This window comes from Dermacentor silvarum, chromosome 3 (genome assembly GCF_013339745.2).
Source record: "Dermacentor silvarum isolate Dsil-2018 chromosome 3, BIME_Dsil_1.4, whole genome shotgun sequence".
In the NCBI taxonomy this organism is placed as follows: Eukaryota; Metazoa; Arthropoda; class Arachnida; order Ixodida; family Ixodidae; genus Dermacentor; species Dermacentor silvarum.
In genome coordinates, this window is record NC_051156.1 from 57,295,037 (window position 1) to 57,349,542 (window position 54,506).

General features: G+C 45.6%; 1 protein-coding gene and 2 long non-coding RNA genes across 3 annotated transcripts; 2 read left to right on the forward strand and 1 right to left on the reverse strand.

Annotated features, from left to right (window-relative positions):
• Positions 1 to 14,422: 14,422 nt before the first annotated feature.
• Positions 14,423 to 23,383, forward strand: LOC125944238 (uncharacterized). Its single transcript, XM_049664568.1, has 10 exons — positions 14,423 to 14,609; positions 15,111 to 15,208; positions 15,789 to 16,053; positions 17,154 to 17,212; positions 19,198 to 19,236; positions 19,347 to 19,391; positions 21,533 to 21,580; positions 21,730 to 21,777; positions 21,949 to 21,996; positions 23,378 to 23,383. Exons 1-10 carry the CDS (start codon positions 14,423 to 14,425, stop codon positions 23,381 to 23,383), a joined length of 843 nt encoding a protein of 280 aa, XP_049520525.1.
• A 21-nt stretch (positions 23,384 to 23,404) lies between these two features.
• LOC125944486 (uncharacterized) lies at positions 23,405 to 25,724 on the forward strand. Its single transcript, XR_007466234.1, has 3 exons — positions 23,405 to 23,737; positions 23,825 to 23,937; positions 25,505 to 25,724. It is a non-coding gene; the product is annotated as an uncharacterized LOC125944486 (long non-coding RNA).
• An 11,652-nt stretch (positions 25,725 to 37,376) lies between these two features.
• Positions 37,377 to 41,269, reverse strand: LOC125943791 (uncharacterized). Its single transcript, XR_007465896.1, has 2 exons — positions 41,139 to 41,269; positions 37,377 to 37,510 (listed from the first exon to the last, which is right to left on the reverse strand). It is a non-coding gene; the product is annotated as an uncharacterized LOC125943791 (long non-coding RNA).
• Positions 41,270 to 54,506: the final 13,237 nt, after the last annotated feature.

Here is a 54,506-nt window from a genome sequence, read left to right on the forward strand (position 1 = left end):
CAACATGTCGGGATGGCGTGTTCCAAACCATAGCCCTCCCAGCCCGACATGTTGCAGGCGCTCTCTTGGAGGAAGTTCATTGACAATGAACTGGATGGGCCAGATGGATGCATTTGATGATTTGTATAGTGGACTTCCGTCAGTATTAATGACAATGGTGAGGTCTGCCGAGTTGAACTCGCTACTCATCCGTAGCTTACGGGACAGTCTGGCATCAGTGATGTCAGTGATGCCGGTGGCTTCTCCCGTTACTTTGTTTGTAATGTCTAAAAGGCTGTCCGCCAGCAAGTCTTTTGTTTTTGACACAATGTGTCTGATTTGCTCCTTAATGTCAAATATATTTAAAAAATTTCCTTTGTTCTTGGCTTCTCTTGGATTGGATGTTTTTTTGCATATGGGGCATTCGAGCTGATCGTTCCTACTGCTGATCAAAAGGCTGCTGCAGGCATCGCAGTAATAATGACATTCTGCTATTTTTTTCTTTCTGTTCTGCCCACAGCTTACGGAACAGTTACGCGCTTGTAGGTAGCACTCTTTGTCTCTGGCCAAACAGGGCGTTGATGAGCCGCAACAAGTCCTCCAGGGCTGTCCAGGGCAGGCCATGGGCGACGACAAACGCCATTATGAGCAATATGGCAGCACCCTTCGTCGTTGTGGAGTTTGGCAATGTTTCTTCGCCGTACTCGTGAAGGCATGCTGCAAAAACAGTTTCATCCAACGGCGGAGTCGAAGGGCGCGCGCCATCGTCTTCCCATTCTTCGTCTTGCGCACTTAGCTCCGATGTCGGTCCTGTTGCGTCCGCGTCCTCCCACGAACTTGGCAGCTCCGCTGATGGTCCCGATGCATCCATGCTCAGGTCTAGCGACGCTTCATCATTCTCCTGCACGTTGACACCGCAGCTGGTTGATGAGGCGCCGGCGTGGTCTGCGAACGTAGACGCAGAGCTGGCTGGCGCCTGATCTTGGGGCAACCAAGCTACTCGCCGTCGTCTACGTGCCGTCGAACGAGGTAGACCGAAATGTTCGTCCTTCTCAAAATAAACTTTTCCGCGCTTTTCTGAAGGAGCGGAGCTCATGATGCACTTTGCTGATGCGGCAATATTCACGAACTCTCGGATAAAAGATTGAATTGGAGAACCTAGCTCAGAGAAATACACACACACACACAACAAAGGGGATCCGAAGTGTGCGGCTGTTTTCAAAAGTTCATGCAGGGGCGGAGCCTCGCCTCAATGACGTAACGACGCCCGAACGCTATCGTATGACTGGCATACATGCGCGCCCTACGAGTGTGGAGGCGTGGTGTATGTTTTGATCATGCACAATGCTCGGCTCCATTCGCGGCACTAGGCTGATTTGATCAATACTCGCATGTGTCATCGAGAGTAAAAAGGAGGCGTGGTGTAGTATAAAGAAAAAAAAAAGGCGTGGTGTAGTGGATACGACGCTCGCATTGAAAACCGGTGGTACGAGGTTCGATTCCCGCTTTGGGACTTTTTTTTTCTTCCTTAATCACAATTTTCTTTTTTTTCCTCCTCTGTTTGGCAATATGTGCGGTCGGTTGTACGCTGGCACCGCTGCGGTGCCGGGCGCCGACGCGAAGTGACCAGTCAGGTAGACTGCTGCCTCCCTGATAGTGAGATTATATTTAGATCATCAAAACAGTGATGCGTTTATTTAGGAATACCATCGATCCCTTAACATCAGCCCCTAGTCACCACCAGCCCAGCGTTACAGTTAGCCACTGTACCAGCGTGTTCTCCGTTCCAACGCGGCGTTGGGACGCCGCCAAACAGAGAGGAAGAAAAAAAAAGAAAATGGGGATATGTCATCGGAGGCGAGGCCCCGTCCCAGCGCGGATTTGTTGTGAAAACAGTCGCACCCGGATCGGAACAGCAGCGCAGGACAAATAGGCGTGCTTATTGATGATAGCACTACTTGTTTTCTTGAATCGTAGTTATTGCGAGCGCCATCATATGAGCCCCCTACTGCTGAGTTTCCAAAAATGTGAAAAAGAACATAGCCTGAGATTTCACACGCATGTGCAGACTCTGATGCACCAACAAAAAATAACTGATAAGAAAGGTTATTCTGTCTAATTACATGGAACTTTAATGTACGTGTAATCACTCTGTAGCGGTTTTTGAGCATGTAGTAGTCCCAAACGGACGTTTAGTCGTCTAAAGCAGCTGTTACGAACGCAAATGAATCTACCGAAAAGCAACGCATTCGATTCGGTTTGACTTGTTCACGTTTTCCTGCATTTAAACAACGATGAGGGCCATGTGTAAGGTCGAGTGAGTGTCGCACGTAACATATTTGGTAACTGTAAACGCAACTAGATTACCGCATTCCGTCTCTTTATCTTTCTCCGTGTCCATAGGGTGAACGCGGACATGGTTTATTGAATCATATTACGTTGTCACGAAGACCAATTGGTGCAGCTTGATTTCCTGTGCGTTTATTACGCATCATATTTATGGATTGAATCATTCCTCTCCATAATTATTGCTGAGCAACAACGACAGTGCGATGGCGAATCGGGAGAATTGAGTGATTTATCACAATATCCAATTACTGCATAAGAGCATGTATGAAAGGCACGCTAACTGCTGAGGACATATATGCAAAAAAAAGAAAGAAAGAAAGAAAAGTTTCCAATGTATCAGTGGAACAAGCACATACGTGACAGGAAACAACAAGAACCAGTGAACCTGCATAAAAGCAGAGTCCTTTGTTTTAACCACGACCGGCTTGTTTTAACGAACCCAAATTGAAGTCGGTCGATATTATATATGACTACTAAATTTAAGTATGCTTGATGAAAAGGAAGTGATTATAGATATTAGGGTAACATTTTGATGCATGTAAATGTTTTCCAGAACAACTAAACCAGTCGTAATTGAGTGAGCGTGGAGGAGCACGCGGTAGTCTCTCTAATTACCCTCGATCGTCGTCATTTCATGCATGCTCGGTTTCTAAACCTCACATTGGACCCAAGCAGTGTGCAGTCAAGCAGTATATATATATATATATATATATATATATATATATATATATATGTAAGCAAGTCATCAAAACTGTGCACATTTGTGAACAGGCTTAGTGCAGCTTTCACTGACGGAAGCGACCGGTCGACATGGTCATGAGCAACCAGAAATGACCTGGCTGATCATGCAACGTCGCTTACCCCCGTATTCAGAAATGCGCCTTGAACGCGGTCAAGCTAACGCAATGAACGAGCGTCTTGGCTCGTTCACGCCAGGAGTCATCTTGATCAAGTCAAGCTTCTGAATACGGTGTTACGTTTGGCCGAGTTCGGTTCCAAGCCGGGAGAAGAAGACGCCGGGAGAAGGAAGAACGTAGTTTTAATGCGGCATGCTTGCCGAAAGAAGGTGTACAAAAGAAGCCGCCAACGGCGTGATCCGCAGTCCTTTATAAAGGAACGCCGTGATCAAAGGGCGAGGGAAAACATCAGCGCACATGCGCTAAACAGATTATCGTCCGGAACAGATGAGCCAGACTTGGGCGCCGGCTGATAAGCGGTGCGCAACGCAACAGCCCCTCCCCACGGAAGAGCACCAAGGGGGTAAAGAAGGCTTCACACCAACTGCTTTTTGCGAAAGGTTCATCGAAGACTTCGATGTAACGGCACTTTCGGAGATTTTCGCCAGTTCAGCCGGCTGCGCGCTTGATGGTCAGGTCCGAGGTGCACAGAATGCGCCAAAGTACTTGGCGACCGATGTTCAAGGATCCGGCGAAGACGTCTGACCGTCCGAGGACAGATGACTCGGTGCTCGGTTTTCAAGTCGAAGGATGCGTCCTTTACGGACGCGCGCAGGGTCCGGTGGTCTCTCAGGCCGATGTGCGGAAATGTGGAGTGCATGGCGTGGCAGGAAACTGCAGGCGACGCCGAGGGCACGAATCCCGGGCCAGGGTCCTGGGCATAGGCGATACAGCAAGCACCGCCGCAAACACCGCCGCAAACACCGCAAACAACTGCCGAGTGCGGCCAGGCTAGACCCTCATACGCAGAGTGTTTTGGAAACCTTCCAATCGGAACAAAATTGGCTGTCGAGGACTTGCGACAGTTACGGTTCTATGCGAATACTGAATCAAGGCTTTGGTGCCACTAGGCCGACCGGCGCCGAGGGAGAGAAAGCCCTGCTGAGACCATCTGCATTTGCGTGCAGCGATCCTCTCTTATGTTTAACCGTAAACGCGTACGGTTGCAAACTGAGGCTCCAACGTAACAACCTGCCATTTTTGTTGGACATCTGTTGAAGCCACGTGAGCGGACGATGATCTGTAATGAAAATGAATTCTGCTCCAGCCAAATAACAGGAAAGTTTTTCTACAGCCCAAACGAGGCACGCGCATTCTTTTTCTATGGTACTGTAAGCTTGTTCACGAGCAGACAGCTTTCGGCTGGCATACAAAATGGGATGCTCATGCCCGTGCTCGTCTTCCTGACTCAAAACTACACCTATCCCCTTTTCGCTTGCGTCACACTGCACAAGAAAAGGTTTCGAGTGGTCTGGGCTCGCCAGGACGGGCTTTGCGGTGAGAGCTACCTTCAAAGAATTAAAGGCCGCTTGTTTTGCTTCGTCCCATTGCACACGTGTAGGAGCGTCTTTTTTCAGCGAATCTGTAAGGGGGCTAGCAACCTGCGAGAAACACTTGATATAGTGTTGGTAGTAGCCTACCATCCCTAAGAAAGTATGGAGCTCAGTTTTCGTTTTCGGCTGAGGGAATTCCTTGATTGGCAGAACCTTTAAATCAAGTGGACTTCGATGTCCTTGACCTAATCTGTGACCTAGGTAGCAGACTTCTGAGCGACCTAACTTGCACTTCTCGGCTATTAAAGTTAGGCCAGCCTCGCCAAGGAGACTTAGAACCTCCTGCAAATGGTTCACGTGCTCCGGCCAAGTATTTGAGAATACTGCGATGTCGTCGAGATACGGTAGTGCGAATGCCTCCGCTCCAGCTAGCACTTGATCCACGAGTCTCGAAAAGGCGAAGGGGGCATTTTTAAGACCGAAGGGAAGAACCAAAGGCTGGAACGTGCCGAAAGGCGTCACGAAGGCAGCCAATTCACTCGCTCGCTCTGTTAGCGGAACTTGCCAGTACCCCCGCACTAAATCGAGCGTAGAGATAAACTTAGCTTTGCTCACCCTTTCAAGGCAGTCTTCTACGTGCGGTAAGGGATACACTTTGGTAACAGTTACAGAGTTAAGCTTACGGTAATCGATACACGGCCGCGGTTCTTTACCGTTAGCTTCTACAATTATCATTGGGGACATGAAGCTTCCTTCACCTCGTTCGGCCACTTTAAGCTCTAGCATTTGATCCACTGCCTCCCTCATCAATTTTTCATGGCGCGGTGAACATCTCTAAGCTTTACATCTCCTGTTATGCAACGTTGGGTTGTTCGCTTCTGGTGTAAGCTCAATATCATTTGTCGTCAGAGTGGTACGACCGGGTACCTTTGAGAACACGTGTCTGTGCTCAGCTATCAAATTTGTTAAATCGTCAAGCTGGCTTTCACTTAGAGCAGCACTGTCTGCTGTCAAATTAAGGATTTCATCCACAGAAAAACAAGTCATGTCACGGGGAATGTCAGGAAGTTCAGCTTCTACTTCTTCAGGTTGATTTAACACCAAATTCACAACCGGCACACGTTCTACATAGGGCTTCATGAGGTTGTTGTGATAGATACGTATTTCTTTCCTACGACCTGGCAGTTTAACAACGTAAGTTGTGTCTGAAAGTTTGTGTTGTATCGTACCGGGGCCTTCCCAGTGTACAGTCAACCACAAAAGTTTGCGGACCACGCGAGCGCGTGCCAGACTGCCTATCCGCGCCACCTAGCGGTACGCCACCTAGCGGCGACAGGGGCGCTCTCCCGGATATGAGCCCTCTTGGTACTCGCCTGCCTGTTAATTTTTTATTCCCGTGCATGACATTGTTAGTTCGTTGTGTTGACGCAGAGCGCTGTCTGCGATAAGACCGCCACATATCTGGCTTGATAGCAGTATCGGAGCAATCACTGCAACCTTTGTCGACTGGTGTGCCAGTGGCTAGATAAGTTTCACGAAGCGCTGCGACGATTTTTTTACGCGACGTTTACTGGCGCACTTTGGTTGGCAGCATCTTGGTCCAATGAGTGTTGCTGCTTCTGCGTCTTGAGAGAAAGGGTAGGGAGGTGTTTCACTGTCATCAAAAATAAAGAAAAAGCGGATGCATAGAAAATTTTCTTTCACACATAGGCGCATCTTCGCATCAGTCGCTGAAAACGTAGTAGACTTGCTTCAGGCCACGTGGTGATTGCCTATTTGGAAAGATGCCGCTGCGTGTTCCACTTGACGAAAGAAGGCACATTGTGCGTTTATTTATAGAGGGAATACCTCAGCGCGAAATCTGCCGCCGAACCAACAGGAGCCGGACTGCCGTGAATAGGATTATTCAAGCTTTCCGCGACGATGACAGATTCACACATATGGAGCGCAGTGGGCGTCCAAGGGCCACGACTGAGGAAGAGGACCGCCTTATTACGGCCGCCATCGTGGCTGATCCTTTTCAAAGTGCAGAGGATATCCGAGAAGCGCTCTCGCTCACGGTATCGTCTGAGACTGTAAGAAGAAGGCTGAGTGAGCTTGGCCTGCAGTCTTTCGTAGCAGCACAGAAGCCCTGCCTCTCAGACAGCCAGCTACAAGAACGACTCATGTTCGCTACAGCAATGAAAGATTGGACAACAGAGAAATGGGGCGATGTCATCTTCAGCGACGACTCAACTTTTTCCACGCGCTGGGACCAACGGAAGCGGGTTTGGCGTCCACTAAACTGCAGGTGTGTTTACAGTGTATTGGCAGTTAATTCACGAAGCTAATTCTGCATCACAACATGTTTCACGTAAAATGAGCTTTTGGACATTACGAGATTTTTCTGTAGTGGTATTATGTTGAAAACATTAACGATTGTTTCATAGTACTACTTACTCTGAAGCTAATTAAAAGCTGCCAGTGGGTCTTTCAGTACTATCTAATGATGTTTGCACGTTTTCTATTGCAACTCTATAACAGCATTATAAAGTTCATACGCAAGAGGAATCAACATTTTTAGACGCGCCGCTGGAACCCAATTGTATGCTATTTCTTGCAGATATCTGCCTAATTACACACAGAGTGTTCTATCCAGTGGGCGGTGTTCCGTGAGCGTGTGGGGAGCAATCAGCAAAGATGGCCTTGGTCCCCTTGTGCGTCTGGAAGGGCCCTTCACTGCGTCACGGTACTGCGACGTCATCACTAGACACCTCGTTCCGTATGCGCTGGACGGTCCCTTCAGCGACGGCTGCTATTTTTTTCAACACGACCGCAGCCCGATCCATAGAGCACGTATCGTCCAGTCATTGCTAGAAGAACATGCTGTTTGCCAGCTTGAGTGGCCTCCATGTGGCGCCGACTTGAATCCCATAGAAAATGTCTGGGGCATGTTGAAGAAACGGCTGTCCACACGAGCCAACCGCGGCCGCACGGCCGATACGCTGTGGCAAGCGATCGCACAAGAATGGGAAAGCCTGCGCGGTCGACCGGAGATTACTGAATCTTTGTACGAGTCGATGCCCACACGCATCAATAAGGTGCTAGAAAACGGCGGACATTTCACTTCCTACTAGATCATAGAGAGACCTATATTTCATGACACTTCTGTAAATGTCTTGTGAATAAATTCATCCCCTTCAGACACGAATTATGATGCACTGTCTGCAAATGCGTCAAATGCGCATGGCATCATTTCAAGACGCTCACTATTACATTCCAAGAAAGAAGACGAAGCAATGTGCTGTTTTGTGCGAGTTTCAGTAAAAAAAATTTAATTAGCGTATAACTCATTATCTAATTATTCTGAAATCCGTCAGCTTCAATGCTTGCATAAAAAGAATCAACTATTAGGCCCGAAACGCATGCACACTTGCTTTTTCGGTTGTATTCGTGTCGACCGGAGAAAAAAAGTACTCTTCACGTTGGTCTTGGAACGCGGCACGTCGAACGATTGTCTAACATGGTAGTGTCTCCAGCAAAGTGATCATCTGCAGCAATACGCAGGACAATGAAGTTAACTGACCGCTAGTTGTCCCATCAGGAAGCGGACACGAATGTGCACACCGAGTTTTAGGTTATTTGAAGAAACACGTGGCGTGGGACGCGCCTCCGAAGTTCGAGTCCCCAAACGAGGACGCCGTGTCGCAAAGGGTTATAAAAAGAGTCATCGCACCCGATTATTTCTTATTTTTCTAAATGTAACCACTATAGCAGCGCGGTGGTTCGGGCTTTGCGCAGCAAAACCTGGGCGCAGGCGATCAAATCCCGGCCGCTACTGTCACTTAGCGATGGGGGAGGAACGGAAAAATTCTGCCTACTGACTAAGCATCTGTGTCCCATGGCTGCCTCACCGGGCACTCACGCGCTCACGAAAAAAAAAAACAGCGTGGCTACGCGAAAATAGAACTGATAACAGCCGAAGAATACGCTGTCTGATTACTTGTACTGATATTCTGCTCTCAAAATATAAGCAAGTAGCCCTGGCTAACAAAGAGCGCGTCACGTTGAAAGAGATAGGTAGAAAATATTTGCGCACAGTGCGAAAATAGACAGGCCATAGATTTAAGGAGGGATGCGTCTTCAACGTAGCGCTGCTGTCGATCGCTGGTGACGTAGCGGAAGTGTCGCGAAGAGGCTCTTGGCCACGCGCTCGCGTGGTCCGCAAACTTTTGTGGTTGACTGTACCTCCAACTTGTTAGCTTTAGAAGTACGCAACATGAGCACCTTCTGCCCTTCGTGAAACTGGCGCACACTGCTGTTTTTGTCGTAGCGTTTTTTTTTGCTTTTGTCTGAGCTTCAAGCATATTAGCTTCCACTAGAGCCTGCGTGTCGTATAGGCGCTGCAGTAGGTTGCAAACGTACTCGACCACAGTCGAGTCGCTACCCTTCCCAGTTTTCACGAACTAGCCTAAGCGGGGAGCGCAGCGCCCTCCCGTACACGAGCTCCGCTGGGCTAAAACCTGTCGATTCATGTGCCACCGAACGTAAGGCAAAAAGCATAGCTGGTAACGCGGCGTCCCATTCTTTTTTTTTCTCATAGCACAAAGCCCGCAATACCCGCTTCATTACAGAATGAACCCTCTCTACACTGTTGCTTTGCGGATGTTGAATAGAACTGTGGTGTACCTTGATACCGCACCTGTTAAGAAAGGTCGTTGTTAACTTGCTCGTGAAGACACTGCCGAGATCCGACTGTATTTCACTCGGAAAACCCACGCGGGAAAATATCAAAAGGAGGGCGTCTGCTATTTCTGCTGATGCAAGACAGCGCAGCGGCATTGCCTCAGGAAATTTAGTTGCAGGGCACACCATCGTTAAAAGATATTTATATCCCGACTTCGTCACTGGCAAGGGCCCCACAATGTCCACTACGACTCGACGAAACGGCTCAGTAAGAATAGGAACTGCAGTCATAGGGGCCTTGTGTTTCTCGTGTGGTCTCCCAGTTCGCTGACAAACGTCACAACTACGAACAAACTCCTCCATATCTTTAAAACAGCCTGGCCAGTAATACTCGCTTAGCAGCCTCGCTTTTGTCTTGGTAATTCCGAGATGACCAGACCAACCTGCCCGATGGGAAAGTTCCAGTATGTTCTCGCGGTACTTTAGAGGGACCACGATTTGGTCAGCGCTTGCGCCTTTCTTGCCCCGAAAGTCGCGGTACAAAACGCCATTTCTTTCATGGAACGAGCCACTGCCTGCACCTTGCTTAGCGACGCTTTGAGGGCATTTTGTCAAGGTTAAATCCGTTTTCTGTTCTTCGATCAACGTGGCTTTGTCGACGGTAGATAACGCCTGAAAATCGCAACTTGTGGGTGGAATGAAACACGGTGCCTGTTCGCCTTCCTCGTGGGCGGATTCATGCGTGTCTGAGCTTGCCTCATCGCCATTATCTGATTGACCCCGTTTTTGATCCTTGGCACTGACAACGCGTGATGACGGCTCTTGGTGAGCGGCAGTTTCTTTCGCCATCGACCTCGTGACAACCATTACAGGGTTCATATCAAGTGTTACGCCTGCATTCAGCAATTCGTTTGCCGTTCTGTTTGATAGCAAATATGGACACTGAGGCATTACGTTATCCGAGACAGCTGCTTCGGTCTTAATTTCACCGAACGCCCCTTTCAATGTTACGTTTGCTACTGGCAAGCTCAGGGTGCCTTCTTCCAAGGCTTGCCTTAAGCACACGTAATCACCTGTGAAGTCACCAGAATTTACTAGGGAAGAGTGCACCACGTCATACGTTGCACCTGTGTCGCGCAAGACCTTACATTCTCGGCCGTTAACTTCCATGTCATGTAGGTAAGGTTGCAGCAAATCTTCGCCCTGCCCCATATCGAACTGTATCGGCGATACCTTTGGAACGCGACACCCCGCAGCTACGTGTCCTGGTTTCTGGCATTTGAAGCACACGATAGGCTTCCGCGCCTCAAAAGATTGGTTTCACTGTGAATCCAAAGATTCCTGCTTTGTGGTATTGTTATCTTTCTTCTCAGATTTTCTAAATTTCTTCTGCTCTGCTGTAGAGCCTCGTGCGCCTGGCATGTTTCTTTCTGCGTCAAAAGAACGGCGTTTTGCGCAGTAGTCATCTGCATACTCTGCTGCCTTGCGGGCCGTCCTCACATCTGGCTTATCGAGAATCCATTCCCTCAGTTTTTCAGGAAGCGTCGAGCAAAATTGCTCTAGGCAGATTTCCTCAAACATTTTTGCCTTGTCCTCGAACGCGTCAGCACCTTTTAGCCAATTTTCTTGGAAGCTTGCTAGCCTGTACGCGAACTCTGAGTAGCTTTCGTTCGGCTTCTTAACCGATTTCCTAAACTTAAGCCGGAAAGCTTCAGGCGACAACTTGTACTCTGCTAACAAGGCCCTTTTTACGTCCTGGTAACATTCCGCTTCTTCGGCATTTAACCTAGCTAGAATTTCTGCGGCTTCCGCCGGCAACAAACTCAGAACTCTTTGAGGCCAGGACGTCAGCTCAAAGACCATTCTTGTGCAAGTGCGCTCAAAGTTTCTCAAAAAGAGCCCCAATTCACTACCAATAACAAAAGGCTGAAGAAAACCTCTCATGTCATAATTGACGGCTCTCGGCTCTGCCTCAGTGGTCAGAGACCGCTTTAGCTGCTCCAATTGGCATTGCTTTAGTTCCTCCTCTCTTTCTCTCACTTTGCGTTTCCTCTGCACTTCATCAACTGCTTCAGCAATTTCGTCGGCACTCGCCCCACAGGCTGAAATTTTGCCCACAATTTCGGGTTTCCGAATAGCTTTGCTAAGCTCTAAGCCGAGCTCGTCTGCTACGGCCAACAAATCTACCTTTAGCAAGCTATTCAAATCCATGTTCACTACCGTAACTGTGACAAAAGTCCTCTAAGCCGCCTTTCCTATTTCCCTGACTGGAAATTATAACACTCGGCGTACCAGAGTACAAAGCCATAGCCTCACCGACTGCTGCCGCAGCGCTCCCGGGGGTCCGCCATCCCACCGCTGCCACCAGCTGTTACGTTTGGCCGAGTTCGGTTCCAAGCCGGGAGAAGAAGACGCCGGGAGAAAGAAGAACGAAGTTTTAATGCGGCATGCTTGCCGAAAGAAGGTGTACAAAAGAAGCCGCCTTTCCTATTTCCCTGACTGGAAATTATAACACTCGGCGTACCAGAGTACAAAGCCAAAGCCTCACCGACTGCTGCCGCAGCGCTCCCGGGGGTCCGCCATCCCACCGCTGCCACCAGCTGTTACGTTTGGCCGAGTTCGGTTCCAAGCCGGGAGAAGAAGACGCCGGGAGAAGGAAGAACGTAGTTTTAATGCGGCATGCTTGCCGAAAGAAGGTGTACAAAAGAAGCCGCCAACGGCGTGATCCGCAGTCCTTTATAAAGGAACGCCGTGATCAAAGGGCGAGGGAAAACATCAGCGCACATGCGCTAAACAGATTATGGTCCGGAACAGATGAGCCAGACTTGGGCGCCGGCTGATAAGCGGTGCGCAACGCAACAACGGGTATTCAGAAGCTTGACTTGATCAAGATGACTTCGAGGTCACGTACCTCGCATGCCTGTACCTTTCCGCACTATCTGTTAGGGGTAAATTTAAGGGAATCTTTTTTCGGTGTCTGCGGGCCAGAGCGTTCTTTACATTGGTCGTCGCTTGATTTTTTGCTCCACCATCCGAGGAGCATTTGTGCAGTTGCTGCTAGTGCGCTGAGAATCCGCAACAGTTGCGTTCTCGCTGTCCTGAGCACATGTGGCTTAAATACGCGCCTGTGGCATAAGCAGGGCCTTTTTATTTATTTATTTTTTTAGGTGGAGGGCAGGTAGGTGTTGTCGCAAGTAGGTTTTATGCAAGAAATTTGGTACACTTTAAATTTAATACGTAGCGCACGTGCTGTCATGCATTTGGTATGCCTCCCCCATCCCATCCTTCCCACCTCTGGCCCCTGCTAAACGAGCCCAGGTGACCATCAAAATTAACCTGTAAGCCATATGCGCAGTATAGAATTTCAATGTCAAATTTCGTATGTCTCTTGGGGCTGTATCTGAACAAAACTGAATTCCAAGGTTTGAGTTGTACGTTCTTTTTCATTGTACATCAGCTAGGGTCACGCACTGGTTAATTCACCAAACATTTTGACCTACTACGGGCGAGTGGCAATGAAGCAGGTGGGTTGCCAAGGAGCCTCGAAAAAACACTTTTATGTAGTACGTTGTGAGCAACAGAAAGCTGTATCGGGAGTTTTTCGTGTTCCTCTACAATTTTCTAATTGGCACTTTCACAATTAGGACAGTATCTCTCGAGTTAGGTAATGAATTACAATTTAATAATTAAATCACACTAACGAAAAAATTATTGGCGTCTACTACACTGTACGTAAAACAATACGCACTAGGTTTGCTTCGCGTAACGCCGTTTCTCTCTTTTTTAAATCGTGCTGCGTGATAGCTGGGACACCCTGTATACCTTCCATACCAGAATGGTTGAGAAAACAAAAATGAGAAGTGATGAAAGACCTAACAAATTCTTAGACAAAATGTATTAGAACAAGATGAAAAATGAGATACTGAACGAAAATTTTGGCAATGTGGTATAGTTTGGAAATTTGGCAAGATAAACTTCTTGCCTCCGCAATAAATTTGTGAAAAAGCGTTCTGTCACCATGGGCATCTGTAACGCCCTATTTAATGCTTAACTTTATACTAGCTTTTCTCAAATATATAACATCCCTCGGCGGCGCAATTATCAGAGCACACCATACAATGTAGCGCACAGCAATCTTGTAAACAAAAGTTAAAAAAAAACGTCGTTAGCGACACCTACAAAGCCTGTTCAACAGCCATGTTAGGACCATGTCTAGACAACTAGTGGTGCACTACGCAGCTACGCCGCATGCTTTCATTCTTGTTGTCACTTCGCTTATTTACTTGCTCCCCGTTGATTTTGTACTTTTCATACCTTTCCTGATTTTGTACTTTTCATACCTTTTCTCTTCTTGCTTGCTCAATTGACCGTATCATTATTATTATCCATTTTTTCTGAGTATCTATAAATTGCATTATTATTTTTATTGCGATAGCAATTAAATGGACACTCAAAAGCAGATTTCTGCCGTCGGCGTCGCCGTCGCCGTCGCCGTGAGGTTCCGTATGACGTCAATGGAGATGAAATCGTCGCCGCGCGCCGCCGAACGCTGTATGTGCGAGTGAAAGGGCGCGAGGGACGCGCTCTTTCACGGGGAGTGAACGCACGGCGGCAAACGAACGCGCGTTCTGCGCCGTGCTTCCTTATGGGCTGCAGAAGTAGGCGTATCTTTCCTCCTTTACAATCACCATATATGCATAGCAAACGCGCCTTCTACCGAAGCGCGAGAGGCCGTGGGGGAGGGGGGAAGGAAGGGAGGCGACGTTTAGCTGCGGCACCAAGTGCCTATTTATATCAGAGGCTCCGGCAACAGTCACCAACGCCGCACGCATTTTGAGCGAACGCGGGCAAAACGCCGACGGCGTCGACAACAGTTCTGCGCGTTGCCGGTGCTGCTGCATGTCCAAGTTTATACAGCTGATAAAGCTAATATCATTACTCCGTATAGCTCTCTACAAATTTGCTATCGCAATTGATGCTTCGCCTTTCAGGTGAAACTGCGACAACTTTTTATTAACACTAACATCATTCTTTAACTTGTGTGTACTTTTTTTTCTTTTTTTTCAACTTTACTAATCATAGTCGTGCATTTACTTTAATACTCTAACTTTTTCTTTTTCTCTGTATATAATCTTTCATTTTTTCACTTATATCTTCTTTCCGTTTTATTAGCTTTCCTTACTTTAAGTTTCTTTTATCATGTCCGTGCCGACACATGCCTATGTGCGGTACCATGATGGTGCGAGCGCTCTCATCGCAGTCGGGCTGATGCGTGAGTTTTCGCCTCAGTCGGTGAGCGATGTGGCAAAAAACAAGCTCGTGTATTGGGCGGAACCAGGCGAAGAGTCCGAGGACTATTACCCGGCCGATGTGGTGGTTCTTGGTGGTGAGTAACGTTCATGCACATTTGCTGAAAGCTAATCTTGAAGCTTAGAATGGTGCCGCACATCACACAATTTAGACTTGCCCAGCCGTGTTGTTTGTTCTCAGACTAATTACCGTGACGCTGTAAAGTAATAAGCTCGGAAATACCGTTCCAGCAAAAAAAAATAACACTGACGTTTTATTCGCCTTTTAACTGCTCGCCTAACAGCGACGTGTGTGCGATTGTTTCGCGATACTCGCTCCGCGGTCCGAAAAAGAAAAAAAGTTGCGATGGGTCTGTTCATCATGGCATGGTCTGTGCGCGAATGAGCTCGGGAGTCTTTCACATGATAACGCAGGGTGATTTACCCGATTGCACTTATACGGTTCTCCCGTATTAATGAAGCTGCAATAATAGAAGCGTTCGTCTGGTTATGTGTGGTGAGAAACTGGCGTAGCTGTGTAATGTTCCCTTACTGTTCTTTTAGTCATACAAAACACCAGGCAAATCTTGTTCTTACAGTGTCTAAGAAGGACCTCATCACCTCGATGGCGAAAAAAAGGATCGCCGTGCCGCCGACGGAATTTGATTGCCCACCGAGCCAGGCCACGTCGGTTGTGGTATGTTAAAAAAACTGGTTTTTGGCGAGGTGCCAGGGAATTATGAATGATGGCCATTGTGGTTCTGCATGTGGCATGATGGCATTGTAGTTCTTCATTATCTCTTACATACTGTGGGTATTGTATAACATATGCCATGGTAATGTTCCTAATTAATAAAAATTATTTATACAGCCCATTGCATGCATCTTAAACAAGAATGACCCACCTTGTCAGCCTGGTAGCATTGGCATTGCACTGCTAAGCACGAGGTCGCGTAATCTGCATATTTAAAAGTGGCAAAATGCAAAAATGTCTGTACCGTGCATTGTATGTACCTTAAAGAACCTCAGGTGGTCAAAATCGTATTATGTTGCTCCCTACTATGGCGAGCCTGACAATTGGGTCATGTTTTAGGCACATGGAACCCCATTTCTTTGAAGCAAGAATTGGCACACGACTTTAAAAGGCTCAAATTCGCCTCATCTAATCTAGTTTCATAATCTGTTATGACATTCAAACATTCACAAGTTGTAGAAGTAGCAACAATCTGTCATGTTCGCACTAATGGGTATTGACTGTGCTTTTATGTATACAACAGGATCCGAAGCTCGCTCGCCAGGCGGCTCGGGAAAATATCCAACTCTCAAAGAAGGCCAAGGAAATGGCAATATTGAGAAATAAAAGATCAAGGAGCAGCAGCCATTTCTCCGAAAGTGAGGATGATCTCGTGGAAAAGAGCCTCTTCAAAAAGGAGCAAAGAAGGTGCAAGGTGCTTGAGGAAAAAAACCGAGTGCTGTACGAGAAGCTAAAGAAAGAACGGCTGAAGAATGAAAAATTGCAGGCGCTGCTGACAACAAAGTTCGGTGAGTTCCTGCTTTCTTTTTGATACGAGCTGTTAAAAGGCACCCTGTAATATTTTTTAACACCATAAACATACTAATAACTAGGTGATAATATTGTGAGCACCTGAATTAAATATTAGTCGCATACATATGGAAGGGAGCCCGCAAATTTACACTGGAAATTGCTCTTGCTATCCCAACACATATTTAGCCCACAACACCAAGGGAGCAAACAGCCGTGGATAAATTATTTCTGTATCTTCAGTGGTAACAATCATGCACGGCCAGCAGCAAAAAATAAGCCTTAAGTGGCTGCAAAAGTAAACACACAAGCAAGAAAGGCAAACAATATGTCGTGACAGCTGCACTTCAACAAAAGTCCTGACTTGTAATATCTTCATTGTCAAAGCTGAGAAGAAGCGCTAAACGCTAAAGCAATCCACAGCACTGAAAGGGTAATTGATGCACATGAACAGCAGTTGGAGGTACTTTCTACTAAAAACTTAAATTTTGTGTGGCAGAAAGTGCTGCGGTAGTTGTGCAGTTTGTAAATTATTTTAAGAAGTGACATGCTCTTTCAATCCGTGCCCTTGAATTGGAATTTTCACTGACCACTTGTTGCTTGCTGGCCATGACATCACTAGTTCACTAGCTGTTGCATCTTTGGCAGCGGTGAGTGCTTCTTTAAACCAACTTAATTTCCAGATGTGCACATATTCACATTATACAAAATGAATACCAAATAGCAGGAGGCCTTTTAGTGAATGGCACAAGGATGGGCCAATTGGCCGAGTTCGAACTTAATCATAATAGCAGCGCATGGTGAAATGAAGACTTGGCAAAGAAACAAAAAAAAATGTTTTGTCTTCATTTTGCTGTGCACTGCTATCATGGAGGCATTTTAGAAGTTCGTTGTTGATGAATTCGCTGTATTGGTCATATGCTTGAAGTGTAGTGCTTGATAATCCTTTGTTTGTGATAAGTATGCTTGTTTTAAAATTTTCAATTTACCTAAAGTATTCACTGCCACACATCTTGCTGTGAAACAGCATCTAATGCTTTGTTTGCCTTGTTCCAGTTACTACATGTGATTATGAGTGTGATTATTTCTCCCTTTTTAGATATGCTGTTGACAAGGCTACATTGCAACAGCAGATTGGCTTCTGTTGCCACTGAAATGGTAAGGAAAACATCTAAAGCATTGTTGTGGCTTTGTTTTTGTTTATGCTGTACAGTCTTTTTGAATCTCCAGTTTTAGTAACTGTTCCTAGTGCATTTTAGCTGCTAATCTGAGTTATATTGAGTAAACAGGTTCTGGTCTTTAGCATCTTTTTAGTGCACTTATATGGAGCTTAATATATATTGTCACGTAGTAGTGACGCTGAAGTAAACAGTCGTAAAACTGTATGACGAAACTGGTTGTGTATTGGGCGAATCTGTGCCCACAAAAGCAAGCTACACTCAAAGCCCAACGATAGCGGCGAACACAGTCGGCGATCGTCGAAAATCTCTTCAGCGGCGAAACGCGTCGGCTGTTATGCCTGAGTCATCGAAGGCTCCAGATTAATCCCTGATGCCCGCGTGTCTTCCAGAAAGTTCTAGACAATTCGCGTCGCTTATACAATCAGATAACATAAGCGTCGGTGAAAACAGGCAACGGAAAGAAGCATCGATGACGTTCTAGAAACTTCCGATACAGGCGCGTCCTGCGCCGAGCGATAACGTTTAACATTTGTTAGCCGGTGGAAAGCGGCCACCGGTGAACGATAAACATGCATACGTGTCAATACCCTCCCCTTAAAAAGCATCGTCCCGATGCTACAAAAACGAAAGCAAAAACAAAACCACGCGTACAGAAAGGGACAAAAATAACGAAGCAACAAAGGACCTAAGTTCGTCAGCGGGCATAGAAAGGCTTAAGACGCACCACGTGGATGAATTCAGGTCGTGCGCGGCGCCGCTGTGATTGCGAAATACCGTCTGGCACGACCTCATAGTCCAGTGCGCCAATACGTCGGATGATCTTATATGGTCCGAAATAGCGACGTAAGAGTTTCTCGCTAAGTCCTCGTCGGCTTATCGGAGTCCAGACCCAAACACGGTCTCCGGGCTGGCACTCGACGTAGCGTCGTTGAAGATTGTAGTGTCGTATGTCGGTTCTCTGCTGGTTCTTGATGCACAGGCGGGCGAGCTGTCGACTTTCTTCGGCACGCTGCAAATAGGTGGAAACGTCGAGATTTTCTTCGTTGGGGACATCCGGTAGCATGGCGTCAAGCGTCGTTGCCGGTTTCCTTCCGTAGACCAGGTTGAACGGCGCCATGTGCGTCGTTTCTTGCATGGCCGTGTTGTATGCGAAGGTCATGCACGAAAGGATGGCATCCCACGTCTTGTTCCACGTTGACGTACATTGCCCGCATGTCGGCGATGGTCTTATTTAGGTGCTCGGTGAGGCCATTCGTCTGCGGGTGGTAGGCGGTGGTCCGGTGATGGCTTGTCTGGCTGTAGCGCAGGATGGCTTGAGTTAGTTCAGCCGTGAAGGCCGTACCTCTGTCGGTGATGAGGACTTCTGGGGCACCGTGACGCAGGAGGATGTTCTCAACGAAGAATCGCGCTACCTCGGCAGCACTAGCTGCCTTTGGGCAAGGCTTTTGTTTCGGCGTAGCAAGCAGATTTTAAGGTTCCCTTATTTTCGTGATGTCTATATATACACTTCGACTTATGCCACAGGCTGTTGTGCATTCAATTTCGATCATGCCTTGTGCAAGAAAAACATATCTGGAAAAAATATAAGGAGAGAAAACATTAACATGTTGGCACAGCTTGGTAAACCAAGTAAAAATGTGCCATTGCTCAGTGAGCATGCAGCACATCTTTGGTTATGGTGTCTTGCTTTAAAGGGTATTGCAACAGTTTTTGAACATCAGAAAAAATTGCAGAACTGCAAACAAGGCTTTTGTGAACCTGTTAGCCAAATATGATTACAGTACATGCAGCAAGAAACTTAAAATTTTGTGTCAAGTGCATTTAGTAAAAAGGCAACATTCCTTTTTGTGGTTTGGAAAGAGTTTAGGAGCACTAATTTGAGTGTGTTGTGCAGTGCACAGAGTACTATCATTGAGCCAGATGCATTATTATGCCTATATAGCTTACCACATTGTCTTCCAGGATTTGGAACATCCAAGTCTGGAGGATGACATTTTGCAGGTAAGTTGTCAGTGTTTGCTTCATTCTTCATTAATTTGGATGCAATATGAGCTGTCATGGTTATGCCGGCATCTGCTGCAGCTGATGGAATATTTCTCTGTATTTTTTAGTCCCAAAGCCCAGGCATGGACATGGTTATCACGGAGTCTTTTGAGGTGTGTAACCTGTGGGCTTTTCAGATCATTGCTCTTATAGTCTACCTTACTTTTAGGCATCTTTTTTCTGTGGCACAGTCAAATGGTTCTGCTGCTAACAATCTTACATACTATACGTTGTGAGTCAGCATAAAGCCACATAGGCAGTAACCCTAGGCACATAGCTCCTGCAAACCACAGCATATGTGCAGATTTCTTGACCTCTCATGCTGTCTTGTGCTTCAGTATGCAATATCTGCCATCAAGAAGGAAAACAGCCCATATTTCACACAAACGTTTACATGTATTAGTAAGCAGGGTGTCTTTCATGCACAATGTTTTTATTTTTTTAAAGTTATACCTGTGTGGATCAAAGCAACTGTATGTTAGGAGGAACCAGAAAAAGTGTTCCACACTTTCTGTGTTCTACCCAACTAGTTTTTATTATTATTATTATTTAGCTTATCTAACATTGTTAGAGCACCGCTGAAAATACAATTTATTTCCAACACGCTCTCCTGCATCGCTTTCTTTTTCATGTTTAAGGGGAGATGTGGGCCTATGAGCGCAAATTTTTAAAATCTTTATTTGTTGAGCTATGGTACTGTAAACTTATACATATACGTAATTTGATGTGCTTATTTCAAATACGAGGTCCATTTTTGTTTATCTCCTTTGTTCTAAGTTTTATGCGAGTGTCCTTTAAATATATTCTGCAAAGGTTTGCAAAGTATGTGTCCTTTCGATTTCGCTAAACAGGATATCAATGACTTCTGTATGGTTCAAGGATTGCCGTAAGACCAACCTTATTGCTCTGCCTTACCTAGAACGTGAGTTGCTGAGTTGCAAGGTTTTGAAGTTGAAACTCGAAACAGTGTTTTTCTGGTGCCTAACTTGGAAGTCTCGCAACTTGTGTTCTAGATAACGCAGAGCAATAAGGTTGGTCTTACGGCATTCCTTGAATGATACAGAAGCCAGTGATGCCCTGTCAAGCGAAATTGAAAGAACACATATTTTGCAAACCTTCGCAAAAAATTATTTAAAGGAAGTTCAGATAAAATTAGAACCACAGGAGATAACCTAAAATGGACTGCGCATTCAAAATATGCACATATATATGTACAACATTTCAGCACCATATCTTGAAGAATAAATTTCTTTCTAGAACCCACTTCCCCCTTAAAAGAAAGCCAGCAAAATATTTAATAATGTCACGTGACCACACACCGATATGTAATGACCGCAGCGCTCAAACAAGTTCACTGGGAAGGTGGCTGCGCAGGGCAGTGCGCCTTGCCTCTGGCATGTTACCCTGCGTAGCGTGCTGCATGTGTGCTGGTTCTGAAGTGTTGATTGCCGAAAAACCGTGTGCATGACTGAAGGCGGCTATGGCAAATTGGTAACTTGCGTAGGAGGCGTCTAAATAATTACGTAGCTTTTGCGTAGTCACATTGAGAGTTAAGGGAGAAGGCTGGAATAATACTGCCGTACTTCTGAACTAGTGCAAACACGCATGTGCTATGCAGGATAGTGTGGGAGACATTTGCCTTTTCACTCCACTGAGTTCATTTGAGACTGCTGCTGTTGCTGCACGTGGGTGTGTTGTGTGGTACATTTTTAGAATTTCCGTTCTTTTTTCTGTAAAAAGAAAGCATGCTGCAAACAATTTAATTTGCTTTTTTCGAAGTTGCTCTAATACTTAATATTGACATATCTGCTGTTAGTGTAATTAAGATGTTAGTTAATCAAACTATTTAATCAAAAAGTACTCATAAAATGTGGGATGCTTCTTCAGGTGGCTGCTAACAACATTCAGTGTTGGTAAAACCAACTGTAAGTTTCCCTTTTTAAAACTTAGTGAGTGCAAACTGATACACATTGTGTATATTATTCGTGCAGCGACTGTTTTGTAGAAGTGGTTACAGTTAGTATTTCCGCTGGCATTGGTGAATTCTGGCTCATTTCTTCTTTACCATTTTTGGTTGGTGGGATTCCTTATTACAGCTTATTTAGCACACCTGAAGCCAGATTCTGCCTTAGTTGTTCCCAGTATGGTGGCTGTTAAGGTGTGAATTGTGTTAGGTTCTGTGCAAGTGTGCAGGTGAATTATAACCGATTTATGCTACGGCTATCCTGCTGACATCTTTTATTGCACGTTTCAGGATGCGGTGCCTGCTGCACCAACTGCAGCCAGCAGGACCGTGGCACAGGTAAATTGCATGAGGTCAAATGTTATGGTGAATGTGTGCGTTGATATAAAGTTTCCTTGCACCTCTTTGAGTGGACTGCGAATTAATGCTGATGTACCAGTCTGGCATGCTGTCGATGTGCTGCTGACATCTTTTATTGCACGTTTCAGGATGAGGTGCCTGCTGCACCAGCTGCAGCCAGCAGGACCGTGGCACAGGTAAATTGCATGAGGTCGTGCAGTAGAACGTTGTGATGCACTGTGCATGTGTGCGTGGATAGAAACTTTCCTGAATCCTTGCACCTCGTTGAGGTGACTGTGAAGTAATGGTGATGTGCCACTCTGGCATGCTGCGGCTAGCCTGCTGACATCTGTCTTTGCATGTTTCAGGATGTGGCACCAACAGCACCACCTGTAGCCAGCACGGCCTTGCCACAGGTATTATGCATTTCTTTAGTTGCAGAGTCAAATGCTACAGGAATGCTAAAGAGCAGTAAGTTAGTTTGCAGGGCTAGAATACATTTTCTAAACTCGTGTGCACCCCTTTGATAGAAAAATGCTGCACATTTTTAAAAGAATGACTGCAGTGGCAGTCAAAAAATAGTTCTGCTGAACTATTTTTGAATTTCTTGCTTCAATTGCATAGCTGAATAAATCTTTGTTTATAAAATGATTTGTGTGCAATGGAAAAGAATGTGTTACTGGTGGAAGTTGCAAGATAAAATTTCTGTTTTGTTGTCATTGCCTTATGCTCCCCAAAATAAGCCTGTTGGCACTGCGGCATTTGTTTGAATAAAGAAAAACAAAAGTATTACAAACGCATTCAGTATGCAGTTCTATTCACTTCTGGCACGGTTTGTTTGTATTTCATTCTGTGAAAAGCTATGGCTTGCACACCTGCATCAAACACAGCTGCTGGCACATCCCTAGATATCAATCTGTCAAAGGGACACTAAAGGCAATATAGTCAAGCTAGAGTGAAAGATTATGCTTCTAAAGGAATTCTACATTCGTAATGAAAACAGAGCTTTTATAAGCGAGAAAATGAAGAAAATAGAAAACCGGAGTGGCGCCTTCTGTTGTCGACTATTGTACCTCTTATGTGTGGCGTCAGCACTTCTGATTCAGAGAGAGCGGCCGCGCCCGACCGGCCGCTGCAGACGGCATAATTTTTCTGTTTACAATTGCCGAGACGTGGGGCAGTTCACCACCCTGCCGGCTCCGGCAATGGAGGCTCAAGTGACTGTAACTGGTAACCTGAACCCAAGAAGATCCACAGAGCGACTCACGCAAGCTCAGCACCTATACCCGCCAAGCAGTATGCTTTGTATACAGAGCTAAATAAAGAGTCTACAAAAGACATAATGGCATAGAGCACAGTCACGTGGAGAAGATGTCAAGTCCTCTGCATCGGCGCGAGCGGTTCAAATTGAGAGGCAGCACCAGGATCTTCGACGGCAATTTCCTAGGCAAAAAATTGATATATTATCGTGCAGAAAGCGATGATAGACTTCTGGACGAATACTCTGACGATCTAGCTAGACTTGATACTTTCCTTTAGTGTCCGTTTAAACACATTTTTTACTTAGATGACATACCAAAAATCCAAACCCCACCAACATTTCCAAGAAGGAAGTTTTGTATTAAGCTATATTTCCATCTATGTATACTTTGATACTTCTTGTTTATTTAATTTCGCATATCTGTGCACGAATTTCACCGGTTGCCTTTTTTGCTCGTTTCTGTCTTAGATATGTTCTTATAAGTAAATATGCATGTAGATACCACACTTCTGATTTCATTTGCCTTGAATGTGCAGCAATAAGTGGGGGGGGGGGGAAATCCCGCAGCACCTGCCACCTCTCTTCAAAGATGAAAATGGCCAGGTAATGTATTTCTTTTGCGATATTATGCCTTTGGTTTTTTATTTTTCATCAATGTTAATTATTTTACAGGTCCACATTGGATATGGGATTGTGGTCCCTTCCAACAAATGGGCCGCATTAATGTGTGTGCCACGCGACTCCCTCTTTTGCAAAGATGGGGCACGCGTTTTGTGGACAGCGGCCGACTTAAAGGAGCGCAGCGTGAATGGCCAAGTGTGTCGAAGGTTCGTCAAGAACCCTGAGAGCACGGCTAAGAAATCAATGACCCCAAAAAAAACTTCTGGCCTTGAACAGTAAGTATTGTTCTTACGTTGTATTATATAACTATAGTGCCAAGACTGATACTCACACAGAATACATGTTCTTCTTTTCTCTAACAGATGCATTTTCTCAATTCGTGGATCTGCATTCCGACGAAAGGGATCCTTGTGAAAGAAAAAAAAAGCTGAACTACTTCCTCGCAGAGATGCTGCAAGACATGAGGAAAAAATAGGTATCATATTTATTGAATTGTAAAGCGAGTGTTCAGTTTGGAGAGGGAAGAAAACAAACAAACATGCAAACTAATATAAGGCCGTAGAAGCCTTAAATGAGCTGGTTGTGGCTAAACAGCCTAAAGAAACACACAGCACCGTGTCTTGTCCTGTTTTCCCTGTTTTTCCTTGTGCTGTTTTGGCAAAATGAATGAGGCCATATAAGTAGTGTCTCTCGTTTTCGGCTTTATATTTTTTGAAGTTTTGATAAAAATTAATTATTATTCTTTGAGAAAAATCGGGCAGAAATTGGCCTTTTGTTGTCTGGCGCAGCCCTAGATTCATCGTTTTTTAATAACTAGCTCCCAAGCAATTAACACAGGCAATAACTGCCTTTTGGACACAGATTTTACCTAAATATCTCGCAGGACCTTTTTAGTGACTAAGAGCTGATCACAATTCATGTAATGAACTTAAGTTTACAAATACATTTGGCAAGTGCTTAATTGTTAATTGTTTTCCAACTTATTTTAAAAGAGAAAAGAAAGCCCATAAATAGCACACATGGGCGTGCTCCGCAAGGTGTGTTATGCCTTTCCTAACAAGCCCTTGTTGATGCAACGTATTTGTACGAATATAATGCAACCTTTCTTTACAAAATTTCCGGTCTTGGACCACTCCTTATATTCGGGTCTGTAACACAAATATAAAGATTTTTTTTCTTAATTGTAGCCTAATGTAGGACGACTGGCACTTTCATGCAGGTGTGTCATTCAAGCAGTCTTCGAAGTGGCACAGTGGGTCACTGCATAAACGAAAGGCTTTGTTGTGCTCGATTGTGTCATGGGCGTTTCTGAAGTGCTGCGCCTGTCCAAGAACCTTGGTATATTTCACGGAAGGTGATGTTCTTGCCGTCTGTGACAGGCAGACAGCACTCATCCTTTCACTTTATATTGAGACTGCAGTTCACAGTAACACTGAATGAAGCCCTGGGGGCATCCACTTTTACTTGTCCATTCCCATTTCTTGGCGGCATCACTGTGTTATAATCGTAATCTTTTCTTTTTTCTTAAACAAAGTATACCCTCATATTATATTTGTGGTTGCATTATTTATGTGCAGATATGGTACATTATCAATTGCATTTTCAGCATATTGGTGTCGATCCTAAACCTGCCAGGATTTCCCACATACCTTAGTTGTGGAAACTTCTGCTCAGTGTCACATCTGCCATTACATTACTATCTGGTAACTTCTCTCCATCATTTGCTGAGGTGGCAGTTAATGTGTTCTCTCTATGACATGATTAAAGACATTCCCATAGTATTTCTTATTGCAATTGTGCTTTATTTTCCAAAGTTTAGTGGCTGCTAGTATTTGTATGTCATCGAAAAACTAGATTACCTAGAACATGGCATTGCTGGCACCTTATTGACAGCAATTGATTCCATCTGTCTCACAATGAGATTACTTCTACGATATGAATATTATGAAAAAGAATTGCCTTATATTTGCTACCAAAGTGTTATCGGAACAATGGATTGAACACTAAAGACTATTTACAATGCACATTTACAAAAATTGCAGCACTGGCCAGTTCAGCCGACAGCTGAAGAGGAGCAATTCTTCGTTGAGACGCCGGCACCCATCATTCAAAGGACATATGCCATATGCTAAATAAAAATATTTGTGGCTATAATCTGAGACGTCATTTTTAAGGGCTGGTTTGATGAAGCTCTACTACCGCCACGATCATTGGTCAAACCACCTGGAAGCTTTGGACACTTCAGAGCTTGTTACACTAGCCACAGATGCCACCACTGGCCAAAGCTATTCATGTTCCCAGCATGAGCATAACTTGTTAGCTGTGTTGGTTGATCTGCTGGAGCTCAGTGCGGACACCGAATGGCATCTTCTTTGTGTGTATGCGAAATGCATATTGTGTGTGTGCCACGTGGTGTTGCGACTTCCCATATGAACTTCAGTGCTGTGCGTGTGCGTTGGGTGCGGTGAAGTGTGTGATGAGAGTAGAGTTATCGAGGAGCGAATACATGGACGTGGGGCTGCAGGGCGTGTCACGTGTGACAAGTGATCTCTGGAGGATGAGTCAATTGGAAGACCACAGCTAAGCCCCAACTATATGGAAGCTTTGTATGTGGCAACGTTTGCAACGCTGGACTTGACGTGCACCACTGCAAGCCAAAGCTTTTCCTGTTAACGGCGTGAGCAGTAGCTGACACGTACGGTTGTTGGTCTGCCAGAGCTTGACACCAAACGACACTGTCTTCGCAGTATATGTATGACGCTGGTCATGGACGTACTGCTGTTAGACAAGGAAAACTACCAGTAGTCTCGATGCTTCCAACTGGTTTCTTGGCACCGCAAATGTTGAGGGCTTGGAAAAGTGTGACGTGTAGGCTGTGAAAGTGGAGAAGATATATATATAGAACCGCATGTACATAGCAACAGTGCATCTGTAACTTAGCTTCATATATATACTTTGTTTTTGTCTTGTACCACATATTCATTGGGATTGTGCTAATGAATTTATGAATTGTGTTCATCATTGAATCAAGCAACGCACCAAGCAAACCTGTATGAGAGTACTTAGCATTCTTGGAGTTTAGACAATGCAGATCTACTTGCTTGCAAGGTTGCATGATGTCACATTCATAAGTAGGAAGCTTAAAGCATTATTTTGAATGAAATAGGACCATACTAAATGAGCATGGTCCGAGCGAGGCAGTAAATTGGTCGGAGTAGGGGTAAACAGGACAGGACCGAACGGGATCAAACAGGACTGGGTTAAACGGGGCAGGATTAAACAGGATTAAACAGGTCAGGATTATACAGGATTGAACGGGTCAGGACTGAACAGGATCAAACGGGGCTAAACAGGACCTGGTTGAAACGGGGCCCCGTTCCATAATCCTATTTGATGAAACCCGTTTGAAATCAAATAGGATTTTTTAGTAGGGTAAAGTTACTACTGAATCTGCTTTCAATATTCATTCATTTATTTTAGAGCCTCTGCTACCGAGACCACGCACTTCAGTACAGCGAAGTGAGTTTGTCGAACGCACGCGCCATCCAGTGTGCTTTGCGGCCAGTGTCATTACGCGTCCCCGTGTAAGAGTGCGAATGACACTCGCGGCGAAGTGCAGTCGCTCAAATTTCACTTAAGTTGTCCCGTGTGACATGGGCATTAGTTACCATTTAGGCAGTCATCAGTTTCTCTATTGTACTTTTTGCAACATAGGGGAACCTGTACTCCATTTCATAATTAACAGGCAACCCTGTGGAGGCTACACAAGTTGTGCAGCCACCAAGTCTCACTCTGTATGTGTCGTGGTGCAATTGTTTTGTACTTGCAACACTTCCTGCACAGTAACTCTTACATATTACATGTATAACTTGTGGACACAAAATTGCACCAAATCGTGCATCAATGACTGAAAGATGTGTCGCAATGTTCATTATAAAGTATGAGATATTTCGGTGCATACGGAATTGACATTTGGTGCTTTTTCACTGAAATGATCAAATTTGGTACTTGCATACTTTTGCTCAGTGATTGTATTGCTTGCACAAAGGTACACTTATTGTGTGCTGCCAGTTCTTTTCCGTTCTTTTTTTTTTTTTTTTGCAAGGAAGGAAGGAAAATAAGAGGTGAAAGGCAGAGAGGTCAACGAGGTTAAGTGTCTGGCTGTCTACTCTGCACAGGGAGATGGCGTAAGGGCAGAAAATATGAGAAAAAAAGAGAAAATATAAAATAAACGAAAAAGAAATGCATCAGTCCGCACATTGTCTAGTTTTTCACTAAGTTCTGTTTCTTTTAAAAAGCGTACTAGCGCTTTTAAAGCAGTTCGTTCCGACGTCGGCTGGGACCAGGGACCAAGAATTCTGGCTTCTTAGTGTATTTCAATATAATGAATTTGACTGATGCCGTGAGAAAAGCAAAGTAAAATAAGCGTTTCCCAATTTGCAGCGCCTTGGATTCACTTTAGATGGTGAAAGGGGGCTGTGTGGACCACTTAAAGATGTGCAGTTGATCATTTGCGATGTGCGACTATGACTGAAATTGATGTCTGGCCGGCATGGTGGCAGTTGGCAAGCGGTCGCAGGAAGGTTGCTAGTACTATATGCACTTTAGCAATCATTAACAATGACTGTGTATGATATCATGCTTACTGATGACTGCTTGTGTATCTGTGGGCATCCAGCTGGCAACTACCAAGTCCACTTGTGATAAATAATTTCTCTTTGTCTCTCACTGTGTTTTCTTTACCTCACTCACACGATGCAGAGTCAGTCACTGCAAATAACTGTCAAAGAAATGCCTCTGCAACGCAAACCATGCGGCGATGTTGGGAGACACTTGTTTATCTTCTGCTGTGATTTATTGCTAGTCCATTTGATGATAAATTGTTCACCTTTATGATCTGTGTGATAAAAAGTGAGCTTCTAAAGCGTCGCTTAATTTTCTTTGTCCAGGTTGACATTGGTGGCGGGACATTAACTGACAATAGTGCGCTGGACCAGCTCAGCTGGGCCTATGACAGTGGCAGTGGCCCTGGCAAATTTTCCAGGGCACTTTTGCGTCACGTGTTCACTGACGCTGAGCTCAGCGGCAAGTCTGCCTTTGGCGGCAAAGGCTGTCATCAGGGCGAGGCTGTTCAAAAGGAGGCCCTTGACAATGTACGTTACAACCATTTAGTCTTAAAGAATTAAGGACGTGCATATGAAAGGATGTTGCCAAAGCATACAACGCTTATAGTGCTTATACCAACTGTACCGTTATCAACTAGCTGAACTATAGTAAGTGTTCCTAATAATTAATATGGAATGGAAAATAGTTCACATCTTTTATTACTCACCTTGTGGCCGTGATGGTATGCAGAATTTTTAGATGCCTGGTAAAACAAATGATTCCTAGAGCTTGACAACTGACTTGATCATAGTTGAGCTTGACTTGAGCTTGACTTGAGCTTGACTTGATCATAGTTGGCCAGATAGCACACATACAGTCCTAGGTCTACTTCTGCACTGGTTGTTTCTGATGGCACATTTTAAAACATGCTCGGCTATTTGCTATGCGCTACTATTTTATACCTTTTTTTATTAAGAAAAGCCTGCAACACTTTTCAAGACTTCTTGGCTTCACTTAACTTTCACGTAGTACATATTGCTATCAGAAAGTGTCAAATATACGCCACTCATGTTGCATGCAAGGCTCACTCTAGAAGCACCTTAGTGACTGCACAGATGCAGAGCCCCATCACATTGGTGTGACAGCCACGTTGCCCATGGAGCTGACTTAGTTAATTCGCAGCATGTCTGACCAACACTGCTGTGATGTTTAAGCAGCAGGCTGCACCTACTTTAATAATGTTGCATGCTTCCTCTTAAACCAATTAAAGAGTTCGACAGAAAGTAGTGGGTTGCAGATGCAATGTTTTTATGTTATTTTAAAGCTTTGCATTTCCATAGTGACCATCAGATAATTTCAAAGATAATGCCATTTGTAATAATCATTTAACTAAGCAGAACACAAAAATATTTCAGGTGAATAATTCTAACATAAAGCTACTTTATTCTGCATAGAAGCTTATTTAGTTAAATACTTTCTCTGTACACTCTTAGCCAAGTCCTGGCTAGAATCCACGCCTACAGGCAGGAAATCATCAAATTACGGCCACTGATATACCGTTCGCTAAGCAGCTCCATAGCGGCCCCCCAGAGACAGCGGCCCATTTTCAAGCGGCTCAATTCCAAGCGGCCTTCAGAATAGGCGTGAGCAAAGTTATGCAGTATTTTAAGTCAAATTTTTCCTGGCTATTTGCGGCCTACCATAGGCGTGACTGCTAAGGCGGCCTTATGCGTATGCGTCCCGAACGCCACTTGCGGTGGAAAAAAGCAAATTTACACTTTATCCGCAATTATCGTTGCAAGTTTCGCAATCACGAGTCACATAGCCTAATTAGAAACACATTCATCAATGCAAATTACACACTCATGGACATTTAACAACACCGTATAGCACATCACGTGGAATCGAGCCCGCGTACACTCGCATTTGAACAATCCCAAGCCAGACATCCTAATGATTACACCACAGCGCCACTACGCTCAGAGCTGTTCTTTTACGGGGATATATAGCTACCAAATGTATTTGAGGAATCTGCGGCGGTGGGTGGCGTTTTTCTGCAGTGCTGTGCTGTTGAGTATCGGAATATGTTTGCGTTTGCATCATTTGTGTTCCTTGCTGCTGGCACGTGTACATGTTTACCTTTTACCGGTGGCCGCTTTTCACCGGCTAACAAATGTTAAACGTTATCGCTAGGCACAGGACGCGCCTGCATGTATCGGAAGTTTCTCGAACGTTATCGATGCTTCTATCCGCTGTCTGTTATCACCGACGCTCATGTAATCTGATTGTATGAGCGACGCGAATTGTCTAGTACATTCTGGAAGACACGCGGGCACCAGGGATTACTCTGGAACCTTCGATCACTCATTTATAAAAGCCGACGCGTTTCTACGCTGATCAGATTTCGACGATCGCCGACTGTTTTCGCCGCTATCGTTGTGCTACGAGTGTATAGCTTGCTTTTTTGGGCACAGGTTCGCCCAATAAACAATCAGTTTCGTCATACACAGTTTTACGACTGTTTTCTTCACCGCCACAACTACGTGACACTACGACTAACGATCGAAGGAAGACAACGTCGACGACTTAGACGACAACGTGAGAACTATTCTTCACGGCTTGTCGTCGCCGCTGGAAAATAACAGATGTGCCGTTCTGCTCACGATCGAGTGCTTCTCCAGTCCTTGTATTATATCTTCTCCGAAAATACGCGGATATACGGTATAGCGTCAACCATCCCCGTATGTGAATTTAATTCGAGTGTGTACTTGTGAGGATTTTTTTATTTGTTTCCGCAAGTTGCATTCGTATATGGTCAACTGCGACGTACACCGGAACCAGTGTCACGAAGCCATTTCGACGTGGCTCACACTATAACGTGTATGCGTTCTTTTCAAGTGCATTGGTTTACAGTTTGGTTCATTCCGCTGTAAGCTGTTGCCCTGAATTAGCCGTGGGTCGTTAGCGTTTTGGAGCGCATGTATTCCAGCAATTGGAGATTGCGTATGCCGCTAGCCGCGTCACATGCATCGGCACGCATGCTTAGATTACTAATGTGTCCACTTGTTGCGCGTGCACTGCTTGTGTACTGTGGCAGCGCTCGCTCTGAAAGTTTCTAAGGCCATCTGCACTCATGCATGTGTGTGCAACATACATGCACAGGATGGACTTGCCGGCTAGTTGGATGAGCATTGTGAAAGAAGAAATAGCGCAAAACAAGGACGACGAAAAAACATGAGCCACACCACAAAGCGCAGGTGTGGTTCATACTTTTTCGTCGTCCTTGTGTTTGCGCTGTTTCTTCTTCCTCGATGCATGCACACCACGGCAAGGTGCACGTAAGATTCGGGGCATGGGGGGTTAACTTCCTTTTCCCCGTTTTCTCTCAGTGTCAATGGCGCAGTTCATTGCCCCGAATTGTGCACGTTTCGTCATCTGCTTCTCACAGAAAATGTTCCAGAAAAGCCCACCAAAACCAGGCACATTTTTAAACTTAACATTTTTAACTGAACTCCAAAATGGTTGCGCTCTCGTAGCTTCAATATACCGATAGTGCAGTGTTAGTTAAAAAGCATGAATTTCTAAATTCCTTGCCGAAATAAGCTTGTGAAATTATTTAGGTGCTAGAATCCTGGGTTTGTAGCAATCTTTGAAAAACCTTTACTTCTAAAATGCCATTTTCAAGGCATTGAAAGCCCTTGAATTTTTGAAGTAATGGAAACTCCTTAAATTTGTACACTTGGCTAGACTTAGCAGACATTGCCAAGCATTTTTTAAATTTCTCTGACACACGTCCTCTTTCCCTGCGATTTAATTTGTTTGAATACAATAAGCTTTTCCGCATTAGGATATCGACGGAGAATGCCCTATGCTTTGTTTTGTTTCTTGCGTGCCCGTCTACAGTCATCATTCTACCAAAGAAATCGTCTTTTGCATGAGTTACCATTTGTCGGTGGGATGCATTTTTCTGCTGCGTTGAGCATAAAAGCAGTAAAATATCCTAGTGCGTCGTCTATGCTAAATTCGCTATTAAAGTCCTGTGAGAAATATTTTGCTTCTTTAAAATGGTCCCAGTCAGCAGATGCTAATTTCCATCGAAGAATAGGAGGAGGCTTGTCATGCTGTCTTATTAACTTTAAGGTTACCGGGAAGTGGTCGCTTTCAAAGCAGTTTTAATGACATTCCATTCCAAGTCAGGCAGAAGAGAGGCAGAGCCAATGGCTAGATCTATCGATGAGTAGGAGTTGCGTTGGTATTTGTAGTAGGTGGGCTCCTCCTTATTAAACAGGCATGCATCAGAGGTCAAAAGAAAATTTTCAATGAGTCGTCCCCTCGTGTCATGACGGGAGCCTCCCCACATCTTGTGAGCGTTAAAATCTCCAACGAGAACGTAAGGCTTGGGAAGCTGGTCAATGAGGTTATAAAAGTGTGTTTTTGAGATGATGATTGGCGGGTATATAAAAGGAACACAGTTCCGAATCTGTTAAATAGAATGGCCCGAACAAACACCGCCTCCAAGGCCCCACATGTTGACAAGCCACCGACTTCTCAGCAACTATTGCTACACCACCGGACGACGCGAAAGCGTCGTCTCGGTCTTTACGATAGACGGTATACGGACGAAGGAAGTTTGTGTGTGTGGGTTTCAGATGTGTCGCTTGAACACACCAATTTCGGGTTATGTTTGCGCAGGAGTTGTGTAATGTCATCGAGGTTATGAAGAAGTCCTCTAACATTCTATTGTAGTGTTTGTGTCTCCATGATGACAAAAGTGTTTGTGCATTGTGTGTTCAGAGACTAAGATTAGCTCACGGGGCCCTTTCGAGGAGCCGTGACGCTATGTTTGTCTTTTGGAGTGGTCGAGAGAATCCCGCCACTTCTTAGGCACTGGCTGCGCCATCTGAATAGGCGTTATGTCCATCGCCTCTTGTGGGGCGCTGGACACGCGCCATTGAGAGTGCTCTGTGTGACGTGAAGGCCACATCTCGTTAAGTAGCGCCAGCTGCTTTGGCCAAGGGGGCTGGTGGCACAGCTGCAGCCACACTGTTTGTGGGCCGGACCAATGCCGGAGTCTGCTGCAACGCTGCCCCCTTGCGCACCGCATGAGCATACCGTGCGGTATGAAAAACAGAAACACGTTTTCGTGCTTCTTGAAACTATATGTTTTCGATGATTTTCAATGTGATTACTTTTTTTCTTTTTTCCAGGTTTCACAGGATCGGGAATATGCGGGTGGGCACCTTCGTAGTTCACACAGTCGGGTGTGCCAGAACAGTTTTCGGAAGTGTGGTTTTTGTCACCACATCTTGCGCAGGTGAGTTTACCTCAGCAGCTTTGCGAGCGGTGGCTGTACTTCTGACACTTAAATGTAACATCGACGAGGTTTGGGAACGTAAGGTCTTACACGGATTTGGGTATAGCCTGTCTTGAGGGTTTCTGGTAGCACACTCGAGGCAAATGTAGTGATTAGACATTTTGTTGGAATTTCGTTGTTGTCTCGCCTGATTTTTATCCTTGTAACATCAATGACATTTTGGTCTTGCCAGCCTTCCAATAGTTCTGCTTCGGTTAGTTCTAACAGGTTGTAATCTGAGATCACGCCTTGATCTGTGTTCAGGGAACGATGTGGGGTTACTGTTATTGGGATGTCAGCAAAGGCTGTGAGATTTGCAAGCTTTTCATGTTGCAGCTTGTCACGAACCTCAAGGAGGAGGACGCCGCTTGCCATCTTGCTAGCTTTATAGCCTGGTCCAGTGGTGTCCGTCAGAGATTTAGATACAAGGAAAAGTAAAATAACTCTTACAGGCTTTTCAAGCTTATCACTGCGGATAACGTGATGTCGTGGCAAACATTCTTTGTGTGGAGCGAAAAAGTTCAGGGCGACTTCGGTGCGTACGCGCTTTGCAGCGGTACGATCGGGTAGCAAAGGAAATGATGCTCTATGCATGATGGATGCAGTTCCTTCGGCAGCAATGGCAGACACACACCACGGAGCCCAACAAGGGGACGCAATAAGGTTGACAGAGCAATGACTTGCGCACGCCAGCCGTGCATCACTGCTTTAACCCAATGCGCCATACTCTAGATTGGATATACCGCACCAAGTTAACCCAAGCCGAGTGGGAGGAACGGAAAAATTGGAAAGAAAGGAGATGACAGGACACAAGGGTAGGTTGATAGGAAAGCAAAATATTTGGGAGAGGGAGAGCAAAAGGCGACCACCGATTTCCCCCGGGTGGGTCAGTCCGGGGGTGCCGTCTACGTGAAGCCGAGGCCAAAGAGGGGTGTTACCTGCGCCGAGGAGCCGTAAAGGTCCGAACACCCAGCACCTGCTCAACCCCCACGATCCTCTTTTCCCCGGACACGGCTAAGCCGCGTACACTAGACGCGGGAGGGTCCAAACCTCGTGTGCTCGGATACGTGGTGTCGCAACACACCAAACGCCCGCTCACGCAGACGCCCTTGCGGGGTAAAACAGAACACACGTGCGTGTCTGCTTGTAGCCATATGTTAGCGACGGCGAGCGAGCTACCGGCCAAGTGCTTCCAAAAATTTTGACGTTGACTAGCGAGACAGAAGAGCCGGTTTCCACGAAAACGCAGGCCTAATACCCCTGACACAGGGGAAAAAGTAAAGTCCTATGCCGGGAACCCCTCTTGTTCCTCCGAAGAACCCTTTGCAGAAAGGAGTTGCGCCGATTACGCACGGCACCGCATTTACTTCTTTAGGTGGTTCCTCAGATGAACGCCGTAAAAAAATAGCGCTGCTTGTTAAAGCAGCAAGAGAGAAAACATGTAAACAAGTTGCGTATGTAGATTAAATTTAGCGATTGTAAAACTTACATTTTCCCCATTGGTGACGGCTTATAATGCGCATATTCGTTTATTTCATTCGTTTTTATTGCTTTCTTAACTGCAATTTAAATTAGTCCAGCAACTACGGACAGTCGGTGTTTTGCTGGACATGCTGCTTGCGATGGTGCTGCCCACGTTTCTGCCATCCGTTCTCACATTTGTGTTTGCCCTTCCTTCGTGTGTGCAGGCGTGCCACGTTTTATTCAGTGTGTTGTTAGCAAAATTCTGACCGTGTGACAGAACTGCGCAGTTGCATCATGGCTCAGCGAAGTGCTAACGATGAAGAAAAGTTGAGGTTGCTCTGACGCTTGTCGCTCTGGGATCTCTTCAATCTCTTGAAGATAGACGGAGCACCCGCCGCGGTGGCTGTGTCAGCTAAGGCGTTGCGCTGCTGAGCACGAGGTCGCGGGATCGAATCCCGGCCGCGACGGCCGCATTTCGGCGGAGGCGACATGCGAAAACGCCCGCCTGTACAACATTACCAGTGCAAATGCATGAGTATTTACATTGATCGCAGGGAAGTTGCACAATGGTGGTTTGTTTATTGCATACCTTTTCAACAGTGTCACTGCTGCTGTTACAGCAGCTCTCCTCCATGAGGGTTGAGTCATTTATTGGTAAACACCCAAAAAGCCTTTTGATTTCTTCAAATTATGGCCACGTTGGAGGCGAAGACCCAGTGGTCAACACTCGTTCATGTTTTCTAAAACAAAGAAAATCACAGTCGATTTCAGTTGTAAAGCACCAAAAACACGGTTATTATGAGCAGCATAAAAATACATAAATACAATCTATGCAAGCTGCTCAGAATTTTATTGCTGTCTGAAACCAAGTTCACCTGTGTGAATAACTAAAAGATGTACTTTTGAACGTGGCAGCTTCTTCGGTAATGAGCCAAGGCAAATCAAAGTCACACCAATTTAATGCTAGGCAGAAGCATCCCTAATTATTTTTAAACAGGAAGTAACTGAGCGTGGCTTTTCATTGACGGCGTATATTTTTCACGTCAAGGCACCAATTTTCGTTCTGTTTTTTGTATGTGAAATGAAGCGTGATTAAGGTTATGGTTGCCAAAACTTCAAACACGCGGAAATTGTACCCCTCGAGCACACCCGACTGACGTGATGAGAAACACTACGGGACACGTGCTACAAAGCCACCGTGTACGGCCACTTCATACGGAAACATAGCTGTTCTGACACTACTGCACGTTTCTGTCGGTAGCAAGCCTTTGCTTACAGCTCATTCAATACAGCTAATACGCAACATGGCTCGACCATACACCACGCAAGGCACCATCTTGCAAGTTAGACTTCATCGATGAAATATCTGTTATTTATCAAACAAACACGCAGTGAACATACAAGCGTGCGCTCGCGACCACACATAGCGCGAAGAATATTAAATTACCGTCTTACCTGTATGTCTGTGTGAAATTGTCGATCTTGCTCTGCACTTGGTCCCGCTTGCGGGGAAGGCCAGTGTTGGCGAGGCTCTCAGAAATGTTGTCGTACACCCCTCCGTTGCGCTTTTGCCCTCGTAGAGCGTCCAGGTGGTCCTCCCATAGCTTTATAAGCGCCCAGGTCGCCTTCTCAGAGCACTGGACGCGCTGTTTCTTCAGAGTCTTTGCTGCCGGCGCTGATTCTACGAGCTCTATTCCTCGACACTAACAGATCAACGACGAAGGAGCAAATGACACTGCCGGAATAGGTGATCGGTAAAATGAGCAATCGCATGGTATCCTGGGGATGCCGTGTGCTGGCAGCTTTCGGTTCGACGGACGAGGCGGCCGACGCGGCGTCATCAGCGGCATGCCCGGCGCACCTGTTTTTCTGCGCGGTTTCCACTGTGAGTCGTGTGAGGCTTTCCGTCCGCTTTGTCAGCCAGCAATGTCGTACCATTCATGCAGCTGATTTCTAGGTTTCAGTTCACTCTGGGCGCGACGATGACAGGGCGAAGAACTCTAGATATATGCTGTTAATCATAAACGAACTTTGCTTTTCGTTTCGGCAGCCTTTTTTGTTTCTGACAGGCTTATCTCTACATTTGCCGCTGTTTGGACGCACCGTCGCTGTCTGCTCTGCTTGCGGGTCAGTCAGGCAGATGTAAAAGTTATCTTTATCCGATAAAGATATCAAGCGTATGGAAGCATTACTTTAGAAAATAGGATCATAGAGAAAGGAATTCAACAAGAGGGGACACTGCCATAGGACCCAGCGGCCGAATTGACTGCAGCGTGCCAAGCGGTTGGTGTCAATCGCCTACATCACTTCCGGTTTCGGTTTTCGGCGCGCGTATTTTGAACGCAGCTAGCACGCCGGCTGCGCCCCCCCCCCCCTTTTTTTTGCTCTTCGTGCAGAATCGGTTTATTATTTAGTAAAAATGATTGCCAACGATGTCGTAAAGTCCCATCGAATCTGTGCCACGTGCAATTTCACAAAGTAGACGCAAGACCTTTTGTGCAATGAGGTAATATTTATTTTGCTCTATATAAAAGCTCGTTCCACGCTTTTTGTGCGTTCATCCAACGTTGTGACCCCAGCAGATAAGGCAGTAGTTCCTGTATGAAGCTCCACCGGACGGCACCAGCTGAAAAAAAAAGTAAATTACAAGCATGTTACATTTGCAAGCACGTAACAGCATGTTACAAGCATGAGTCATTTTGGTATTTAGACATAGGAATACTGCGTGTAGAGGCGAAACGTGCGAAAGAGGTGAATGGGCGGCATTACAAACAAAAGCAATTCGCTTTTACATACAGGGCGTAGAAAATACCCGACTCATCCGGTTGGCCCGGATCGCCCAGGGCGCAATCTCCGCCATCGAACGCCACTTATCGATGCTTGGCCTATCTTTATCAGCGGAAAAATCTGCCTTCATGCTTTTCCCGGGAGTGAGACGCAAGTCAACACGCCTGACGCTGAATATCAGAGGGCATTCAATTCTTCGTGCAACTCATGTTCGATTCCTGGGCGTCACCATCGACAGCAAGCTACTATGGCGTCGTGCGGTCGAAAGTGTTGTGGCTGCATCAGTGCAAAGAGTCAACGCACTTCGTCGATTGGCAGGTGTACGTTGGGGAAACAATCCTATGTCCATGCTTAAACTGAATGCGGCCCTGATAACAAGCCGCATTCTCTATCAGCTCCCTCTGATATCCCCGTCATCGAGTCAATTCGAGCGCTTGGAGGCTGTGCACAGAAAGGGACTTCGCTTGGCGATGGGAGTTCCACAGACGGCTTCAAACAAGAAAGTCACTAATGAGGCAGAATCTCTTCCACTCCGTCTCTTGGCATCTCAGGCGTTGCTGACGCAGCTATTAAGGCTGGGCGAGTCCCGCGCAGGCACGGCGCTTCTCCGGCGGCTAAGAGCAAGAACTCGCTCACATTTCCATGCGGCGCTGAACACTTTCCAATGTTCGCTTGAGCACGTCATTTCAACGCCACTTACAAGTTTACACAGACGGCTCGGTGTGCGCACAAACAGATAGCTGTGCAGCGGCATTCTGCATACCATCCCTTGATGTGTCATGGTCTGGCCGACTGGATCGCGTAGTTTCCTCTACAACAGTAGAAAGCGCCGCAATCACCGCGGCTTTGCGGAAACTACGGGCCTTCTCTGCACGAGATGTCGTGGTGCTGACGGATTCCAAGTCAGCGTTACAGAGATTGCATCGTGGCCTACCGCTAGAGAAATTTACAAGGCAATCTCTGGCACTGATTAACGATCTAACAAGCAAAGGATTTAATATAAGATTCCAGTGGATACCATCACACGTAGGAATTGATGGAAACGAGAAAGCTGACGCCCTTGCACGCCTAGCGCTGACATGTGTCCCAAAAGTGAAAGCTCCAAAAGCTCTTCAGAACCCTAAGGGTGTAATCCGCCTTCACTTTAGGGAGATCCACAAGAATCCCCACGAAGCCTGCGTGACTCATGGATTTACCCGCGAAGAAGCGACGCTTTTATACCGCATCAGGACCGACTCCGCGTACACCACAGCTTGGTTATTCAAGACTGGGCTTCGCGCTTCCCCATTCTGTGCTTTCTGTGGTGACATTGGCGACATCGAACATTACATTTGGATATGCCCGCAGTTTGACAAAGAAAGAAAAGCGATGATCGACAGCCTACAAAAGAGCGGTCTTACGCACAGGACATTTGAAGACGTCGTTTTCCCCGGAGGACCTGCGATAACCAGGAAGAGAGCGCAACGACTGCTGTTGGCCTTCCTGCGAGACACGGGGCTCATAGACACTTGGTGACACACCCCTGATATCAACTCGAAGGAGGATCAGGCGGAACAATTGCCGGCTATGTATGCCAGGCTAACCCCGCCTGCTTCAACATCATCACCACCACCACCACCACCCGACTCATCCCAAACATATGAAAACATCTGATTTCCAAGCGTTCCCCCATTTCCGGGCATTATTTCCTGCACTTTGGCAACACAAATACACGAGCGACTTCGCGTTTCCAAAACTTGCCCTCGGGCGACGCGACGGTACGCTACATACATAGAGACGGACGCAACAGGCACTCAAGACAAATGCGTGGGTGCAATGCCTTTTTTCACTCCTTTAGAAGACGTAATTTTCGAATTACAAGTTTCTGATATGTTCCTCGGCGTTATCTTTCGCGCGTTTGGCCGGCGCCAGCAGCACACCCCATGTTATCACTCTTGGCAATCGCCCATCGCGTTTTCAACAGGCGTGAGTACCGAAAGAAGGTATATGTTGTTGCGGAGCCACAAAAAACGTCACAGACTTGTCCCTCTAAGATTCATTACACGCCAAACTAACTTTATCACCACGGCCGAGCTGCTTATCGCTAACTGCGTCACAGCGCGCTGTGCGGCCAGCGTGCCTCAAAAGTACCCCAGAAAGTAACGAAATTACTTTTCAGTAATGTCTGGCGTCAGAGAAAGCGGCACAAACTTCTCCTTGCAAGATGCACTAGACCACGCACCACGGCCGCGCTGCGTATCGCTAACTGCGTCACGGCGCCCTGTGCGGCCAGTGTGGCTCAAAAACCGAAATAAGTTACAATAGTTCCATATGAAGCGTCGGAAACATGTCTCAGCACGACTCAATAACTCAAATTAACTGCGCCAGGATGGCCGAACTGTTTTTCGCTAACTGCGTCTTAGCATTGCTCTCAGCGAATCAGAATGCGCCATGAAACGTCACCGCTTGCGTAAACGGCCGAGGCGCTGGGCTGGATGCATCATGGCTGCATGCATGGTCGCTGCGTTTGCGTTCGCCGCGATGGATACCGTAGCTGCCGCTGAACCTTGCAACGAAGAGCTCGCCAGGAAAGCAGGACTGCATTTCAGCGATATTCAGTGAAACGGAGCGCGAAATGATCCTCTGTGCTCGAGCGGTAGGTATTTCCGCGTGCGATGGCGGTGAGCCGCCGGCCGCGCCGGCGGAATGCAGAGCTTCGTTTTCGTCGATGGGAGGCGAAGCGTCTGGTCCGCCAGGCGACGGTGTTCCCGACAGAACAAGCGTAGAAAGTTGTGCACGTACTCGGTATGGTTATTTCGTGGCTTTATTTAATGACATTCAGCACTCACCGAGCCGCCAGTTTGCTGCTGCAGCCCCACCGGTAGGAGGTTTGATGAAGGCCGCATTGAGGGAACAGCTGCTCGAGAAAGGACTGGCCTCTGGGGCATGCCAAGATACTTTCCGAGGGCAAGATTATACACATAATCCTAGGGCGAGAAATGCAGAGAGCACACCATCGGTTTCTCTGGCTCTTTTGCCGTTTTATCATCGGCAGAGCACTGAGCCATTGCGAACGCCGGGGAGCCGGGGCTCTCCGAGCGACGCCACATGAAAGGACACAATCGAGTCAACACTGCCGCTGCCCCTGATCAAGCGCCTTGGGCCATTTATACAGCCCTCAACACTACACACACGAGGCATTTTCTGGCTGTTTCCCGCGAAGTCAACGTTTTTCGAGCCACGCAACACGCAACCAAACACCGTAGAGCGGAACAGGCGCGCGCGACAATGCATTGACCAAAAACGAAACTACGAAACTATCACGACCGCATGTTTCGCCATGCCATTTTTTCGTATTTATTTAATTTTGTGCTAAACTTGTACTTCCTCGCTTGAAACGGTTTAAAAATTTGGAAAATGCTGTTTATAGTCTCCGTCCCGTGCCGTAAGCCTAATTGCGTCGTAGACTGTGCAACAATATTTCTCACCTTGCCGTAGTCCAATAGTGCAGTGGTGTCTTGTCCCAGTGCAGAAGGAACGCAAGAATACGCCGAGAGCCCAATAAACCAGGTTACATTTAAAAAAGAAAAAAGAAGGAGACAGATGGGTCGCCGCGCGCGTGCGCTCAAACGCGCCCAGCCATCCTCGCTGGCTTCGGGGGAGTGTCTGGCGGATGACGCATGTATCTGGCGCGTCATTGACCTGTGGCTAGGTAAGGCAAGAAAAATAAGTCGCAAAGCTTAAGTTCATTTATACGCAAAACGTTTTATTTTTCGCGGCAAAGAATTAAAAAAATAAATCAATGCCTGTTAACTTAAGTTCACTTTCTTTTTTTTTGGATGCTCGCGGTAGCTAACGTTCGGTGTCAAAAGTATAGCGTGACGTATGGTGACGTGTTTCCTGTTGTCAGTTTTTGCCGAGTGTCCCCTCTTGTTGAATTTCTTTCTCTATGATAGGATGCTGAGGCGATAGCTACAGCGGTCCGGTAAATGCTGCTCTGTGATCGTCGCTGCAACTGATATCGTCGGTAACGGCGCAGCTAGCGTAATTAGAAAGTGAAGTGATGAAAATGTTTCTACACATTGCGCGCTGTAAACAACATTTCTTGGTCGAAACTCGAGGTCCATTTGAAGTGGTACGTAGTTAGAAGTTTTCGCTTTTTGGTCAACTAGATGTGGGAATGGCCGTATCGCCGACATATTACGGCTGCGCAATACCTCTATCTGATTTCAAGGAACCAATGTGAGCTAGTTGGTTACCAGTATTATGTACCTCGCTTTTAAATTACATTATGAGGTTTTACGTGCCAAAGGAGGAGGAGGAGGAACAAACTTTTATTTAAACCAGCAGTTTAGCTGGCTGGGCCTAGGCCTCCCACGTGGGGACATCGAGGTCTTGCCTCTTCGCCGCCTCGCAGGCTTGCTGGGTAGCCCAGAGTTGGTCGTCGAGTTGGGAGCTGCGCAGGGCGGCGTGCCATCTCGACGAGAGGGTCACGGTATTATTTGTCGGGTGCCAAAACGACGATTTGATTATGAGACACGCGTAGTGGGGGGCTCCAGAATAATTTCGACCACATGGGGTCACCAAGTGTAAGTACACGGGGGTTTTCGCATTTCGCTCTCATCGAAATGTGGCCGCCGTCGCCGGGATTCGATGCCGTGACCTCGTGCTTAAGAGCCCAACACCATAGCCACTAAGCAACCACAGCAGGTTATATCGCTGTGTCCCGTTTAAATTTGCGCCTTAAAACCATGTTACACAATACCGCTATATGTGCATGCGAGTACAGAAATAGTTCTGGTTTTTTAAGTCAATGTTAGAGAAAGAAACATCTTGGGGAATCATTTCGTGTCGGCCCTTACACAGCTCATCGCCGCCTAAGTGGCACTGTATACGTTCATTTTCTTTTTGTTCACTGATGGTCTCTGCCTTCTTCACGGAGGAAGATTATTTAGGAGTAGAAACTCCCGTCAGCGCGGGCGCTCGCGTGCGACCAGATAACGTTACATTAGTATGCGCCGATCGGGGCGCATGCAGTGGCGGCGTCTTGCGGCGCGCCATGCAAGCAGTAACGAAAAAAAAGCAGAAGCCCGGCGGTTTGCTCGGGGGCGTCCTCTTCGGCGGCGCCCGTGTCTCCTGCTCAAAGCAGACGCCAAGCAGACGACACGGGCGTTCGCTTCAGCGTGCACGCCGTAACGTTGTTTTTGTGGGCCTTTAAGTAAAACAGCAACTGTTCTTGTCGGTGTCTGTTCGAGGGCCGTAATACTAACAGCGCTGATAAGTGCAGTGTACCCTTGTTCGGAAATTGCTAGCCTAAGATAGGGTGCAGGTGGGACGCGTGAGTGCCCTCAGTAGAACTTGATGAAGCTGGCAGCTGATTGGTTGTTACCAATAATCTATTCTTGTATGCTTGAATACATCTATCACATAGGAGAGATAGTATCTTCTTGCTTGACTCCTTTCTTGATAGCTATTTTTCTACTTGTGGAAAATTTATTTGTAGTGTCCATTTCATTTTGTCTTCGTTGAATGCTTTATTAGGTGCAGCTGAAACTATTGTTATATCGTTATCACTGAGCTACAGAGGTGAAAAAATAATACTCGAGCTTTTTTTATTTTTCACTTTGGAAATTTTCAACAATTTTTGGGAATAAAGCGACAGCCTAAATAATGTTTCCCGCCGTCAGTATATTTCACCATTTTTTAAATGCAAGAAACAATATAATTTGGCGCAGTGGATGCTGAGGAAAATTATTCCTCATTACCGTGTATATTTAGATGGGAGATCATGAGCTAAAGCTACTTTTTGATGGCCGCGCGTTTTTGTGAAGTAGCCACGAAGAACACATTGTGAATATAATTCAGGAAAACCTTGAGTTGTGTCAGTCAATTTCACAAAAAGTATTCTAACATGTAGTGCCCCACAGAAACCACTTGAGAATGTAACGTTAATTTTCAGTGAAGCGCTAATCAATCCATCAAAGATGTTCAATTGTCACATTTATGGGCTTCATCCTATTCTAACATCTCTTGCAAAATCTGATCTTAATTTATCCCTGGACAAACAAATAAAACCCCTTCTAATGCTGTAGTAGTGTGAGTGCAGCGGCGAACAATCGATTCCTGCTCCAGACATTGGATCAGTGTTCTACGCCCCTGCTTCTGCTGTGATGGGGGAGAGTGAAAATGGGGACAGAATAGGCCCTAACAATGCTAGCGTTCTAGCATGGCCATGGCCTTGCCAAAACCTGAATATTTGACTTTGTAGAAGTATAAATGCATTTATCAAACAGTTCTATCATTTTCCCTTTACATCATTTTTGGCTCAGGTCTTCCTCAGGGACTGGACAGAGCTTGAGGAGGAAATCTTCTCAGAACTTCTCAGTGAGCTTCCTCTTAATGAGAGGGTGTTTGTGGTAGCGGAAATTATTCCTGCAGCCCCTCCTGGTCCTTTCCTGTCAGCTTCCTTACTCTTTTTACTTGTCATCCTTTATAGCTTTTACAGTACCACTTACACTCAGTACAGTCTGTGTAAGTGAACTTGACTTTGTAAATATATTATTGAGAGGATAATACTATTTAGTCCTTTATTCTGAATATAAATATCTGCTTTCATATAATAAACTACATGTTCAGTACATTTGCCATGATTCAACTTTTCATCTGGAGCTTGTATTTGTCTGCTTTCCTTTTATCCATTAGGCATATCCGAGCTTGAAGCCCCCGCTAAAGCCAGCAGCACATACGTTTTAAGCCAGCCTACAATAGATACTGGCTGCTTTCCAAATAGTTTGCAAGAGGCCCTTAAAAATCAAGCGCCCCTCCTTCCAAGGGAGAGAAGGGAGTTGGTGAGGCGGGTGGCCGACCAGTTATTACTTCAGCAATCCTGACCCAGGAGCGAGGAGATACGCAGCGCAGCTGCACAAGTTGTTGCTGCGTACCCTCTCTCTCTTGAGGACCGGAGTTGGATGGCGGGCTGCTGGGATGGGGTTACGACTCCTTGTTCCAGCAGCTCGAAAATAGGGTGGAAAACCTAAATCGAGGAAAACGTTCCACTTCACCGGCAGGACCATCAAGCCTCGGGGCAAGAAGGTGGGCTTATGGCTGCGCCAACTGGCAGCCAGTCCGCAGGTTTGAGCCCCCTAGTGACACCGCAGAAAAATTTGAATTCTTGAAACATGGACACAAACACGCAAAAGAAATTAATACAGCACTCGCAACACAATAGATGGAAGACCCATACACCGAACAGAGGACATTTATAAACAGAGAACTTTTCCACACACATTGACAGTGAAGGAGGAGCGGCCACTCCTGTTTGTAAGGCCATTTTTCTGTGGCCATGCTGACAAGCTTCTCGGGAAGAATGTGAAGGTATGACGTTATTTCAGTTGTTTGCATGGGAGTGTTTAGATTAAAAGAAAAGGGTTCTACGCAGGATCATGCATGTTTTTTTTTTTTTGAACTACGGAATGGTCCTCTTAAGCGTTTAAGTGCAATTTATGGAAACGCGAAATGACCGATATCTCAAAAAACCATTTGAATTTGTCGAGGGAGTCGTTCAGAAATTAGCTGCCAAATGTCAACTTTCGTAAGCTGGTTCCTAGTTGGAAAGCTAAATGGAGTAGATAAATGTTCCCAGATTGAGCACATGCACAGTAGCCCCGCCAGTGCCATGATGCCAGTAGTCATCGCCCATTTGTTACTGTACTAAGCTCAAGGCAACCTTGAGAGCAATGCCAAGGTGAACATCACTGAATTTTTCCAGAGAATAACTGGAAGAGTTGGGCAGTGGGTTTTCTCACTTTGCTTGTTCCTCTTGAGTAGATTTGGCATTGTACAAAAACTACCTGCTGCTAATGATAGTCCAATTTGCGAAAACGTTCTGTGATACTCTCACACCTGCATAATGTTTTCAAACAGTAGACCTAGTTGTACCATAGTCATTTATCTGAGAATTGTTTGTTTAATTTGAACATCTTGAAGGCCATATTTCAAGAAAAAATGTTGATTTGTGCACCACAAATGATGCACCTTATGGAATCGACTCCAAGGAAGGAGACGGTGCGTGTGGTTGTCCACGTACACGATGAAGAAAAAGAAAATGACAACGCAGTTCAGGTGGCTCTGCTTCTCCTTCTGTGTGCCCACTTCAAAGACGACGAAAAGTGCCTTTTTCAAGTCTTTGAGGTAGGTTGTAATTTTGTGCATTGTATTTCTAAAAAAATAGCATGTGATTTTCAATAATTGAGAATATTTTTTGCTGTTCAGAAGTGTGAAAATGAATGTTTCTGTTCTGAGTTCTCAATCTGTCATGTAGCCCTTTTTTTATTGCGCTGCTTTGGAATTGGCTTACATTTTTTGTTGAATAGTTAAGCAGCCACAATTCCGGTTTCGGTTTTAGGCAAGCATAGTTTTAACGAGTGGATCTGGGTTTCATTCCAGCCTTGTTTTTTTTACTAATTATGCATTACCGCTGCTCTGTACACAGCTCTAAACTAACTTGGTGGGTCCTATTGGTTCCAAGCTTCATATTGACTCCTTTTTCGTTCTCCCACGTGAACTAGAAGCCATTGATTTGTATAATTTATTAGACGCAAGTGATTAGACACCCAGGTACCACGTACCTCAAATTTATCTGAACTTGCCATAGAAGGCTTCGCCTTTACAACTGCACTGTGCGGAATGGCATCTCTTATGGTTGAGATTTCATAAGGACAGCAACTGCACTTGGGATACTTGAGTTCGTACTGTTTGTGTACACGGGATCCTTTTGTTCATCCAGGAGGGCACCAGTCTTGTGGGGGAGCTTGGCCACCTACCGTCAACCCCTACCATCGTCGTACTAGGTAGGTTCCAATGTAGACATTATTGTCCACTGATCCTTGTATTTAATACCAACAATTCCTGATTACACTGCACAATTTATCTGTGAGTGTAACTGCTAGGAGGAGGTGCAGTTGAGAGCTGAACCTATAAATTTGTCTAGTGCTGGAAAAAGAACGCTGTCACACTATCATTTGCCCTTAAGCATGTTGAGCTGCTGTGAGTGAATTTCTGTAAGATGGTAACAGCTCGGGGATATTTGTGGGATGCATTTTAGCTTTGTGTACTAATTCTGCTGAGCATGTAAACCTTATCATGAAAAGAAATATATGGGTGTACTAATTCTGTATTTCCCTGTTAACATTAGTGTCAGAGATAACTATATAATAGAGAGCTTTAGGTTATTGGACACAAGCCGCAATGAAGCGTTAGGGGACACCAGCCACTGGGCGTACAAAAGAACCCATAGCGAGCACAAAAGGGGGCGAAGTGCCCAATATAGTAGCCGGAAGTTTTGGCCTCAAAGTTTATTCATCCCCAAGTAGGACCTCCAAAACGACTAATGGAGCTTGTAAAGCAAGAAGCTTTTAACACAGCAACTGCTTCTTATAGGGGTTGAGACACAAAATTGTGAGTGAGGCTATAAAAAGCCTGCTATAGGCTTCCTCTGTATGCAAGGACACTCAACAAGTAGTGTTTGACACAGCAAACATTTAAAATATATTTTAATTCGCTTCCAAAGAGTGCCTAATAGCTGGTTCTCGCGATCGACACCCATTAGCTAGCATGATTGACACCGACGTCACTGTGTTGGAAGCGTAACAAAAGGTTTAGTGATGTCATTACACATTAGAGTGACGTACAATGAGCGGTGACTCACAGCACTGGGCAAGCCTAATACCTTACGGCCACACCTAGCCCATTCAACAGCCCTACAATGACTAGCTTGTTATTGTTCATGCCCCTGTAGTGGGCGAGCAAAATTATTTGAGGAGAAAGTAGGCAAGCAAAGATTACATCGTGGTCTTCGCTGTGGAAAGGTGCTGCTGTCACAGTAAATCAGTGCAGAACTGAAGGAATTGATGAAGTCTGTTGTCTCTTTTCTATAGGACAATAGTGCAGCTTCTAAAATGTCAATGAATGTTTTCAAGAGGGTTTGATTGTGTGTTTTTCTCATTATATTATTGCAGGAAGCATCTTCAAGCAGCAATGCTATATAGCAGTCGAGCAGCAGCTTCTTTTCACCGAGAATGTGGATTTTGTTGAAGCAACATGCCTGGTATTTTTAGCATATTATGTTTTTAACATGTCTTATGCGGATGGTGCAGCAACAACCCTGGAGTTCTTGCAAAGGTGCGAGACATTCCTATGCAACATTCACTGAGCATGTCAATTGCAAGTTTTCGAAGCTACGTGTGATTTGTTTTTTTTTTACATTTAACTATCCATAATGTGCAGTTGCATTCTCTTAATTTTAACTTGTGAATGATAACATACTCAAACTTTCTTGCTTGCTTCTTTTGCAAAGCTTTTGGTTGCAATAGCATGTCAGCTTTCAATCAGTGTTGTTCTAGATTTTTCGCAGTACCAAAGGCATATCTGCATTTTTGAACTTTTGCAACCCCATGCAAGTGCTTTGGGCTCCTGATCTCTTGTTTACTTCTGTTCCACCATTGCACATTGCGCTATCTATAGAGTTTTGTGTGACATGGATTTACTCCTTTTGCGGAATGTTCCTCTTAAGTGTTTAAGGGCAATTTATGGAAAGGCCGAATACATGCATGAGACCCAATACATGGCAATTTATGGAAAGGCCGAATACATGGATGAGACCCAATACATGGATGTATTGGGTCTCATTTGCTGTTAAAAATTATAGCTGGTGGTTGACTAGTTTTACTATAGTGTGCAGACTGGTATTTCTAGTCTTGCTTGTTTGCAAATATGCATGTCTTGCTCTTAATTATCATGTTTATCTTACGGATAGCTATTCCTACTGTGTGTCATCAAAAAGAGCCACACAAATGACACACTATGGACCTCATAGTAGTACAAACGGGCAAATGCACTCTTCTAGTTTTGGTTCAAGGAGGACAGCTAAAGCCGAGCTCCTAGGTCCACCACCTGCACATCGGCACTTAGGATTCCCAGAGAAATATCCAACTGTCTAGTGTCTGGTGTCTTTCGTTTCCTTGCTTGCTTCCTTTCTTATAACAGGTCCTAATGCATCTCCTTTATTTCTTAATTTTATTTGCGTTTGCCTATATTCCTGAACAAAAACTAAAGCGGATAGTGACTATTTCATAATGTAGAGGTTAACTCTGACTGGATGGCACACATGTGAAGCATACATCACAAATTAGATATAAATAAAGCAGTTGAAGTATGAATGCTTTCTAAACTGATGCCTCTACTTAAAAAAATTGGGCAGAACACATCTATGATGACTATCCCGGTATACGAATAACATTCTTAACAATGAATATATTGTACAAGAAGCTGGAATTTCTTGTGCGAGATGAAGCCGTAGAGCAATGTGAACTCAATGCAGGAACCAGGGCAGTGTGAGGTGGCACAAAAGGTTTCTCCGTTTTATAACGCATGTGGCGTCACATACACGCAATGAAGGTGGAGCCCGATTTGCAAAATTGGTTACCGGAGCAAGCACAGTTTTGAGAACCTGACCTGTGTGACAGAGGTTCTATTCTACCTAGCGTCACAAATTTTGGAGGATTTCTTTTTAATGAAAGAGCACCGTGATCTTGGTTAAGCCTGCATTGTTAAACTGCACTACCTGCAAGATCGGTCTATAATTTTAGGCTGCACTATCTTTGGGATTGACCCATATTTTTGTTAGGTAGCCAGAAAGAAAAGTAATCTGACAATGCCAAGAATGCTGTTCACAATGAGAATTTGTGTCTGACGTGTCTATTTACTTTACAGGCAGATATTTGACATCAATCCATCCAAGGGCAGCAGATACCAAGGTGCAAGGAAGTCTCGCACGAATGTGGACATGAAGGTTTTGAGACTCGCGCAGAAGCTGCGAATGATTCAGTGAACCTGTATCAGGTTCACTGAATCAGTATCAGTGGCCTGTATCAGTGGCCAAAGAGCGCCATGACAATGTTTGTGAGTTTGCAGTGGAGCGATGAATTCTGAGATGTAGATGAGGCGTGGCTGTAAAGGGGCCTAAATATATTCGCTGTAAAGTGGGTACGATATAGATGTGCTAAAATTATGGCAATGATTAATGAGGTGTACTATGCACTGAAGAATGCATTGAGAAAAAATGACACGATATTTAAAATATTTAAGATGCAGTAATTGGCAAGGAGCACTACTGCCTAAACAGAGCCCTTGAACCACAAGGGCCTGGAGGCATGTGCTATAAAAAACCACCACAGCGGCATCTTCTGGAGAGAGGATGCGCTACGAACTAGTTGGGCTAATAACATGCAGGACCACATCGTTCAAAAAATCTACGACTGCTTTGGCATTAAAAATCGGTTCTTCGCCAAGAAACGTAATGGGGTGAAGCGGGACATGATATCGGTACGCTTGTGGAAAATATTTCTTTCTTTCTGTTGCGGCTTCCCGACACTCCACGAGGACATGGAGGACGGTCAGCCTCTCACTACATCTACCACAGGTTGGAGGATCATTTCCATTCAACAGAAAATTGTGAGTACCATATGTGTGTCCTATTCTTAGACGACGAAACAGGACATCAGTTCGTCGTGGTTTCGTTGTGGGGGACCAGAAACCTAACTGTGGCTTAATTAAGTGAAGCTTATTATTTGTTTCAGCGTCCCACAAGCGCTGCCAGTGCTGTCGCAGTTTTCTTCGCAGAAAAGGCTTCAGATCTGCGGGAGGAACAGTAGCCGCAGGATTAATAGCTTGCGATGTGGTTGATGTGGCCAACTGGTCTGCAAGCACATTACCCTCAATGTCTCTATGGCCAGGCACCTAGCATATAGTCACATGTTGGTTAGATATATACGCTCTGCATAAAATGGAATAGAGCTCAGTAAGTACAGGATTTTCGTTTTTGCCAAGTGACATCAGAGCTTTCACCACACTTAGGGAGTCTGTAAATATAATTGCTTTTTGAAGTTTTGATGCCCTTATATGATTCACAGCCGACAATAGTGCATAGGCCTCAGCTGTAAAGATACTCGTTTCCGGGTGGAGCACACCGGATTCCGAAAAGGATGGGCCGACGGCTGCATAAGATACCCCGGCATGTGACTTGGAAGCATCTGTGTAAAACTGTGTACACGAGTATTTAGATTGGAGTTCTAATAAATGCATTTTAATGTGTGCCTCTGGCGGGTGTTTAGTGACCTCTACCAACGATGTGTCACACTCTATGAGTTGCCAGTGCCACGGCGGCAACAGTTTCGCTGGAGCCATGGGACATTGTTCAAGCAACGGAACACCCATTTCCTTACTAAGATTCCTCACACGCACAGAGAACGGCTTTCTCGCTGCAGGTCGATTATGGAAGAGTGTGGCAGCGGTCATGTCATTTATAGTTGAGTAAGAAGGATGTTTAATGTTTGCTTGTACTTTCAGAAAATACATGAAACTGTTGTATGACCGCTGGAGATGAAGCGACCACTGATTCGACTCTACGTACAGGCTCTGGATTGGACTTTTCCTGAAAGCACCGGTCGCGAGACGGATACCCAGGTGGTGGACGGGGTCTAGTGTTTATAGATCCGTAATCAAGGCGTGAGAGGATAAGACTTTTATACAAGTTAAGCAAACACTTTCGATCACTACCCCAAGTCGTACGCGACAGAAGCTTTAAAAGGTTCATTGTCTTCAGGCATTTTGCCCTCAGGTACTTAAGGTGAGGAATAAATGTAAGATTAAAATCTAAAATCAATCCTAAAAACTAGTGCTCGCTGCTCACAGAGAGCGCATCTCCTTTCATCGCAATACTTGGGACTGGCGTTACGCCTCTCTTGTTAGTAAAGAGTACGCAAGTGCTCTTCTGGGCATTTACCTTAAAACCATTTTCATCTGCCCATTTGGACAATTTGTTTATTACAAGCTGCACATGTCGTTCGCAGATGGCAATATTGCATGACTTGAAGGCTATTTGCACATCGTCGACATAAACGGAATAAAACATTGTTCGGTGGAATGACTGTATGCAGGCAGTTCATTTTTACAATAAATAGTATGCAACTAAGCACGCTCCCTTGCGGTACACCGGTTTCTTGGGTGAAGGCCCTAGACAGAGCGTTACCCACTCTTACACGGAATGTACGATTAGAGAGATAACTTTCGATAGTGTTTAACATGTTGCCACGGACACCCATCGCCGAAAGATCTCGGAGGATTCCGTAGCGCCATGTCGTATCGTAAGCCTTTTCTAGGTCCAGAAATACTGAGAGAAAACTGCTTATGTATAAAGGCATCTCTAATGTAAGACTCAATACGAACAAGGTGGTCTGTTGTGGACATACCTTCCCTGAAACCACATTGGAAGGGGTCTAGGATTTTGCCACTTTCAAGCACACAAATCAAGCGCCGGTTTATCATTTTTTCAAATAACTTGCAAATACGGCTTGTCAATGATATTGGTCTATAACTACTGGGTAAGGATGGGTCCTTGCCTTGTTTATGTATGGGGATGATCACACTTTCCTTCCACGAAGATGGAATGTAACCAGCTGCGTACATGGCATTGAAAAGACTTAATAGTGTTTTTAGGGTTTCAGGGTGCAGGTGCTTAATCATTTCGTACATGATACGATCGCCACCTGGTGTGGAGTTATTGCAACAGTTTAGAGATGCCTTAAGTTCAGCGAGAGAAAATGGTCGATTGTATGTATCATTTGACGCACATTTACGTTCGAGGGGCTGTCGTTCTGCGCGTTCTTTTAACTTCAAGAAGTGTTTTGTGTAGTGTGATGCACTGGAGATGTGTTCAAAATGTACACCCAGGAAGTCAGCCTGCTCTTCCAGGCTATCATCTTCTGTGTTTAACAAGGGGAGTGATTTTGTGTGATGTCCTTTTATTGTGTTTACTCTGTTCCACACTTTTCTCTCGTCTGTATAGGAATTTATACTACAAAGATACTGCTCCCAACTATCTCTCTTAGCACGTCGACGTGTTCTCCTGCCTTGGGATTTTGCTTCTTTGAAATTTATGAGGTTTTCGGCAGTTGGAGAGTCGCGAAGCAATCCCCAAGTCTTGTTTTGTTGTTTCCGCGCCTTTCTACAATCGCCGTTCCACCATGGGATGCGACGCTTTTTGGCTAGCCCGTTAGTTTGTTGGATTGATTTTGTGGCAGCCTCTATTATGAAACCTGTAAAGTAGGCCACAGCATCGTCTATGTTAAAGCCAGCAATGTCATCCTGGGCTAAATATGTTATTTCTCTGAAGAGGACCCTGTTTCCTGATTCAACTTTCCATCTGGGAACATGTGGAGAGCATTCAGCCTGTTTTGTTACATTTATGACAATTGGGAAGTGGTCACTTCCGTAGGGGTTCTTAATAACGTTGAATTCAAGGTAAGGTATAAGTGTACTGGATATTATGCTCAAGTATATTGAGGAGTAGGTTTTGTGCGCAACGCTATAATACGTCGGCTCCTTCTTATTGAGTAGACATGCATCCGAGGAAAAAAGAAAATTTTCTATTAAACGCCTTCTTCCGTCACAACGGCTGTCTCCCCACAAAGTGTTATGCGCGTTTAAATCCCCGACAACTATGTATGGCTCCGGAAGTTCATCAATGTAGTTTTGAAATTCGGTTTTCTGGAGTTGATAATTCGGAGGGATGTATATACAGCTAATAGTAATTAGTTTATTGAACAACACCGCGCGAACAGCAACTACCTCTAAGGACGTATGGAGCTTTAGTTCTCGGCAGGCAACAGCTCTGTCCACTAGGATAGCTACACCACCGGATGACACGGCCGTGTCATCGCGGTCTTTACGATAAATAGCATATTCTCGGAGGAAGTCTGTTTGCGTGTGTTTCAGGTGTGTTTCTTGAACACACAGCACCTTTGGGCTATATTTATGTAGGAGTTCTTTGATGTCATCGAGGTTGTGGAGGAGTCCTCGGACATTCCACTGTAGTATTTGTGTGTCCATTTTGAATGTGTTTTTGGCCTGTGCGTTCAAGAATATAAAGTTAGCTCACGGGCCCTTTCTAGGCGTCGTGACACGAGATTTTTCTTTTTTGGAGCGGTCAATGGAATCGCGCCGCTCCTTAGACGCTGGCTGCGCCCTCACGCTTGGTGTTGTGTCCATGTCCTCTTGCGAGGCGCTGGACACGCGCTCTTGCGAGTGGTTGGCTTGACGTGAAAGCCTCGTCTCGAGGGACAAGGCCCTGGAGGCCACCAGCCCGGAGGTCGATGGCCCCTTGTTCTGAGATGGCGGAGCAGCGCTAGCTGCAGCCGCCAAGGGGGCGGATGGCGTCACCGCCGGCTCACGTTGTGTGGGCCAAACAGTCGCCGGAGGACGTTGAGGCGCTGCCCCCTGACGCGCCACGTCGGCAAAGGTGTTCTTTGACAGGTACACTACCCGCCTGCGTGCCTCTTTGAACGATATGTTTTTGAACGATTTCTTTTTCTTTTCTCCAGGATGGGCATGATCGCGAGTATGCGGGGTGCTCCCCATCACAGTTCACGCAGTGTGGAGTATTCTCACCATTTTCAGATGGGTGTTCTTGGGCACTACATTTAGCGCAAGTCTTGCGGCCTCGGCAGTTCTGTGAACTGTGGCCGAATCTTTGGCAATTAAAGCATCGGAGAGGATTGGGGATGTACGGTCTGAGCCGGATCTTTAGGTAGCCAGTCTCAATGGTCTCGGGCAGCGTACTTGTTCCGAAAGTTAGAATTAGGTGCTTTGTTTCGATCTCTTTTCCATCGCGCCTCATCTTAATTCTCTTGACATTGATCACATTTTGATCACTCCAGCCCTCTAGTAGTTCAGCTTCCGAAAGTTCGATAAGATCAGCATCGGAAACGACTCCACGAGTTGTGTTCATAGTGCGGTGCGGT

Excerpts from the sequence above, each read along its gene's own strand:
- LOC125944238 (XM_049664568.1), top strand. The coding sequence starts at position 14,423 with ATGTCCGTGCCGACACATGCCTATGTGCGGTACCATGATGGTGCGAGC. Across the intron at positions 14,610-15,110 it reads CGATGTGGTGGTTCTTGGTG|TGTCTAAGAAGGACCTCATC; the intron begins GTGAGTAACGTT and ends TTGTTCTTACAG. Across the intron at positions 19,237-19,346 it reads TGGAGGATGACATTTTGCAG|TCCCAAAGCCCAGGCATGGA; the intron begins GTAAGTTGTCAG and ends TGTATTTTTTAG.